The following is a 72,089-nucleotide window of genomic DNA, read 5'->3' as shown; positions in this document are numbered from 1 at the left end:
GTATCAGCAGGGGTTTGCATACTGCAATGGTATTTTGAGAGCTGAGAGAGATTCAGAGGTTGACTGAGGAAATGCTGGCCCCCTGCAGATTCCTCAGATGTCTGGAAAATGAAGAGTTGCTTCATTGGTTCACCAAGGCAGTTAGAAAAAATGGGAAAAGTCTCTGCCTTAACAAGCTGAGAGATGAATTGGGTTCTAATGTGAAAGTGATCAGGTTGCTGAGATTTTTGTAAGCTTGGTTCATTCCGTATCAATAAATCTAGTTAAAGAAAACTTTGAGAAAATCTTGCCTTCATCTGAAGTCAGCTGCCAAGAGTTTGACACTTACTTCTGCTTGAGAAATGCTGATTTTGACCCACCCACCACCAAAACAAGAATCTCCAAGGTTTGGGAAGTCTGCTTTAACTCATCTCTTCTTTCTCTAAATCTCTTCTCTTTGTAAACAGAGAGCCAGTTTTGTGATGCTGGCCTAGAAAGCAGGAGTCTGTGAATTCTAGTCCTCCCTTAGGCATGAAAGCTGGCTGGGTGACTTTCAGCCAGTCCCTCTCTCTCAGCTCTACCCACATCACAGGGTTGTTGTGGGGAAAATAGGAGGAAGAAGGAGTATTACATATGTTCGCTGCCTTGAGTTATATATTAAAAAAGGTGGGATAAAAATATAACAACAACAATATAATAATATCCCCCCCTTTCCCTCCTGAAGCCCAATTGCAATAATTTATCTTGCTGGATATTGGCAATATTGGCAGGAGTTTTAAGGATCTCTAGTTAAAGGCCATGGATTTTCCTACAGAGAATTTTGAATTCACAGGAAAATGTGCAATTTCCAGCCTGATTAGCCTCATCCATGCCAAGAAGTCATGAAATCCAGACATGGGTGAGTCAGAGTTGGCTGGGCCTTCTAGCAATGGTGACTTTCCTTTTTGTCTTTCCAGGAAAATGGTTCACAGTTATGAATTGTGATGTGATAAAATCAAAGATGGCTGTCATGGGAAAATGCCATGGATGAAAATGGCCACCCTACAGAGGGATCAGTTAAATCAGTGTTTCTCAATCTTGGCAACTTTAAGATGTGTGGACTTCAACTTCCAGAATTCTGGGAATTGAAGTCCACACATCTTAAAGTTGCCAAGGTTGAGAAACATTGAGTTAAACAGTACAGATTGAAATATAATGACTTTGCATTAACTGCTGTACAGAGTGAGATGGATTAATTATTGAATGGGGAACTGATTATCCCTGGAGGTGAATTAGTGAGGAAAAGACTGGGCACATGGAAAGAAGAAAGGCAAGAGGAAAAGTTCTTTTAGAGTGAAAAGCAAAAATATAATGAATATTTGCAATTTTCCAATGCAGGAGCAAAAATCCCATCACTGCATCCACCTGCTCCGAATAAAGTAGCAGGTCTTAAAAAAAATGATCATGGACCATAAAATGAAAAGATTGAAAATATCCTTTTATTCAAGTTCAGTAAATATTCTGTGATTTTTTTTTTTTTTAAAGCCATCTGGTCAAGATTTCTCACCTGATTTGGGGATAAGTTTCCCAGAAAGGCCATATTAGGGCATAACTGCAGATTACATTAGTGATGTGACTTGCAGCCACGTCAAAGGATTAAAAAAATGAAGGGTATCTTAATCTTTCCTAATTGTGATTGTGCCAGAAATCCCAACTCTGTTCTGCAATAGTCTGTAGAAAAATGTATTTTATAGACGTTTATAGCATTATAGAAGAAAAAGTCAATTTCAGCGAGTTTCTGGCTGGAGAAGAAAAGAACAAACTTCTTCACTCCATGTACCGCAGGTCTGGTGGAAAATCAGCCCATCTACAATTTATAATTTAAAAATCCCCTGACCTAGCTATAAGCTCTGTAGTTAATAACAGGGCTGAGGCCTGACACTGCACGTTTCTGAGAAAGGATTTTCAGGGAAAATACCTGAAAACGGAAAGATGTTAAACCTAGAGTTGATGAAGTCTCAACCAAGTTACAGTGCTTGCAGGTTGTTTTAGCAAAAGTTATCCTGCTTCGGAAAGATCAAGGTTGAACTTTCATTAATGAAATATGTTCGGGTGTATTCTTGCCTGGCACAGGGGGAGGGTTTGAAAAAGTGAGGATGGCGGCTGGGACTGCGTAACTGTAGCCCCGATCCTTTATTATAACCGTCACACTTGCGTTACATGTAAAAAAGGGCGGGGCCACCGTCTTGACCCTTTTGACACCTAGTAGTGTCTCTATATCAGTGTTCCTCAACCTGGGGAACTTTAAGATGTGTGAACTTCAACTCCCAGAATTCTGGCTGGGGAATTCTGGGAGTTGAAGTCCACCCATCTTAAAGTTACCAAGGTTGAGAAACACTGCATTAAACCATCCCTAACAGGTAACCATTAGTTTTTTTCCCTCTGTTTTAAATACATGAATAAATACACTATTGGCTACAGCTGTCCATTGAGCAGAAAAGTTGTTTTTCGTAGCTGGCCCACTATGAGGAAAACGTAAATGGCATATATTGGTAGATTTATGAGTAGATCTTTTAACATTAAAAATCTGAATGTTATATTAAATTATGTTTCAAAATTCTGGAATCTGACTGTTTTTGAGGAATTGCGTCTATATTGGGCATGGAGTATTTTTAAGGGAACTATTTTGAAAAATTACAAAGGCAATTATTACAAAAATTACAAAGGACGGGGTGCAAATCTGTTTTTGAAAAGGTAATTTTATCTATTATTCAAAAAATGATGCAATATTTTTCCCTTTGGGACAAATTTGATGTTATTTTACAACAATAAGAGTATTGTTTATTCCATTTAAATTAGAAATATTTATATACTGTTTATTACTTGATATATATATATGATATACTTAGTACGTAGTATGTATATGTGTATATGTGTGTGGTGTGTATTTGGCCTGCAGAGTGAGTGGGAAAGAGTTGCTGGCTGGGGGATTCTGGGAGTTGAAGTCCACACATCTTAAGGTTGCCAAGGTTGAGAAACTCTGCTCTAAATGGTGCCAAAGATTGGGTTGGTTTATTTATTGATTTTTTAAAAAAGACTTATAAGGTCTCCCATCTTATACACCATAATTTTAATCGTAATTTTGTAATTTTAATGGATTTTTATTGTTTTGTAAACCGCCCAGAGTCGTTCAATGAGATGGGCAGTGACACATCTGCTATATAAATAAATAAATAAATAAATAAAAAATAAAAATAACCCCGGAGGGATGAACAATAAAACAAGCAAAGGGAATGATAATACTAACAGGGTTATCAATAATGCTAATGTTTGCCAGGTTTGTGAGAAGAGAAAGAACCACACGCTGACTTAAGGCATGTGTTTTGCCCCTTAAAACGTCCCCCCCATCTAATTAAACGGAGGTGGAAAATTGTGGCCCCGCCCCTCAGTAGAGCCCCCGGGGATCAAACCAGGCAAGAAGGCAGCCACGATTGCGCAACCAGAGCCCCGCCCCTTTTGTACACACGACAGCATCACAGGTGTTTATAAAAAAGGGGAGGGGCTTTGCCCAGAGTTGTGACCACCCTCTCGTCCTTTCTAGCTCTCCAATGGATGGTGTTGTCATTCATTCTGGTAGTAGGGTGACATCAATGGGGACCACACCTGTGGCCTTGCAAGGCCAGGTGAGTTTAGAAAGTGGTGCCTTGGGTTTTCCCCTCGTAGTCGCGGAGTGTTTAAGAGCAACTGTGCACGAGGGGGGAGCATCTGTTCCTTCAAATAATTTAAAGCTATTTATATTCCTGTTAACTACCAATTGTATTATGTCCATGTCTAATTACTGTAATAACATTAAAGAAGCAGGCACAATTCGAGTAATCATATGATTTTTCAATTACTGTGCTCCATTAATGTTTTCGTTCAGTGATGCCTCCACCAATGGATACTTCATTAAATGTCAGGGTTCACGCCTGTCTAATGAGTGTCTTGTGGGATGTGTGTCTGTGTGTGTGTGCATGAAAGAGAGATGGAATATGTATAACATAGTACCATGGTCTGAAGCCTACTTGTAACAATAAAGACATCTCTTTCTCTCCCACTTACAAAGTAACTTGTGCAGTTTGCTTAATACTGGGCCAAAATCTTCTACTTTCCTCAGGGGCAGGGTTTCTCAACTTTGGCAACTTCAAGATGTGTGGACTTCAACTCCCAGAATTCCCCGGCCAGCCATGCTGGTAAGGAAATTCTGGGAGTTGAAGTCTCCACATCTTCAAATTGCCACGGCTAAGAAACACTGCTCGGGGGGCTTGAGAATTTCTTTTAAATTTCTCCAGGAGGTGTTTTTGAGCTGCCTGCATTGTTGCAGGGGGTGGAAGGAATGAGTGTTGATGTTAATCTTTTGTGATTATAATGCCTGTAGAATTCTGAGGCCTTCATGGATGCTCATAGTTCCCAATCTGGAAAAACTCAAGGGAAACAGTTTCTTGTTAGTGCCTTCCCTTGGGATTCAAAAGTGACTTACGACTGGTCCTCACACTTGCAGACGTTGCAGAGTCCCTGCGGTCACATGATCAAAATATGGGCATTTGGCAACCAGCATGTATTTACGATGGTTGCAGCATCCTGGGGTCACGTGATCACCGTTTGCAACTTTTCCAGCCAGCTTCCAACAAGCAAAGTCAATGGGGGAAGCTGGATTCACTTAACGATCATGGCAAAAAAAGTTGTAAAATTGGGCACAACTCACTTAACGACTGCATCGCTTAGCCATGGAAGTTCCGGTCCCAATTGTGGTCGTAAGTCGAGGACTACCTGTAGATACATGGCCCCCCATTTCCTCTGAAAAAAATTTAAAAGCAAATTGCTTTTCATCAAGTTGAATGAGAACGAATCATCATCATCTTCATCATCACAAGGTAAGCTTTTGGCATGGCACAGATTTTGATACCAGCCAAAATTCTCCTTCCTCTTCTTTCGCAGGTTATTCCAAAATGAAGCACTCAGCTGCAGTTGCTAAAAATTTTATTTCCCTAGGATGGAGACTGTCCTTTGTCTGGTAACGTAGCACCTCTCCAGTTTCTTTTCTTTTCTTTTTATTAATCACTGCCCATTATAATGGGACTGTGATTTACATTATTGCACTGAGTCCTTACTAGGCGCAATGGCTGCACCAAGTCTGTTCCATTCTTATGAGCAGATATTTCGGTTGACATCTGAAGTCTTAAATTCACTCCATTCTGGATCTTCGAGCTACCATTTGGAGGATTAAAACGGTAGCCTTTTAATGTCAGTCCTTGCTTTCTTCCTATCATTATTTTATTATTTGACTGTTGGGATTCCTTCTATGCGTTTTTAATTTATACTACATGACTTGTTTTGCGTGCCCTTTTTAAAAAAAAAAATTGGTCTTGGACCGCAAGTTAAAAAGTCATCTTTTTTTTTTTTTTAATTAGAAAGCAAATGAAAATGTGGTGGATGTCAAGAGACATAATTTCAAACACAGCAGTGCCACTTTGGGGACTCCAGAAAAATAGAGAAATGGTTAGAGGAAGGTCACGGCTGAAATTGCCCTGATGAATTTAGCCTTCCGCACTTCTACCCTGCAGGGCACATTCAATGCTTAAATGCAACTCTTTAAAAAAAGGCAAAAGATGCCTTGGAGGTTGAACAGCTATGGGTGAGGAGACACCCTCTAATTCACAGCTATTTGCACTACAGCATGTAAAGTGTAGGGTGCAAATGTTTTGTGATGCTCTCCCCTCTAACAAGCTAGTAGAGGAAATCTGAATCCCCCTTTTCGCTCACAGTTTGGTGCAAATAAGGAACTGACAGAAGTTCTTATTAAACACCCATTTAACACTTCCTATAGCTCCGCGTCTGAGAAGCGCTGAAGAGTTTTTCAGCATTTTGGGACAGCTATTCATTATTTAAACATTCTTATCATTTTATTTCTTCTGCTATCAAAGGATTTCCTAACCCCCCTCCTTCTTTCTTTCTTTCTTTTTTGCATTGTCCTGGAAGATTTCTCTTTTTTTTACCTTTTCTACTTTATCAAGAATTTAGAACATTTTTACACTTCGGTTACAATTGACTTTTTCACGCCACAGAGGTTCAAACAATAACTATTAATATTCATCAGTCTATAACAATAAAGAATTCCATTTATTCTTTTTTTAACAACAACAGAAAAAACCCATGTGCTTATATGTATATACAGCATGTTATCTTTAGAGAGTTAATATAAAAATTATTCATAGTTATTCTCCTTTTTTCCACATAGTAATCTTAAAAGACTAAGCACCTATTTTTTTTCATGCACATTCATCTGATTCAAGTGATTATCCTCGGCGATGCAGTTATCCGAGTGTGCGAGTCAGTGAAATGTTCAAGGGTAATTCCTAGTGATTTGCAAATTTGTATTTCTTGAAAGACTCTTTAGCTTCTAGTGAATCTTAAAAGCATCATCACATTGATTGGCATTCTAACTTATTTGTTTAGGTTTATTGGGTTTATTTTCTAAATCTTTTGATGAATTTCTGTGTATGTTGTACAATACAGGCATATTTATCCGACTGCCCTAAAAAGATGAGGATGGGGGCTTCTACCAAATTAGACTTATCGAGACATGATTCAAGATAAAAGAAAGTATATGAATGGAAATTCAGGCAGCCTGTGCACGTAGCAAAATCTCTCAAACTGATGTTTATGGTAGCTTCAGAGCCAGGGGTGTTGGGGGGAGTCAAAAAAGGCAAGAGATCAATTTGCAACTATTGGATCCAAAGCTCCACCTCCTTTTTACCCATGATACATGTGGACAAAGGCAGGGCTTTGAATGCACAGTCACGAGACATCATCCTATTTTGTCCCTCCTGTAGATACCTGTGCTCACAGCTAAAACTATATCACAGCTCTGGTGGAAGGTTCAGATGATATTTCTCACCAAGCCTCCTCATTTTTGATGGACCACCAAACCTCACCATTTTTGATGAACAACTTATGGACTTATACAAAGCCTCAAAAATACTAAGACATTATTCAAGGAAACTGGGCCAGCGTTTGGGGTTCCCAACATCTTTTTTTAAATGTTACATTTAAAGGTGTGCTGAAGTCAAAGATAACTTTGAAGTCAAAGATATTCAGCAGTCTATAGCAGTGTTTGCCAACCTTGGCAACTTGAAGATGTGTGGACTTCAACTCCCAGAATTCCCCAGCCAGCATGGGAGGAGAGGAGAGGAGAGGAGAGGAGAGAAGAGAAGAGAAGAGAAGAGAAGAGAAGAGAAGAGAAGAGAAGAGAAGAGAAGAGAAGAGAAGAGAAGAGAAGAGAAGAGAAGAGAAGAGAAGAATCCATTCCATTTTGTCAGGATAAAAATACCTAACCGTATTGGATAGCAACATTAGTCGTTGCTACAAGATCCAGATAATGTTAAGAATGTGTATCTCATAATTTTGGTTGGTCCTTCCTTCCTTCCTTCCTTCCTTCCTTCCTTCCTTCCTTCCTTCCTTCCTTCCTTCCTTCCTTCCTTCCTTCCTTCCTTCCTTCCTTCCTTCCTTCCTTCCTTCCTCTGCCTTTTCAAAAGTAAGCCTGAAATCAGGAGTTGTCTCTCTTTACTGAAATACTTTAAGTAAAATGAAAGAAAAAAAAAAGAAGTGAAATAATACTGATGCTGGAATGGACTGCTAAATAGCATGTTCTTTCTCTCTCTCTCCCTCCCTCTCTATTTCTGTCCATTCATGGCTACTGGTTAAAAGATTCCTCATTTCATTTGTGACTGGAAGCAACTGTTTTAAAAAAAAAGAATTGTAAAATTCCAGCCATGCCATCTTGCAGTCTGAATCAAGGGTGAAATCCACTTTGATTGTTACTATTCAACGTATGCACCTGGAAATGATAGATTACCATTCCCTCCCTCCCTCCCTTCCTTCCTTCCTTCTTCCCCATTCTAATGGTGGCAGCCATTTTTTCCTTAACTACACCACAGGGTATCCTCAGAGAAGCCACTCTGATTCTCTCCCCTGCTCTAAGAGTTTTGCCTTTCCCCTGAAAGACATTGAAATGCAACAAAAGATTTTAAAATGGTTGAAACAGCTGATTCTGCATCCCAGAAGAGTCTGTCTGACTGTGCCTGAGACAACTGGACAAAATGTTCCCATGGATCCTACAGTCCAGCTGGGCTTTGTCAAGATTAGCCAAGATCTGAAGGAAGTGCCATGTGGCCTGTATTTTCGGACTCTTCCTGATATCTCTTTAACAAAGGGACTGTTGTGTTGGACGTCTGTGTCTAAAGGAAGCTGCTATATATTGAATCAAGTTATTGGCTTAGCTGGTCCAATATTATCAATGCTGATGGGCAGCAATGTGGGCTCAGTGATAGAGGGTACACAACACAGGTCTTCTACCCCTGAGCTATGTCAGCATTTGTGGCCCCTGATCTGACGTAATAAGAATGGCTTCTAAGTTATCTTAGCTCTTTGCTTTAGTCAGTGTTGTCCAAACTTGGCCACTTTAAGATGAGTGGACTTCAATTGAAGTCCACTCATCTTAAAGTGGCCAAGTTTGGACAACACTGGCTTTAGTCAACTGTGTCGCATAGACTTCACATACAATATCTGAGTCTACGTCTTTCCATATTTCCCCCTGAATTCTATTCTATTCTTTTCTCATCAGCTCCAGAATCATTGCTACACTCAACTCCCTGGGAGGAATGGCAAGTGGATCTAAAGAGTTAAGTTTACCTTTCCCTATCTGCGTAATGTCCTGTGTAATTTTAAATCCGCTCTTAATCAAAGTGGATCCATTAGCAGGCGAGACCATTTCTAGAGCTCTGCACAGATGGCCTTTTAACATTCTCCACCAAATCTGCTGGCAAACCAGGTGGGGGGATGATTCCTCTTTGAGGAAGGAAAATATTGGCAACGATTCCTTAGGATTACTCAAAAAGGTTTACAGGAGGAGTTGCCTCTTGATGTCTTCCTTGGGAATGGAAAAATAGGAAGGTTGCATATTATTTGAGAGTGGGTGGTGCAGGGGGAGATAAGACATTCACACATCACATTCCTTAAAACTATCTGCTAAATTCTCGTTTTTGATATCATTTCTAAAGCAAATTCTCGCCTATTAAATTCCTTGGAAAAGTGCAGTTTTCTTCACCCTCTCTAATGGTAGGGCTGGTCCTGTCCTGGTAAAATCCGAAGGAAAAAGAGAATTTGGGCCAGAGTAGTTATGTGACAAAAGACTCACCTCCTATATGTCACTACACATACAGTACTGAAATCTTACTGATCTAAATAGTGAGAAAAGGAGATCTAAAAGCAATTTCGTTCCTCTGGAAATTGCACTAGAGTCCTTTTCAAAAACAGTGGGCTTTATGCAGTATGAAAAGCAGCGTAGGATTATACAATTTGATAGCGACATCGTGTAATTACTCCATTTAAAAAATGAATATACACATGCATATGAATGATGGGGGGAAAGGAGGAGGAAGGAAGAGATTAAAAGATGCAGCCAAAGCATGGATTTTGATTTTTATCATGCTGCGTGTAAATATGAGTGAACACAGCACTGTATATTTGAATGAGAAAAAAAAAATCTCCCTGAGCTAGATTCCCATGTTTCCTGTGATTGTGACTTTTGATTACACGGTTTGTAAAATTTTATCTGAAGGGATTTGAAAATCTGGAAAGTATTCATATCTGGAGGATCTTTGAATTGGTACAACAGTAATGCCATGAGATAAATTTTGGATGTATTTTCCTTAAGTTCAGCACCACTGATTTGATCTTGTTTTTCTGGTCCATCTAAGACAGTGATTCTCAACCTTTTTGAAGCTGCCGCCCCCCTAAGGAGCAGAAAATTTAGTGCTGCCCCCTAAGGAGCGCACTTACCTAGCCGACTGGCCAAATAAACAATGAAAGTAAATCGAAACTGAGGGGAAAAAACAGAAATGAAGCGAACGAAAAGCAACTCAAGAAACACGGGTCAAATCAAACATTCATATTGAAAGGACACTCAACGCACACACTGCGATTAATCGCACGGGAAGACAGCTGACGCATGCGCTGTGCTGGTTGGGATCGGAGAAGAATCGTAGTGTCGAGTTCTTCAAGGTCAGCCTACCTAGAATACAAATTCGTCTCACCATTCTTAGAAGTGCGTGAGGGCAGCCATCGCGTAAGTTCGTTTTATTGCTGGTACAAATGGTGTAAACCGGATAATCGATTTAATAAATTTTTGGGGGAGTTTTAAAATTAAGTTCGAATGCCAAAACATGCTCATCGCCCCTCTACCGCCCAAAACATGCCCACCGCCCCCCTACTGCCCAAAACAAGTTCACCGCCCCTCAGCATCCTCCCACCGCCCCCTGGGGGGCGGTACCGCCCCCGTTGAGAACCAATGATCTAAGAGATGTGATGATTGCAATCTGCCATGAATCCTTGAGATATTTAGGTAAAGAATCCAAATAATAAATATCTAGTGTAGAGAAAAATAAAAACAAGAAAAAATTAAAAATTAAGAGACCAATAGCAAGAACTTGAAGTATATTTGAGTTATTATTATTGTCATTGTTATCTGCAAGGAAGGAAGATTCTGCTTAGAGGGTCCTTTTGCTTTCAAGATGGGAACCTTTGAAAACGATATGCCAAGAGTTCCTCTGGAAATTGCACTAGAGTGCAATTTAAATGGCTGGATTCACCCTACGTAGCTGACTCGGCAAAAAAAAAAAAAAAAAGATTGTGTAGCTTGTGTTGGGGATATTGTGGGCACTATCAATTGGCCTATGGATGGTTTACTTGTCTAGGCCAATATTTCTCAACCTTGGCAACTTTAAGGTGTGTGGACTTCAACTCCCAGGATTCCCCAGCCAGCAAGGCTGGCTGGGGAATTCTGGAAGTTGCAGTCCATACATCTTCAAGTTGCCAAGGTTGACAAACACTGATCGAGGCACAAGTTCTGGGACACCTGCCATTGTTTTTTGTTAACCTGAAATTTGGACCTGCATGAACCCAGCCCCAGAGTCAGATTGGGTCATGGGCACATATGGATTTGAATGGGGATATGCTGTCTGACAGGAACCAGTTCCTCTTATTAGTTTGCAAAAGGATGGAAGGGAGATCTACACCAGATGTGCAGGATGATCACTTGGAAGCCCTCTGCAAAACAGTCGGATGCCTCCATTTCTCTCCTTAATAGGCTGGCGATGTGTCTGAGCCAGCAGTCTGGTGCCACCCTGGCAAGCACTTGGCGTGGGATTCAGCGTGATGCACGACCACACACCCTTGCCTTTCATTATGAAAAATGCCCTCGGCACAAGGAAAGTGGCAGCTTAGTTAACAGCTCTTTACTGGTTGAGGAACAATGAGTTCCCCAGGCAGGCCTTTCTCATGAACCACAAATGTGAATGATCAGCAGCCAGGCTGATTTCACAGGCAGCCACCCACAAAGCTTGGCTGTTCCCGCTGGTGCCATTGCCTTGCTTCACGGCTGGTTAAGGGCTAGCTGGGTTAAAGGAACTCCCTATTAATCTTCACTCTGCCAGGCCAGAGCTGTGGGACACACATGCCGCCAATGATTTATCACCACCAAGGGCTCGTGCCCAGCATCTCTTTTCTTTATTTCCAGACCAGCTGCCAGAGTTTATCCAGATCTGGCACACCCCTTGCTGCACTGGGGATGGACGGGGGAGCAGAGAGGCCAGCTGGCCATCCAACGTCTGTTTGGGTTCTGGAGCTGCTTTGCCATCTCTTGCAATGGCTTCTTTTTTTGGTGCCATGGCTTTGTTTTCTTCGGGGCCTCGTGGGGCCAGCAGAGCTGTCCTGCAGGAGCACCGTTGTAAAGCAATCTTAGTGAAAGCTAATTACTTTCTTGAAAGCAATGCCCAAGGTGGGAATTCACAAGCCTAGTGCTACTTTTGCTGAAAGAAGAAAGAGGAGGAGGAGGAGGAGCAGGAGTTGTTCCCCAAAGCTGCCAGGCATGTGATTGGTGTCACAGTCATGGCTGTTTTGGAAAGTGGAATCTGGATATTAAAGTCAAAATAGGTCCATTAAGCCTTGCAGAAGTAGCAGGATCCAAGGCTGTTGGGAAGGAAAATGAAACGGTTTTTGGGAGGCCACATGTGGTTCAAAGGTTGTCCACCTCTGTCTTAGAGTCACAAGGAACTCAGTTAGAAATCTGGTCACTTGCCTCATCAAAAGGTGGGCTGTGATCCAAGTATAAATGTGTTTAAGCCTGGAGGTTTCTATTCTATTTCCACAGGGTATGAAAAAAATTTTTTTTTCATTGAATCACTGGCTTGGAAGGGACTTTGGAGGTCTTCTAGTCCAGCCCTCGGCCCAAGTGAAGGTATCCTCAAACCATTCCAGGCAAATGGCCATCCCATCTTGTCTTGAAAGCCTCCAGTGATGGCGCACCCATGGCTGCAGGTGGGAGGCTCCTCCACTGCTTAATAGCTCTCACAGACAGGACATTCCTCCTTATTCTGAGTTTGGATTTCTCTCTGTAAGGCTTCCACCCATTTTATGTATATGGCCGCCCATCTCACGAAAAGTGACTCCGGGTGGCCTATTTTGTCTTCTATCGCATCTATGAGTGCAGTTAATAAAGCGTAGCAGTCCAATACAACACAGTTCAAAAGACAGGAGAACCAGGATGAGATGCAAGACATTATTAACAGTGGAAAAGCAAACCTCTCCAAGCATATATAGCTTTCTTAGCCAAGAAAAGAGATGTCCTTGCCTTCCAAAGGAGAAAAGAGCAGCAGAGTGCAAGCTCTTCTGGGGAAGGCATTTCACAGACAAGGTGCCATCACTAAAAGAGCCCTGCATCGGGGATGGATAAGAAATGTATTACTACTATCACTAGGATCAGAGTTGTGAGACCTATCAAAAGGGGCTCTGCTCACGATAGAGACAGCAGCACTGAAAAAGACTCTTCCTATCCTTCCTTTTTGGTTCAAAAATCTGCACCAAATCCCCCATGGTTTCCATCTTTCCCACCCATGCAGCCCATGTGTCCCACCCCCTCCCTTTCTCTCAGCCCCATTAGGTGGTCCAGACTAGGAAATCACCTCCACAGGGAGACCAGAACTACACTTTATTGAAATATTGAGGCTCTAATAACAGAATCTTACAAAGTTGCTCGTGCTGGACCTCCCTTCCTTCTCCTTCTTATAATCCAGTGAATTAAGGAGGTGTCTGCCTGAGCCTCTTCCGAATATAATCTTGTCTCCCAGGACTTAAAAAATGGTCTTTGCTTATGTATCTTGCGTATTTCTGTCAAGGTCATCACGCTGACTCCTGACGCTTTCTTATCTGCTGCACTCATATTCAATGTTTCCCTCTCCCATCCATCGAGCCCCCCTGGCTTTTATCAAACATAAAGCATGGAAGCCCAACCTCTCCCTTTCACCTGCCTGTCCACTGGTAGTGATGCTCAAGTGCTGGGTCCATTTAAATAAGGCATTGAAAAAGCTAAGCAAGGTTTATGCCAATCAACCTTACTTGGTTGGGTGCATGCTGCCACGACGTCTTTAATTGATCAGATTAAGCAAGTGTGCGGTCCCAGCTGAACTTTTCAGAAAGGGTTCAAAATGCATGCGTCACGAGTAGTTCATGATGCTCATAGATGTCTGCGCAAAGCTGAGAATCCTGCTGAAACAGATTCAAACAGTTGTGGGATTTTTGGAAGAGAGAGAATCTTTAAAAATGGGCAATTTTGAAAGAAATGACAGGACATAATAACATGCTAGATATCTTCAAGCAGAGGCTGGAGAAACATTTGATGAAGAGGTGGTTCTGGAGGCTATATTGAAGAATGTGGGGCCCCCAGATTGGGTGCTTTTAGCCTGATCCTAGGGCTGGCAATTCTTTCTTTTGCTGATACGGGAATGAATTGCAGTGTATTCAAATTCTTTTCCTACCCAATCCTATGAATTTATTTGGGATTGTCCTCCTGTATTCCATGGAGCTTACTCTCATATAAGACTTAGAATGTAATCATATGCACACATATCTTTTTGATGCAATAGGACCTGTTTCTAAGTAAGCATGCGCATGATTGCACATGAAGGCAGTTAATTGAATTTTACAAATCTTCAAACCTAATCTATAGACAACCATGTATGCAAACAATATGAAAACAGAATTAGTGTGGCACAGATTATAAATTATGAATAAGAAGAGAGTTCTCATCTAAGAAGCAAGTTTTGTATATTTTGTATAGGAGTAAATCTAGAGCGTAGTCCTCAGACTTGACTTCTAATCACTGCACTTATGTGACACATCTCTTTGTCACATTCGTTTCTCAAATTTGAGACATTGTGATTGGGGGTTTATTCCCGGGGGTTGGAGAAGAGATAGAATTGGGTGATTTAATTTAGATGGGGAATGTTTTTTGACACTCGTTGTTTGATGATGACCCCACCCATTTCCAGCCTAAATTATATGATTCAAATAGCTTAGAAGTAACAGGAATAGATTTCATAAACTCCATTCAGTCCTAGTATGCAAAACACATTTCTGAGTTCAGAAGCTTTTTAAAAGTATTAATCCATGCCTATGTCTTTCACAACTGGCTCCAAGTGGCCCTTAGTCCCAAATTTTGTTTCTCACAAATGCCTCTTAGATGCCTGAAAGCAAGCACAGATGTTATCTAACAGCTTTGATCTGGTTTGTGGCAATCACAGTTAGATTTAGAATGCTCTCCTGTATACATGTATCTACTGGATAAAACAGGATCTCCTTCTAAGTGAACATCTATGCAGTTGCAGTCACAAACAGTTAATTGGATTTTTAAAATCTGAAGTTGAGTTGACGGCCATACAGGAACAGTAATGCAGCTATAAAGAATTAGAGTGCCAACTTTATTGAGTTTTAGACTCCTTGTAGAGAACCATCTTTCCCCTCATATTTCGCTTATGTTTTATTTCTGTCTCATAATGAAGCTAATGATGACCATGCATTTTATTATTATGTTTTTATCTATTATAAGTACGCTTTATCTGCATGTATGTGCGTTGCTGAAATAACATCATGCTGGGAAGCAGTATAAGAATCATCTCCAGAAAGAAAAAAATAGCAAGATTGCCTGTCCATGGCAGGAATCAGGGCCAGATACAATTCTATTCCACTTTGTGCTTGAAGAAAAGATCACAAAACCCCAGACACGCACAGTTTCGATTTCGTTCCCAGACCACATCTAGATTTGGAGTTTTTCCATAGAAGGCAGGTGTTTGCTAAAAAAAAAAGGAGTCACAGGTGCCTTGCAGGGGACTGAATCCAACTCCCATCATCCCTACCAATTATGGAAACTTAACCCAACTAGAGAACAACAGACTCCAGAAGACTTGGCTAGATTAAGCACCATGTCTGCAAACGCGATTGTGTCTCACTCTTGTTATCACCCCTTGGAAATCGACATGTGCTGTCCAGTTAGTTAGTGAACAATGTTGCACCTCCCTCTTTGAAATGCTCTCTTGGCCTCTCGTTGTTCCTGAATTCAGTTGAGTAGTGAAAGAATAAACACAGCAGCGCTCGGTCGTCATTGTCGTCATCATCTAATTTCTTCGTCCTCCAAACCTCAGTGCGGAAAAGGTAATTAAAGAGGAACAGAGCTGGCAGAAAGAAACAAGAGAGGAGAAACACTCAAGGACCCATCATCGTGAAACTGTAATAACAATTTAGATTTCATTTAGATACAAGTGGCTACAAGTCATGTTTCAATATTGAATCCATTGGCACAGATAAGTGATTGAACACAGGAAGGGTTTGTGTGAGTCAAAGGTGCTGGGCGTAGCTGCTGATGAGAGGGAATGAGGTAGGTGGGATAAACAGCAGATAATTCAGAAAGAATTCTGAACGATGGGAACGATGCCAAGATCTTTGGAAAAAGGAGAATTGTGTTTGCTTCCTGGATTTGTATGCATTGGTGAGTTGAGCCCAGACTCTGTTCCTGGGGTCAGACTGCACTGTGCCACCCTATTTTGAAACCAGAATCTAAGCATCTTTCTACAAAAACAAGTCCTAGGAACCCTGCACAGACAAAAATGGAGTGTGGCTTTGAATGCATGGTTGACCACCCTCTCGACTTTTTTACAATCTCCTGCAGGGACCCCTGGTCCCATTGAACTCAAATGTATGTATCCTTCCAAACCATAGCACACTTTGCAGATCTTAAGAAAAGTATTGCCTTATTTTAGATTAGGATTAAATGTGTTATGCAGATTTGCCCATTTTTTGAGTGGGTCCAGTACACTGAACCGGAAGTTAAACATCCTGGTTGCACTTGTACAACATGCTAACACGCACACATACCCACAAAATCTAACCAAGGTTAAGTGTCTGTAGTTGACTTGCTTACGCATGTTGGGTGAATGCAGCCTCTAAAATTTCAGTTCCTTCCTACCATTAAATGATGCTATACCATCTGGCTAAGTGTTTTACTAACAATTACTCTGCAGCACTGCTGATATAAATACAAACGGTGTTCACGCTAGGTCAGCTGAAGATGTAGTGGCTATACTCATATAACATGCAAAAATTGATTAGTGTTAATCTTGGTTTTATCTATTTTGAAGGGTTAATCAGTTCTGCAAATCCAGCATGTTTGGTTAGTTTATAGTTCAATATACTGTGAAAACCCAAAAGATGAATTAATTCAGTAAACAGGTTATTGTGTGAATACAACCGCTATACATGTAGTCCTTGCTTAATGACCACAATTGAGACCAGCAAGTCTGTCACTAAGTGATGTGGTCTTTAAGCAAAACATCATGCAACTGTGACAGACTTATGACATCACTTCTGATTTGGACATTAAGTGAGTCACTGTGGGTCATTAAGTGAGACATCATGTGACCGCAACTTACAATTCTACTGCCAGCTTCTCCATGGACTCTGCTTGTTGGAAGCCAGCTGTGAAGGTCATAAATGCCTGCTGGTTGCAAAGTGCCTGAATCTTGATCACATGACCATGGGAATGCTGCAACGGTCATAAGTGCGAGGACCAATTGTAAAGTTACTTTTTCAGCACCGTTGTAACGTTGAATAGTTGTTAAACAGGGCAGTCATTAAGTGAGGACTACCTGTAATATCTCTTTCACTCTACTCCCTGCCAGAACAGGGAGAAACAGAGACACCGAAGTGGACTGCTGCTTCTTATCCTGGAGGTTGGGTTTTGAATCTCCATTCGTTCAGAAGGCTTCTGCAGAGAAAAAAACCTACGCATGGGGTTCCCTGTTGGTTTCTTTCTGTTCCTAATCTCACCTACTTTGCTGTTCAAAATGTAACAGAGGCCAGTTATAAGTGAGAGCTCTGGAGAGAGAAAAAGACGGTACGAAAGAAAGATCCTTTCCAAGATACAGCAATAAGTAGCCCGTCTTAGCCAAACATCTGCCCCAGCTGTATAAATACTTGTAACCCACTGTCACCTCGCTACTCCCGCCAGCCCGGAGTTTCGGTGACACCATCAAATCCTTTGCTGTCATTAGCTAATTGTATCACCAATGTTAAGAAAAGGTTATGTCTTTCAGTCATTTTCCTTCTTAAAACTTGGCCACAGGTTTGTTACCATAATGGTAATAAAGCCCTGGCTGGAGTATTTCGACAAATCTTCTCTCAAATCTTTCTTTCTTTCTTTCTTTCTTTCTTTCTTTCTTTCTTTCTTTCTTTCTTTCTTTCTTTCTTTCTTTCTTTCTTTCTTTCTTTCTTTCTTTCTTTCTCTCCCCCTCCCCCTCCCCTCTTTTTCCTGTTCCATTCTTTCTTTCTTCCACACTGCCCCACTGCAGTCCCCTTTCTGAACCCAGCCATGCTGAAATTGATATCTTCTTCTACCACCATGCCCTCCTGCCCTGCGGAAGAGTTGATCTCTGTGTCTAGGAATGGAGTTGGACCACCAGCAGAGAAGACCCAAGGCAGCCTCTCTGGCCTCCAAGAGAATTAACTAAAGCCAACAGTTGAGCAAAGTTGACATTTAAAGGAGAAAGTCCAGTGTTCATGTGCTGTGCTGAATAAAGGTTTGCAAGAGCGTGTGTGTTTAAGTTTCCCATAACAATCTAAACATTATCTCAGAAGCCCCTTTCCCTATCCTAAACATGGACCATTCACTATTTGGTTAGATCCTTCTATTGGGAGGGGGGGAAAGGAAGAGAAACTGGTTGAAGTTATTGCTTTTTCTTTTAAGGTACATTGTCCATCCTGCCATAGTGGAATAAAAGGGTTATTGATTTACTACAGCCCTGAAAATATAGGTGACCCATGTAATAATAGTGTTATTCTAAAGCCTGCTTTCTGATTTATCATATGTCTTCTTATGTTGCAAAAGATCTGTCCTTGTTTGGCTTTTGTTTTTTGAAAGACTAGAGACACAATAAATTTTCACAGAACTTGCAACAAAAAGAGAACCACAGTTGTTTACTACAACATTGGAAAAAATAGGGTATGATAAATAATGGCTGTTTTTGTATAAATTTATTCAAATTCTGTTGGCCTCCAATGAAACTTCCCCAATTCCCTTCCTTTTCCAACAGAAATGCCTACCTTTTTATCTACTGATTTCCAGCGTTGTGTTATTTTTCCTTTAACTGCAGTTAATAACAATTAGTATATGAGCTGTAGGTTTGCCAGACACGTTCCACAATTTTAGGATGTTTTAGAATTTCTTCTGGTGGAGGTCCTAAGTTTATTTATTTATTGATTGATTGGCAAAGTGGATGAGAATCCTCCTCCCTTCTTTCTTTTAAACATCTCTTCTTCTTCTTCTTCTTCTTCTTCTTCTTCTTCTTCTTCTTCTTCTTCTTCTTCTTCTTCTTCTTCTTCTTCTTCTTCTTCTTCTTCTTCTTCTCCTTCTCCTTCTCCTTCTCCTTCTCCTTCTCCTTCTTCCTCCTCCTCCTCTAATTTTTCATCAGCATTTTTACCCGCTTGAATTTCTTCTTCTAAAAAAAGTTCCATGAAATGAACAATTCCATGGCACCTTCCATAGGGTTTTACCCAAAATGTGGCAAGCTGGGGAGACTGCTGAAGGCCCCTGGAGGAAGAAAGGAAGGAGAAAAGGTGGAAACAGATGAAATAAGGGTGCTACTATGTACATGGCACTTTTGCATTCCACATGAGATGAATCTTGCAGAGCAAATTTGGAATAGATAAACCTAGTCTCACCTTTGTTTGGTCTATGGGGAGTGGGAAGTTCTGGAGAAGGACAAGTATGGTGGAAGAGCTGAAGCAGCAATCATATTACCTTCTATGACAAGAGAAAGAGAACTGAAAGTCATAGTTTACCAACTCCCTAGTCTTTCCCTCACCTAATATCTTTCTTTAAAGTTCTTTCAGAAGTTCTCAGATACTTTTTGTTCCTCCAAAGGTGAGATGAAATTTTGCTTCATGTGAAATTGGGAATAATTCTCCTAACCTAGTATCTTCCAAATTATAACTCCCAGAATGCCCAGCCATGGTAGTCTTAGCAATCCTGGGAGATGTAGTCCTAACACATCTAGAGAGTGGCAGGTTGCAGGAAGATATTTTACAAGTTGACCATTGTTCATTTGCTATGAACCATAAATGGTCTGGGGAATCAAGAGAAATTCTGATGTATTTCTTCTTTCTGCAGTTAAACTGAACCGGGTGCTATTGGAGCTCAGCAAAGGAAATTCTTATTTGCCAGAGGTGCAGAGAAATCATGTATTGGTCCATCTCTCTTTACTATTAAACATCACAATGGCTTGCTGTTTCTTTTATCCCCAAGAAATTCTTGATAGCCTCTTGCCTTTCAGTTTTACTCTACTGAATATGATATCAGCCAGATGGAAGCCAATGTGGCTTTTCATATGGTTTTTCCAGACTGAGATTTGAAAGGATAACCAGCTACCCAAAAGGATGTAGGTGGCTTATGGTGGGACTGGGATAATTCCAGGGTGTTCAGCTTTTACTTCTTTGGGTTAATATGAGTCACTGAAAATGCAGGAGATGTCCCTTCTTAGGGTATGGAAAATGCTTGAAACGTTGGTGTGAAGGAATTTCATGGGTTCAAAGGATATCACAACACAGCCAACAACAAATTATGGGTTCATTCTCTTTCTCTCTGTGTCCCCCCCCCCCCCCATTTGTTCAAAGATAGAACTGCTGTATAGAAATAGAAGAACATCTGTTCAGAATTGTACCTTCCTGCCTGCATTTCCCTGCATTTTGCCTCTGATATTGAGCAAAATGTGTAAGCATAGTGGCTAGCATGGGGACCGTGCATCACTCTGGATTCAAAGGCAAAAAGGTCCTTCAAACTGTGCAGGGGTGTGAATGTAGCATCTGTCTGCAATTTCTTACACCAAACGTACTCTATTCATGCCCTTGCACATTTGTAAGAGGACCTTTTTGGCTTAGAATCTGCTGTCGAGCTGTAGTAGTTCTTGTTGGTAGCCTTATCCTCCTTTAATGTATTTCCTACAATCATAGAATATAAGTTTGAAGAGATCTGAGAAATCATCTAGTCCCACCCCTGTCCAGTGTAGGAATCCCCCAACAGATGGTCATCCAACATCTGTTTAATCAACTCCTGCAAAGGAGAGCCCATCATCTTCCATTGTTGAATGGTTTTGACCATTAGGGAATGTTTCCTGTTGTCCAACCAAAATCTACTGGCTTGTAATTTACACCCTAAGTTCTTCTCCTGTCTTCTGTGATACCTCTGAACAATTCTGCCCCATCTTCTACAGTACAATGGTAGCCCTTTAGACTCTTGAGGACACCTATCACATCTCCTTGTAGACTTCTCTTCTTCAAGCTAAACATATCCAACACTTCTGACTGTTGCTCAGAAGCGTTTCCAACCAAACACCTTATCAACTTAGTTGCATTCCTCTGGACCTGTTCCAGTGTGTCGGCCTCCTTCCTAAAATGTGGTTTAATTGTTTGCTCAGCTCAGTTGGTGGCCATTGCTATATCTTGCAGATAATGAATTCCCCAGTTTAGCTGTGTGCTATCTAGCCATCCTCTCATCTGTCCTGAATCTGCCACAATTCGACTTTATTAGATGACTCAGGCTTCTACTATTACAAGAGAGGTACAAAAACATTTCCCTATCCACTTTCTCTGTATCAAGCATAATTTTAGAGATCTCTATCTTGCCTTCCTTACATTCATTTCTCCTAAGCCAAACTATGTTCCCAGAAGGGGGTGATTCCAGTTGCTTGGCCATTTTCATTGTCCTCCTTCTGTCCATTTCCAGCTCTATGATAATCTTTGGCCCAGTGAGCCAAGCTGTACAGAGAAGTCTTGGTGTGGTTTCTGCTTTGCACTTAAGTATTAGGAGATAGGCAGTTTTAAGTTCAGTTTATTTTCTAATGATCTGTAATTGGAGCATAGGAGCTGCCTGCTGGGTAAGCATTCCTGGAGCATGTGAACCTTGTCCATGCATATGTGTGGGTTGTTAGGGTAGAGTGTGTTGTGCAGTTAGGTAAAGAATCGGTGCATTATGCAATACTAGGAAACAGGTTAATTCAATGGGTAGAGCCTATTGTGTGCATGCAGCCACTGGATCAATGTTTTGATTCAACTGTTGACATCCCAGCCCCACCCAATATCCCTTTCCTGGTCATTCACTCATGCAAAATTTGGATGATTTCCTCCACTTCTTCAAAAGTGCTTCATTTACATCCTCATGCCCAATTGCCCTGCAAGCACAATGCCAATTCTCCCAGTTTGGAGAGATCCTTTTGGCCCTCTGTTATCCCTTTTAGTTTTTACCAGTCTTGATAGCTGGGTGTTATTAGCGAACTTGCTTGCCCCTTTAGCGCCTGAGCACTGACTCAGTAATCCAAAAATTAAAAAATAAGCTAAACTAGCAAGATCTTGCTCCTAAACCATAGATACCCAGTAGATGGCAGGTGACTGAAGCAAATTATTTCATTCTTGTCATTTCTGCAATGATGTCATGACGCATCACTTGTCCCCTTGCCCCCTCCAGTACTGCCCTGGGTGGAACCCTTCATTGTACGATAGTGATTTTTCAGCACTGCACCTACTGCCAAGAAGGTTGAGAAGTTCCCCACCTGCTTCCCCCCTTTCTACCTTTTTAATTTTTTTATTTCTTTGGAGGGCTCAATATATTTGGGAAAAAGCCATGCTCATGTGATCAGAATCAAAGCCATGGTAGCCAGCCAGGTAGGCCATGCCTACCCCAGGGGTGTCCGCAGGGTGGGTGTGTCTGTATCAAGTTGGTGGCCACCCTTTTTCATGTGTAGTGTGACATGTATCAAAAAGTGGCAGGGTTTTGATTGCATGGTAGTGGCTGCCATCTTGATTTTTTTACCCCTCTGAGGCCACCCTTCTCCTGTCTTGCTCCTTTTCCCTCCTCCTTGGGTGTGGCCATGGGAACACTGAAAATTACCAAGAGAAACAGGAGTTCCTTGTAAGGCTCCCCAAAGACTAGGTCAGCTTGGGGTTAATGGAGGCCCCTTTGGGGAGTTAAGCAGGTAATTGGTGCAGACTAGAGAGCTTACATAACATGCTATCCCACCGACTCAAATGTGTCGTGGGAACAGGCCTATTGTTCAGTACACAGAAGACTAAAAATGGTTGTAAAGGTCCATGTTGTGTTGATGACACAGTTTGAGGCATATCAATTAGCCACTGTCTACAAGAATTCTGGTATACAGGTAGTCCTTGCTTACCGACTGCCTCATTTAACAACCATTCGAAGTTACGACAGTGTAAAAAATAGCTTTGCAACCAATCCTCACATTTACAACCGTCGCAGCATCCTGCAGTCATGTGATGGCCGTTTGTGTGCTTCACAACCAGCTTCCAATAAGCTGGTTGTAATGGAGAATGCGAAAGTAAAATCGCAAATTGCAGTCACGTGATGTCTCGCTTAACAACTACAGTGATTTGCTTAACAACCGAAGGGGAAGTGATGTTGTAAGTCTGTTGTGGTCCTGTGAATTTCTGCTTAGTGACCATGGCGCGTAGCAATGGAGCTGCTGGTCCCATTGCAGTCGCTAAGCGAGGACTAGCTGTATTCAACTTGAGGGCTGGTTTCACCGGTTAAAGTCCACTAAGGGACTTTGGATCAGTCACTATCTTTCAGCCTAACCTACTTCACAAGACTGTCGCTTTGGGCAGAAAATTGGAGGAGGGGTGCTTTGTATACTGCCCTGATCTCCTGCAGGAAAGGCAGCGGGGTATAATCCAACAAATAATCTTCTCCCGGCATACCCACAGTGCTGCTCAAAATGATTTTTTTAAAATACATAACCGAATTAAACTTTTAAAATGTCATAATCAATATTCCTTTGAAATAGTAATTAGTTCCTATTATTTGTATTTTAATATAACTATATTACAATTGAATAAAGGATGGTATGCTTAGAAAAGAAACCTACACTATTATATATAAAAGAGATCTATATAATGAGGAAAAAACGTATAGTAAACTATCTACGGAGAAAACAAACAATCAAAAATAGTTCCTAGAAAGCGAAGAAAACTTTAAAAAACAAACAAAAAGCATAAAGAACCCCCTACCATTAAATACAATTAAAAACTAAAGAAGTCTAAATTGTGTGTAACTATATAAAGAAGAAATACATATTTAATCAAGATCTCTCTCTCTCTCTCTCTCTCTCTCTCTCTCTCTCTTTCTCTCATCTTATTAAAATGATATACATTTGTTCAATGTTGCTATTATGATTTTTTCAAACAATGAATTAAAACTAGACCAGACGGATACATGCTTGGACTCCATCTATGGAAAGTTAACTATTTCTGCAGGGTTGATTCTTTATCCACCCAAGTTACTGGTGCCAAAACGTTTCCATGTGGTCCATGATCACACTGCTGGTTGTATTAAGGAAGAGAACATAATTCAAAATACAAATGTAGCACGTATAACATCTCCCCTGGTTCTTTCCTTCTGTTCTAGTCAGATAGTTAAATGAAAAATAAAAAACAAAAACACCACAATCCATGTAAAGGTAACTGGGCCAGAGGACAGGGGCTACTCTACCCTCTCAAAAATTATCAGGCAGACAGGTAGCTGCTTAGACAAACTGATCAACAGATCCAGTATTTTTTCTTTGGGCTGCCGTTGGCTCTCCATGGCCTTCCACAGGGATCCTCCCATCACCTATCAGATCCTCCTAATTGAAGAAACCCAGGATGAAATCTAAGACTTTTGGCATGCAAAGCACATGCTCTAGGAGAGAGTTATGGCCTTGGGAATGAGATCTATTGATAGACTGCTTTGGGAAGGAAGTGAGTGGAATGGATTCTCAAGCACATCCCATTCATTCTTCAAGATTATTTCTAATCAAGGAAGTTTTGCCTAACCCAAAGGAAGGCAACTCCTTATCCTTTCCTTCTGTTGATTCTTTCCTTGCTATTAGCTTTCAGAACCAAGTACAGAAAAACCTCCTTCTTGACCTGTGAGCTAGTTGTTCAAAGCATGCATCTAAAAGCAGAAATCCCAGTAGTTATATTGATTTTTTTTAAAAAGTAAAAATCACGTCCACATTCACACCAAAGCTGCAGATTCTTCATCTTAGACTTCCAACTTTTTATTTTTGCATAGGTCTGCATATGAAATTTTAAGATGTGTGCATGATGCCTGGGGAATTCTGGGAGTTGAAGTCCAGGCATTTGGATGGTGGTTGCCCTGGGGAAGATTAACTGTCCCACAGATTCTGTGGAATTAGGGGGACAAAAGTGGGTGGTATCAGAACAAAACCATGACATGGTAGAGTCAACTGGCTTATCCCTTGACCTGTCATATTCCATCCCAACACCCATCTTGGGTTTTAAAAGCAAGCAATCATACTTGCTACCTTACATTGATGACCTTCTCCTGACCTCTACACGTCCATCCAAACCCTTTCTTTTTTTGCAGCTGTTATCCACCTAGGAGTTGGCCTGATTCCTGAGAGGTAAATCATGTCAAGACATCCCCCCCATTAATTAGAAAAGTGAGCCTCTGATTTGCTGCCAACATTTCAATTTGGTCATCCAACCCTCCCTCACACCAGCTCTGCAATGTGTCTTGAACAGAGTGATTCCCTGGAGCATGTCAAGAAGCTTGATGTGAATGGAAGGGCCCAAGAATGGGTATGTGTGTTTCTAGGGGTGTGGTATACAAAACAGAGTCAATTGGGCTTCCTGACCCCCAGAGGGGGAGCTCCCTGCTCCCCTGGATCCTACCCTACCATGAGTGAGGAAGGGAGAGGGGCGAAACTGAGAGAGTTGGTGTGCATTTTTACAAGCTTCTTGCTCGGACAGAGTAGTTTATTGGATAACACCTGGAATGTATTAGATTTGGGATGTAGAGTCAAGTCTTCCCTGCCTGCAGGCAGCTGTAGTATAAATAGCGGCATAGGGTTTGTTTTGACTACTTTAAATTGTGCAGGTTTCATGCCCTGAGAATTGGGAGTTCGAAGCTGCTGTTAACGTAATAGCCCCCCTCCTTCCCTGTTCTTTGCACCATCAAGAATCTGCACTTCGTTCTCCATGGCCTTCCTGGCCCTTCCTTTGTTTGACTCCTTCTCCTCTTTCCCATCTGTTTATCACAAGCCTCTTCCTTCTGGGAACTTCAAGAAAAGGGGGCTGAGACGTTCTTTTGGTATTGGAAATGGACAGCAGAGGTCGGGGGAAACAGAAGTTAGCCATCAAAGGGGAGGAGGGGAGAGAGAAGGCTCAAATCATCCTAGGCCACTCCTTTTACCTTCCCATAATGGGGAGGGAGAATGTGAAAAAAAGGAGAGGATGCAAGGCAGGACAACGCTGGAGAAACCAGGTTGTGATTCAGCAGAGAGTAGCTCATTATGTTCACACGTGGACAGGCCTTCTCAGATCTCTCTTAAGTTGTGGATTCCTGGAGTGGCTGGCTAGATTCATACAATGCATTTGGATGACGACCCAGCAGACACTTTTGTACAACTTGTGGTGCTTGGTGAGCGTCAACTGTGGTTAGGTTTGTGTATGTGTGTGTGCGTGAAAGAGTGTGGATTAGCCTATTGTGCAAATCCAGCTTGTTCAGTGAGTGTTTCATGGTACTGTGTAAACCTACAAAATGGGTTCATTCAGTAACCAAGTTAAACTTGCCATTGTGACTCCATCCTGAAGCTTTGATTGGCTTGCTACCTGAGACATTTTGCTGCCTGAAGTGTTATAGGAAATGGTGCTCCCTCCATCATACAAACAGTACTCTAGGCCAATCAAATTATTTTGGCACCTAAGGTAGGAAGTCTCTTAGATATTTCAATCATCTTCCTCTCATAGGGAGTAATATACAACCGCACAACCATTTGCTGTCCTTTCATGATGCTCCAAACCAGCAACTTGAGGTAGCAACATCACCCTAATATCAGGGTTGGCCCTCTAGGCCAAAGGATTTCCAGAGGGCTAAATGATAGGGTGTGTTTTTACTAATACAAAGCTTTGCATTTGACAGTTCTCAAATATAAAGTAATCATAATGTCAATAAGGCAGTTGGTTTTGTGGGCATGATGGCTGGTGACTGAATTTGGTAGATGCATGATGGCTGGTATGATGTCATGGTTAAGGTGGTGAGAATCCGATAAGTAGGGATAGAATAGTTTTTGTCACCCACGGTGGACTAGAAGTGGAGGAGGCCATCCTCCACAGCAGAAACTGTGGCTAACTTTGGGCCAGTCATTCTCTTTCAGCCTGAGAACAGTGTGGTAGAGTGGTTGAGGTCCTAGACTAGAAGCAGGAAGATCAAGGTTTTAGTCCATCCACAGCTATGGAAATTCACTGAGTAACTTTGGGTTAGTCTCGTCTCGTCTCGTCTCGTCTCATCTCATCTCATCTCATGACTGCCCTCTAGGGGGCGCATACAGTCAAAAGAACAAAAACATCTCACAATCAACATAATGAAAAACAAAACCATTAAAAATACAATGAAAACAATTAAAACTATAATAACAAAAAACACAGGAGAGCACATTCTGAGCTTATACACAATACAACCATTGAACAGGCTCTGTACTTCCATGGGATCTCCAGGCCCAATGGCAGAACCAAGTTTTAAGGGCCAGTCTGTCCTTGGGGAAATGATGCTCCCGAGGGTGAGTGCCATGGCGGAAAAGGCTCTCCTCCTGTCCATAAGAACATAAGCCGTGCCCTGCTGGATTGGACCCCTGGTTCATCTAGTTCAACAGCCTGTTCTCACAATGGCCAACCAACTGCACTGAATTGTTGTTGTGGGGGGAAATTGGAGTGCTATGTATGCCCCATTTTCCTCCTGGAGGAAAAGTGAGTTATAAATCTAACAAAGAAAAAAAGAGTGAAAGAAAATGAGCTGTCAAATTATAAAACTTTGTATAGATCAGTGTTTCTCAACCTTGGCGACTTGAAGTTGTGTGGACTTCAACTCCCAGAATTCCCCAGCCAGCATGGCTGGCTGGGGAATTCTGGGAGTTGGAGTCCACACATCTTCAAGCTGCCAAGGTTGAGAAACACTGATATAGAGTATAAAACTCTATAGAGGACAGAGTTTTCATATCAGCACAGATCCAGCCCTTTATTTGGGGCTTTTCACACATTTGACACCTCTTGCCAAGGACTCTTTCAGGAATTTGTGAGTGCATCAGATCCTGAACATGCATGTGTGAAGCTGGGCCTAACCTTTGCTTGAGAGACACAGATTCACTTCTAGACTGAACACTCGGATTCTCCAAGAGCTCCTTGGGCCAAATGGATTATTCAAGTGTAACTAGCTGGTTATTTAATTGTGGTCTGTCATCCTCAAGTTCAGTGCTAACTATGCTGAGCTAAGTGCTCTGTTTTCATCATTGGAATGGAAGAAGGGGGAGAATGTGGACTTTGAGATTTTATCTGTTACTTCAGCCTGTTCTTCTCTATCCTCAGGAGCTTTCACATCAATGTTGGATCTGGGTTGATGTCAACATCAGGTTCTGCCACAAAACAACATCGTGGTTTTGATTTTGGTCCAGCCTTAGCTCTATTTTGAGACTCAGCAACTGCTCTAGACTCTTTGATGGGACAAGAGATAAAACTGGCTATGCTGGATAAAGCTGAAAGGTCCATGCAAATTTATAGTCAGTGGATGACCAGATTTGCTGGGAATTCATAAGGTCTGGAAACAGCTGTCAGCGGTGGCCTCTTCCAGTAATAATAATAATAATAATATTATTATTATTATTATTATTATTATTATTATTATTATTATTATTTTGGCAGAGGTGGGGAGTTGATGGTCCTGTAGATGTTGTGAACTCCAGATCCAATCAGCTTCAGCCAGAGGGCTCGTAGTCAGAGATGATGGGGATTGAGGTTCATCAGCAGCTGGAAAGTCTCATGTTCCCCACTGACAAAAGGTAAAAGTGCATTACATGTATTTCTAGTTGCAATAGCCTTACTGATTTCCATGAAAAGATAGTGAAGCTAAGACAAAGAGAGTCTGGGTTGACTGATGGCAAAATTCTGAGGAGTAAAGTCAAGTCTTTGGGTCACACCTGAGGCCTGGTCCATGTTATTCTCTTGGAAGCAATATGGAAGCAGTTTGCCATTGCCTCTGAATGCCTCTTCAACTTTATTTTATTTATTTGTTTATTAATCAAATTTATATGGCTGCCCGTCTCACAAAAAGTGACAATCCAATAAAACAATAAATATATAAATAATCATTACATAAAACCATTATATAGTCATTGTTAAAAACATTAAAACCTATAAAAACAAAACTAAAAGGAAAATAATAGGCAAAGGGATGTTAATAATAGAGCCACCTCACTAGTTCTCCTGTCTCCTGAGGTCCCCAGGCCTGCCGACATAATTAGGTCTTGAGGGACCTTCAAAAACTCAGGAGTAATGAAGCCGATCTCATCTCTGGGGGGAGAAGTTTCCACAATGCGGGCGCCACAGCAGAAAAGGCTCACCACCTAGGAGCCACTAAACATAGTTCCCTAGATACCAGAACTCGTAACATACCCATTCTACTAGATCTAGTGGGTTTTTCAGTCCTATCTAAGCCCTAGAACTTCTTAGTGGTCTCTCATACAGACCCTGAAATACAGATCCAATCCTACTGAATCTTTTTTCAAGATCTTTCAAAGTCTTCTTGGTACTTCCACCTTCTGTGTAGGACTTCCTTAATTCAGTGGAATGTATTTCAGAGAAAACTGCAGAAGCTATTAATTATTAGACTCCACAGTCAACTGGAGAATGTATATGTTGTGTCTCCGTGCGTTGAAGTCATGTGGAATAGTCACTGATTGACTTTACTTTGTGTAATCCCTTTAAAAAGCATGTTAGAATAAAACAGCAAATAAAAAATTGGTTATTCATGATCTGATTTGGTATGAAACTTTTGTATGTTACTACATAAAGCCTGATTCCAACACTACATTACTATAATGTCATTTCTGGACAACTGATTAAAACCAGAATTGCTTAGATACTGTTTCTTGGCCCACACAATATTTCCACTAACTCTTTCGTCTTTAACCAGGCAATTAAGGATCAGTAAAACTGCTACTTTCTCTCCATTTCTCATTTTTCCAATTGGTTGGCTCCATATCCACATTACTAGAATTTATTTTCAACAAGTTTGATTAAAAATTCACATGAACTTCGGTCAGTATGTCTCTTCATCTCCCTGCAGTTTTGCTCAATATGTTGTCATGAATAAGTGCGCTTTGCCCCGCATTTCTAAATCCATTTTTAAATTAGGGAATGACTGTGCTTCATCTGGAGATGTGGCTATCCAAGATTTGCAAACTAGGTCAAAAGGATTGCAAAAGTGTTACTTTTAAATAAATAAATAAATGAATAAATCAATTAAACACATGCTCAAACTGATGTGAGAAGAAGGCAAACTGGGAAAAATGAATCAGCTGGGAGAACTGGAAAGATTTATCCCCAAATTGCTTGGATAAGGGTGAGAGTTGGATGGAGTTAAAAATTAATACTGAGTATATAGGCTTTCTTTGCACTTTGACTGGTTGATTCCTAAAAAAACAAAGAGATTATACTTGTAGAGCTAATACTGTTTGCGCTGCATGAGAAACAGGCTCACTCAAAGCCTTTCTTACATCAAACAGAATCCATGAAATTCTGTTTCAGTGAATACCCAACTACTGGTTAGGGATCAAAAGTGGGCAAATAAACTGAAACTTAATCCAGACAAGACCAAGATGTTGTTAGTCTGCAGAAACACACATACATCATAGAATTGGAAGGAGTCATGTAGGGGCCATTGAGTCCAATCTCCTGTTAATGTGGAAATCCAAATGAAAACACCCTCAAACAGTGCTTGAAGACATCCAATGGAGGGAATCCTCCCTTTCTCTGAGCCATTGGTTGTTCTTGCTATTATGGAGCTTCTCCTAACGTTCTTCTAGTTAAAACTATGATGATGCATCCCACATTCTGTGAAGATAGACCTCGGGCCTTGACTTTCTTCTGTGTGTCATCCCGCCATGTGCTTGGAAGGCTGCAAGTGCACGTCCCTTTCACCACCTTTTCTCGAAGCTAAACATCCCTGGTTCCCTCAGTCTTTCCATGTAAAATTTCATTTTCAGCCCCTGATCACCCCTGTGGTCTTTCTCTGAACCTCTTGCAGTTTGTCCGAATCCTTTTTAGACTACGGTGCCCAGAATGAAGGTTCAGACTCTTGGTGGGGTGTGACCAACAGAGAGTAAAGTACAATGTAACCCTAACCCTTACCCTAAAATCTGTACAGTGGTACCTCGGTTCACGAACTTAATTCATTCCGTGACTCTGGTCACGACCCAAATTGGTCGCGACCTGAATCAAATTTTCCCATAAGGTTCAGTGTAAATACAGTTAATCCGTTCTGACCCTGCCGAATTTGGTCGCAACCCAATTTTGGTCACGTCCCGAATCAAATTTCCCCATAAGGTTCAAGGTAATTACGGTTAATCCGTTCTGAACCATATGTATTTTTTTTTTAAAACCACAAAAATATGACACAAAATACAGCACGAAGAGAGAGAATGCTAACCTTGCTCGACGCGACTTCTGGCGTGGAGGACAGGAAGGCGGGTGGGGAGGCGGTTATTGCTTGGAGGGAGAGTCCCCCTCCCTACAGGAAGCCGCGACCACGTGTCACGGGAGGGAAAATGGCCGCCGATCCTGTTCATAACCCAATCCGGCGTTCGCGAACGGAGGCAAAATTTTGCGAACGGTGCTGTTCGTGACCCAAATTGGTCGTGAACAGAAGCGTTCGTGAACTGAGGTACCACTGTATTTCTTTCTAGCTTCAGTGAACATTGTACAGTGCATTTAAAAGTTGTGGCCCTACTGGTTTTTGCAAAGATGCCCATGGATTTTGCTGATAGGTGGTTGTGCATGACACTTAGCTAAGTAAGGGAAATTCAACCAGGGGGTTTACTACTGGCCCTGAGAAACTGACTAGAAGGAATTAATGTTGGGTTTGTTGATAGCATCTGCTTGTGAAACTGTGAAAATGAAATTGGCAGGCAATTTGCCAAGGGGAAAATGCAAAGGAAAGTTGCCCCATCTCTGATTTAAAAGAGCTGATTTAAAACAAGCAAATTGAAATGTGCAGAAGGTAGATTGAACTTTTGCCTGATGCTCTTAGTCTGAACCTGGCAGATACAATTACGCCACAACATTATTATTTGTTTTTATTCACCAAGGAATAATGTCGTATAAAGAACAAACAGAACGAATCACATTTTTACTTAGTGTTCTGTGAAATCTGAATTCCAGCCAGGAACCTAGGAATTATTCTAGTAACATCTTAAGAAATAATATGTGCCCCGAAAAGTGTTTTGGTTTTTTTTTTTTGCAAATTCAGACTTGATGTAACTGAAATATTTAGTTCTTGTAAAAAATGGTTTAGACTGTTGGTTGTTCTGCCTAATTTGGCAAAACTATAGGGAAGACCTTTTCCATAATCTCCCTATTTTGATCATTAAATCCCCATTTTTTATAATGTTTTCCCAATTTTTTCCCTCGATTCTATTACCCCTGAGTACTATCACATCTAAAAAAATATTACTCCTTTCTTTTCAGTTATTGTTACACTGGTGTGTTGCATTCTACGTTGTGATCTGTTTGTATTTGAAAATCCCACCGATTTTAATATTATCTTTTTAACAACTTTCTCCGTTTTTTTTTTTTATCATACCGCATTTCAAAAACTCAAAAATTATATTTTTTTGTGCAGACGCCAATGGATCATAGTGGCTATACGGCCATTACATTGCTTATAGTCAGTCTCAGCAATTTTGCTGCATCCATTAATTCTGTGACCTCCGGTTTCACATTTTTCTTTACTAAGTCTGCATTTGCTGCTGTTTGAGACATGTTGAAGCCTTGATTTCATCATGTTGGTTTGTAATGGTTGTTTGCTGCAAAAATTAATCCTTCTTTTTCCTTCTTGACGGTGCCGGCTTGTAACCATTGCCAATTCCAGGCCTTTTTCACTTTCTTTTCACTTTCTTTTCTGTATTGGCCATGTAATGGTTTACTTTTCCAATTTTCTAAACAATGTTTCCCAACAATTCCCTTTTATAGTCATTTTTTTGCTTTTGTTACATTCAGGATGCTTTCTCTGCAAACTTCTATAAGCATTTTCTTTTTGCTTGCCTTGAGGTAATCATTTAATTCATGTTTTTCTTCTTCAACTGTCTGTTTTATCAGCAGCAAACACAGCCTCCAATTTTTTTGTGTGTAGTTGGTCAACGTCAGTTTGTGGATGGAAGCACGATGCGTTGTCATCCGTTTTTAGGTTTTTCAGTCTAAATTGTCCAATTCAAGTGGTGTCCAGTTTACTACACCTAAATTAAATGTAATTACTGGTATTGCCTGCGTGTTGATGGGTTCGACTGTATTTCCACCATTTAAGTTTGAATTTAGAATTTTAAACTGATTTTCTTTTTAATTTCACTGGGCAAGATGTTATCTTTTTAAAGCAGTTCTAAATATTTGTAGCTTTCTTCTATGGATAAAGATTTTCAAACTGTTGACCTTCATTTTTGTTCACTTTTTCCTTTCTTTATGCTAAGCATCGCAAATCCGTCAAATCCAAATTCCATTTTGATATCTTCACCGCATAGCCTTACAGAAATAAGTAAGAATTCAAGTTCATTTTTTGGTTTTCCTTATAGCTTCAAATCATCCACGTATAGTACAGATGGGATATTTTTCCATTTTGCATTGACGGTTCATATCTGCATTTTGTTTTATTAGGATATGAGTGAGAGGTATTGCTGAAATGGTAAAAAGCGATAAAGACAATGAACGCCCTTCAAAAAAAATTCCTGCCCTGATGTTTACATTTCCATTTTTTTTGGCCATTTACCAGCAAAGTTGTTTTCCTTTTTCCATTGGTTCTTTTATAACATACTTGAAGTTTGCACTGATTCCAAATACTTCCAAACACTTCTATAACCAACTACATCGGAAGGAATCAAACACCTTTTAAAATCAACCCAAACCATTTGTAAGTTGGGGAATTTTGGGGCTTGGAAATTTTTAGCATAATTTTATCAGTCAATAATTGGTCTTCTGCTCCTCATGAATTGGGGCGATTACCTTTTTGTTCAGGCGGATGCAATGAATTTTTGAATATGTGACTCAAATTGCTCATACATCTGTTAGCAGTTTAAACAGTCTTGGCAAGCAAGTAATTGGTCTGTACACTGCTTGCAACTGCACTCTTATCTCTGTCTTTTTTATTAAAAATATTCTACCAGTTGTCATCCATTCATTTTTTTCCAATTTGTAATATTTCATCAAAACTGAGTAGCCAGTCTTTCATGGAAAATCATGAGATGTTTAAGCCAAAATCCACATATTTCCATCTTTTCCTGATGCAGGTCTTATTCTTTGCTTATTTTTAATAATTTCATAAAATGTTATGACGGAATCATCCACTTCGACTCAGCCAATGTTCTTCTCAATTTCTTTCATCCTTTATTCCTCTTTATTATGCTCCTTTTATTATCCCAGATGTCACTCCAAAATTTTTATGTTTCATCTTTATCAGGGCAAGCATCTATATTTGCAGTATTTCCCAGCAATGCTTTAAAAAACAAATGCTGTTTTTCAATTTTCTTTGAAATAGCCATGACTCATTTGAATTTTTCTGAGACTTCTTTAATTGTCTTAGTACCAAGATCTTATCTTTTCCACAAAGTTTTCTTCATCTTATTATTTTTTCAATTTCCTTTCCTTCACATTCTTCAAATTGCTGATATCAGCTTGTAATTTATTGATCTTTCCTTACAATTGAATTTCCATTTTGGTGATTGTTGCTTTTGTTATACAGCTCTGTATTTCTACTCCAAATGGAGTAGAGTATTTATCATGGCTGCTGTACTACAGATTAGTTGATTAGTTTCAGCCAATGTGTTTTATCAGTATTTTCTACTATCTCATTTGCATTTTTCAGAACTTTTGATAGTTCTTTTGTACTCCTCTTTTTCAATGGTGGAAACCTTTCCCTAAAGTTTGAATTTTTCTGATACTCAATCACTTTTCCTTTCAGTGCCATCTGTGTGCCAGAGAGCTGATGTTTGTCATTATTTTCCTCAGGTATTTTCGTCTCTTTCATTATCATATTTATCTGTCTCTGAAGTTAATAAAATGCGTTGTTCCTCTTCAACCATGTCATTCATTGGATGATCTTCAGTTTGATCTGCATTGTTCTTGTCAGTACTTTTAGCACCTCAAGTAGAGTTCCCAATTCTTGCAATTTGACCACTGTAAAAGTTTTTGTTTTAAGGACAAATCTTCACTGATCCATTAAGTGCTGTTCCTCAGTTTCTGAGTCTGGATATTTATGCTTCCAAATATTAATCATTCTCTTTTGCCCTGACTGGAGCAATGGAGGCCTATAGACTATTTATTGACTGATGCCAAGGACTTATAGCACCATACACAGTTCTTGTTGACCTGGGCAACAACCACTCCAGTATGGAATTTTTCTTGTGTGTGTTCACCATTAAAAAAAAAAAAAGGTTGTGTTTGGACCACACTTTGTCTGCCTTCCCTATCAACATCTGCCTAGTATGATTGAAACTGCCAGTAACTCAGCTACCACCAGCATAGCCCTTGGTATCATTATGGCACACAGGACCCCTCACCACAGCAAGTTGATGGTCCATGAGGAGGTGATTATTAATATTGATGGTCCTATGCCCGTTGAGCACCCGCTGTGCTTTGAAAACCCATGACCTCTGTGCTATCTTTTACATGGCAACAATTCCGAGATAATTCTTGCCCAGAGGACTGCATTGCATTGGATAAGTGTCCACATTGTGAGCTACTGGGCCAAATTGGCCATTGGGCTACCTGCACTGATAGGTATTTCACCATGATAGTTCAATATTTGGATACTTACAGATCTATCTCTCCTCTCCTCTCCTCTCCTCTCCTCTCCTCTCCTCTCCTCTCCTCTCCTCTCCTCTCCTCTCCTCTCCTCTCCTCTCCTCTCCTCTCCTCTCCTCTCCTCTCCTCTCCTCTCCTCTCCTCTCCTCTCCTCCCCTCCCCTTCCCTTCCCTTCCCTTCCCTTCCCTTCTTTTTTGAAGCCTGAAGTTTCCATTGGTAATAAGCTGTGAGAATAACCTTGGGAGGCAGGAGGAAAAGCCGCAGCTTAGACAACAGTCAGACAAAACATATCTCAGCCCACAGAAGGAATGGAGGTATGGAAAGCATCTCAGAAGGGACCCTCCTTAGTTCTTGGGAAAGTAAAGGCAAGGGAGGGGAGAAATGCCTTCAGACTTGCAAGATTCTTTACTGTAACCTTACAATAAAGGTAGTGTTAGTACTCGTGGTTTTGATTTCTTGTCTGGACTACCTCAAAGGGCTGACAGAACTTCACACAGTGAGAGGGGTGGAAAGGCTTAATTAAGCTTGCTTTATGTGGGGCTCCCACATCTGCTCTGCAACTCTCAATCATCCCTAGATGGCAACAAAGATCTAACCACTTTTGTATCTCTTTGCCACCTTCTAGTGGTCATTGGATTTTTGCAGCACAGATAAGGTAGTCCTAATGTTGTGTGTGTGTTACAAGAAGCCCTATTTAACCTGGAGTTGGACATGGTGCTTCTTATTTGTTGTTTCTGCACTTTTATATTGGATGCTGCTTATCACTTCTCTTTACAAATGCAGAGGTTGAGATCTTGGATGAGAGGAGACAGCAGAGGGAGTTCTGCAAAACCAAACAGCCAAACATTTCAGGGAATGTAAGTAAATTTTATGGTGACTCATAGCTCTGTTTATTGAAGAAGGTCCCAGATGGGATATAAGAGGGTGTGAGAAACATAGGACCAATTGCAGCTGAAGATGGGTGTGGAATAAACAACTTTCAGTTTTTTCCCCCACAGATTATTAATATTGGATTTTTTAAGTCTTTCAAAAAAACTCTAGAATTGGATTGAAGCTCTTCCCCCACACAAACAGAAATGATGACATTTGCTGCATCTTGTTTGCCATGATTAGATTTGCATATGTGTGCTATAGATTTACACAATATTTATACCATCTGAGATCTTGCTTCAAAGAATCGTGGGAATTATAAGTTGGTCAAATATGTGGAGATCATTGAAAATCCAGTTGATGTCAGTACATTGCTTAATTCTCTCTCTCTCTCTCTCCCTCTCCTCCCTCTGTTTCTCTCCTTCTCTCTCTTTTAAAAGAAAAATCCATATTTGTTGTTTTCTCTTCGTTTGGATATTTCCCTATAAACTTAACAAATGCGTGTAGTTATGTATACTACCACAGTATACACTTGTCCCTGACTGCAGTATACATGTCACTGGAGCACAGCCTAATCACAGCAAACTTGTTAATGTGTCTTTTCCATGACTTCTTATACAACTTTTGATTTTTGCCATTTTTTTTTTCCTCCAATAAGAATACTGGAAATCCAATGGTGACGTCCCCCATTCTGAACTGAACGTTGGCATTGCATGTAATAGGACCAGTTTATTTGGAAAGCAATCACTTAGGAAAATACCCTGCCCTTCCAACCCCCCCCCCCCAAATGGAAAGAAGTAAGAGCAAAATGTCCTTATTGTTGGCACCCATGAGCTGCTGAACGTTTTATTATCCAGCTGTTCAACTCCAGTTAGGATCCGTGTGTAGCTGAGATGAATGGAGCTGCAGAGGAAATGAAGATCAAGTTTTAATGTTTGCTTAGAATTTCCTCTAAGCAAGGCAACCTCCCCAAATCCTTGGAGAGTCATTTCCAAAAATTCTGGCCTAGGCATTTTGCTCGTTTTTTCCTTTTATCCGGTTTAGAAGACATAATTGAATGAAATTGCCCTGATGTGAGTTCTGTCTGTCTAAAACTCCAAGAGTCCTCCCATGGTTGGAGCCTGAAGGCCGATATGGAAGCCATACCCTGATCTTGTTTTCTTCTCTGCTCTTGATCCAGCTGCCGTGTTGCCAACTTTTCAGTGGAGTGGTGTTTCCTGTGGCAGTCAGACCTGCTGTCTGGGTTCACACAACACTATTTTATTCCTTAACCCAAGCTGATGGTTTAATGTGCTGTGAATCCAGTTCTAGTGATGCATATAAGCACATGGAGAAGCTGTTGGGGATCTCTGACAGGCCGTAGCTGTTTAATACGTCTCAGAAAGTTGTTACGGTAACCTAAAGATGGAGATTCATAGGTAGACTCTAAATTGTGCCTGTGTTTTTTTCTAATCCTACAGGTCCCTTTGATCACAATTACCAAAAATGGGTACCATGAGTTTCCATCGTTTTGTGGTGAGAAAGACAGCATTTTTTCTCAGACTTGCCAGCACTAAAATTGGCTTATTTATGTAGTCTTAAAATCCCTTTGAAAACTCAAGGAAAAATGTTATTGAAAACCTGATGCTGCTACTGTATATGTGACTTGCAACTCCGTCTATTTGCATCATCACTCCACCCATGAGGGTCTCATTGCACCCCAAAACCTTTCCCATTTCCATGCTTGCTGTATGCAACACTAGTGATATCTTCCCTGGGCTTTAATTGAAGCTTGGAAAAATCTGGAAAGCTGCAGATCACTGGAGGAGGACGGTAGGTTGAAAGACAAGAAACTCCCACACTCCCTTAGTCATCCCCTAATTAAATAAGGGTAAGAATACCCCACTCTACCTTTACCTTCTCTGAAATGCTCATCTGGGGAAGAATTTACAACCATGTTGTAATGCTGGCTGGGGAATTCTGGGAGTTGAAGTCCACATGCCTTAAAGTTGCCAAGTTTGAAAAACGCCGATTTATACCAGTTCTCATTTATCAAACTGGCAAGAAAGATGATAGAGGATCTGGCTATGCATCACTAATCTCAGATCCTATTTGATAAAGAAACTGCTATATAAGAGGGTTTTATGTGCATCTTTCTTATACATTCCCTTTTCATCTGAGCTGAGATTAGCAAATATTTCTGGGGGAGGGGGATGGGAATGAACCAATCTGTGACTTGCATTTGGTTCTGCATTCAAACTTTTTAAAACTCTCAAGCTCCTTCTGCTCTGCTTCTGAAGATGTTTTCAGAATTGTCGTCGTGGTAGTCATCATTATTATTATTATTAAAAAGGAACTGCTCAAAATTCTCAGCTGCTTGCCTGCATTGGCCAAATCCAGTTGATGCAGCTATTTCTAGCCAGGAGGTAATGCAGCTGTTAAGATGCTGGACAAAACATGGCAGCCCCATTTCAATTTCACAAGCATGAAGGAAGAATCACAGCCAGTTGGGAAAGAGCTAAGTGCTGAACACACAACTGGATGGGCAGTTCTATATTTCTACAGTCCTTTTTTGCCTCATTCCTAGGAAGAAAAAAAATGGGGGGGGGGGAGGACATAATTCTCACCTGTCCCCAAGGATATCCAAGCCATCTCTAAATTCTGGTCCTGCAAAATTACTGTCTTCATTCTGCCTCCTGAGGATGTGGGGAAGATGGTGCTGGCACAAATGTGCTTGGTCCATTTTTACCAAATCCAACCACTGGTCCATCTAGCAGAATAGTGTTTATACTGACAAGCAGATTCCCTCTGGATCAGAGCAAGAACTTTTTCAGCCATCACTATAGATGCTGGTGATGGGGTGCAAAGTTGCCCTTTGCCTGGTGAGCAATAGTGAGGTTCCTGTGTTCATGTGTGCAGCTGAGACATTGGACTTTTTAAAAGCTGAAGTTTCTTCTTTCTGTATCTGATGGCTAAATGTATGTGAGAGTGTGCATGGTGTCCATGTATTGTGGCTGAGTGCTGAGGCTTTTTAACACATGGGCTTTCTGGTGCATGTATATGGGGAGAAAGGCAATTTCTTTTCCATCCTTCCCATTCAAATGAAACCACCAAGCAATACTACTGGAAGGATTTTAGCTGCAGCTCTCCCATATTAAATACAATCAGTCCAATGGAAGAGAATCTCTGTAGCTCAGGGTTGAACTGTGGAGTCTTTGGTGCTCTCTGAGGTTGGTGATTGCTTGCAGACGTTTCATTACCCAACTAGGGAACCTCATCAGTGTGAGGGAGCAAACCCCACACTCCCTCACACTGATGACGGTCCCTAGTTGGGTAATGAGCACCAAGGATTCCAGTCAGACCAGGGCTGTGGGCTAAATGGGGAAGTTAAAACATATCATGGAAGAAGGCGATGGCATACCACTTCCATACTGTTGCTAAGAAAAATTACATGGAAGTGCCCATGAAGTCACCAGCTATGAAGTTTGACTCAAAAGAGGCTAAATCTTCTCTTCCTTGGCCAACACACCTGGAGGATTCCAGTTTGGTGAAATCTGAAGTGCCAAATAGTTCACTTACAGTCCTTTCTGAAGAAGGTGTGCGGTGGTGATTCTGTCTGCAGATTTATGGAAAACTGGCATATGGAGGCCAAGCCCAGTGAGACAGGAACTGGTGGAGGGCAATTGCATGTGCTGTTAGAACTTTAAAGGAAATATTTTGTTCCATTGTGGATTTCTCCATGCATGGAAAAAGTATCTGTGAGGTGAACTCTGCTGTACATGAAGAGCGAGGTCTCCAATTCACTTTGTGTGCCAATTTTTACAATCCATTAGAGCAACTGGTAGACAGTGCACAGCCTCCTGATGATCTTCTGTGGCCTCCACAGCTCCTTTTTCATTGTCCTCTGAGTTTTCACGATGTGATCTACTGCCAAAGTTTGTCAGTGAAGTGTTTTTCTTCCATGCCTGAAGAGCTATCAGGCACATCCGTAGTTTCGCGAAGGACTAAGTTCACTATATATGGGTAATTTTCAGAATTTAATTTATAGCCGTCTTAATAGTCCGACAGGGCAATGATTGCTGAGAAGAGGAAGTATTTGGCACATGCTTCCAGTGCAGAAATAGCACAGCTATCTCTTCTGCTCGTACATTTTAATAAACATATCAGCTTAGAAGGTGGTTGAAGACATGGGAAGAATGGAAAGTCATCTGGCCCTCCCGCTTTTGGTTCTGGCACCACCTACTCTTGTCCTAGACCTGCCCATTTTTTCTCCAGGTCCCACCCACTTTTTGAGGTCAATCTCCGCACACCACATAAGATCAAAGATGGTCCTCCCACTCAAAACTATTGCCATTTTTTGTCTTTGAAAAAATATCCATCTGAAAAGAAAAATCCTCCAAGTGGCTCAAGGTGTTGGAAGAGATGAGGATCAGCTAGGTTCAGCCAGGCTCCCATTGGCTCTTCTTTAAATTTTGGGGAAAGCAGAGATTTATTCTGTGTCTTGTGACACAGTTGGTTGGAGGAAAAAAAAGTGAATGGAAGGTGTGGTATCATGAAGATTGCAACCCACCCTTGCTTCCAAAAACTGTGGGTGGAGCTTAGCCAGTTTGGAGAGTCCAACCAAAGGTCTTGAGCTTGGTAGCCATACCAATGCTGAGCAGAAATTGTATCTTCTCAGAGGTGTCTGCAGGATTTGGTCCAAAAGGTCAAGATGGTGACCCCAATGCTGCGATCAAAGGCTGTTTTTGTTTTTGTTTTTATGAGCATCACATAAAAATGCTCCTTTCTAGCTATCAGAATATGCCCCAGGGGCATCTGAAGTGGTGTCCAAACAGTCAAGATGTTTGTGAACATAAAAAAGAAATAAAGCTTTGACTGTGGGTTGAGGCTGCCATTTTGACTTTTTCAACCTCCTTGAATGGCCCTGATGTGTGTTTTACCTTTGGGGTTTTCCCCACCTTGGCATGTGGACCCGTTTCCTACCTGAACACTGGGTTTTGTGACTTGCTATTTGTATTCTCTGAGAACAAGAGGGGCTGCAGGAGGGCCAGGATAGTGTTGTAAATAACAATGCTACAGGCTGGTTTGTAGTTCTTTCTAGTTTCCCATGTATTTTTGAAAAAGAAAAAGAATTAGGTGGGAGAAGGAACTTGAAGAGCTTCAAGGCAGAGGCTGGGGCTATTACCCAGAGGCACTGCATTGCTAATCCCTGTTCTAAATCTTCCTTCCAAAATCTACTTTGCTTCTTCACAAATAACATGGATGCTCTCACTCACCATCTTCCTTATTCCAGCTAAAACAAGAGCTTGACTCATGTACATGGTGTAAATTATTCTGTATGGTTTGCCTAATTAATTTCTGTAACCTGAGAAGAGCCAAAGAGCCCCCCACTGCCTGCTAATCGTAAGAAAGCTCTCCTGTGGGCTTCTAAGACGTTCTGAGCTGTATTGTTTCAAGCCGGCCTTCTCCATCTTGAGGACTAGAAACTTCCCTTTAAAGAAAAGTGGGAGGACTTCTGCACTGCCATAGCGCGGCTATGGATAACAGGCCCTTATCAACTGCCAGCATGTTCTTTTCTTCTTAGACAATTCAAGGATCGTTCCCTGGAACAGCTTCAGCCATCAGGTGGGCTGGTGCCGAGAAAGAGACGGAGAACAGACGGCCGGTTATATTCTTGGCTGCCGGTTTGTGCACTCAATCTTCCTGCCTTTCATGTGGAATTAGCACCGCTCCCGCTTGAATCATCTCCCTTAGCATTGCTGCGTGCTTTAAAAGGAAATCTTGTGTGGGATACTGCACCTCTACCACAGTTTCAGAGCTGGACAGGCTCCATAACGTCCCTTCCTTTTGGAACCCCATGCCCTGCCCAGATGAAGGTTTAACACAGGGTTTTTTGAACTTGGCCACTTTAAGATGGGTGGACTTCAACTCCCAGAATTCCCCATCTTAAAGCATGCTGGCTGGGGAATTCTGAGAGTCGAAGTCCATCCGTCGTAAAGCAAGCTGGCTGGGGAATTTTGGGAGATGAAGTCCACCCATCTTAAAGTGTGCTGCGTTTGAAAATCACTGGTTTAACAGATGGAGGGACTCCCTTTGCAACATCCCAGGTCCCTCTCCCTGGATCTCTTTCTCCAACAGTCTCTCATTTGGCCTCCAAAGATCTGTAGGGTCACACAATTCATGTAGGCCCCTCTGCCAAGCTGGTGCCCTCCAGATGTCCACCAGGAATTCTGGGAATTGATGTCCCAACAAATCGAGAGGCAGGGTCTCTCGGGGAGAGGGGGTCGAAAAAGTCAAGATAGCACCTATCACCCATAATCAAAGCACCACCTCTTTTTGCACACGATCCATGATTTAAAAGGGGCGGAGCTTTGATCCTGCAGCCACGGCTGCCCTCTGGATTTTTTTTTTTTAACATTCCTGCCTGGAGAGCACTGGTTTGGGAAAGACTGGTAATGTGTGAAGGTGGCTGTTTGTGAGAAAACCTCTTTTTTAAAATTCAAAATGTGAATTGCAGGACTGGAAACTTCTATTGTTATATTTATCTAAAAGCAAGCGTATCTTTCCTTCTCCCAAATAATTTGCCTTAAAAATGAGAGGATTACCTTAGTTTTACTGCAAACATAGCAATGGGGGGGGGGGGTGATATTTATTTTGGTCCTGTCTAATCTTTGTTTCTGCAAACAGGGTCCTCTTAAATCCCAGGACTGTCTCCCTTTCAGGTAAATAAGGTTTGCTCTCCATACAGCAGTTCCTGCAATATATACGTAAAGCTATGAACATCAGTTTTGTTCAGTTTCTATCCCCACCTTTCCCCCCTCAATTCTTAAATTGAGCCACGATCCAACTTGTACTTCTGTCTTTCTTTTTTATGAATTCATATAAAAATGTATATGCCTGCACGGCACTTTTTTCTTAGTAGCTCATCTTTACACTCGTTTCTGCTAATGTGTACATTTTTATTTAAAACAATTTATCCAAATATAATGACATTCTCATGCACTTTCTTCACGTACATATTTTTGTGAGCATTTTCCCCTAATAAATGGTTTTGATTTGGTTTCATTTTTTTCAAACTATACCACAAAGTCCAAAAAAGAATAGTTTGGGGCATATTAATAAGCACTCGTTCCTGTATTTATTTGGGGAATACAGTTAGAGAAAGCGGGCACCGAAATGCAAACCAAATGAGTGTTTCCAGTCTTTCTTTCTGTGTTACCCCATTCATCATAATGACTTTTCTCTACCGCGTGTAATTAAATTCACATGTGCAGCCAGGATATGGGAGAAGATGTGAAATTGATGTTGGTTGGTTTGATTGATCTGCATCCCATCTTTTCTCCACCACAACAACCCTGTGAGCAAAGAGTAAGTAACTCAAAGTTGCCCAATGAAGTCTCTTGCCTAAGGATGGACTTCAGTTGAGGTCTCCTAAGTCTTAACTCAACATCTGGACTGTGGTGAGAATTGTACCAAGTGATGGACTTTCTCTTTGGAAATTTGGTTTGAGCTGAGACAGTGAGGACCTGCTAGACTGGCAAACTAGGGGGTTGATGGTCAGCTTGGATCTCAGCATCTTGACCTAGCCTATTCCCTAGCCAGACACAAGACCCAACTTCAATGAGGCTGCATCCCAAACAGCCAGTCTCTTCTTTATGAAGACCTATGCTCCACTTCAGCGTGTCACTCAAGCATACTGGAAAAATCCCAGTGGGAATCCATACAGACCAGGAGAGAGGCCAAGCTGTGAGATAGTTCTGCTTTTCATTGCTGGAGTAAGGGGTTCAGCCTGAGCGGCATGAGTAAAGCCACTTGTTTTCTGGAAAGCCCTGCCTGATGTTAGAAGTAGGACTAGCCAAAATGAGACAGAAGAGGCAACTGAGCTAGGCTTCTGGCAGATAGAAATACTTTCAATGCCACTCAGTCTATGAGGTACCAACAAGATTGAGAGAGGGGCTCTGCCAATGACCTCACCTGAGCATTTCTGGATCAAGAGATCTGGATGGGGCCAATTAAAACACCACCATGGATTAGCATGTTGGCTTGTTGTGTGTCCCCTTGGCTTGTTGTGCCAACCCTGTGGAAGCAGCTGAGAGAGCCTGCAGCTGCTTCCAAGGCTTCAAGGGAGGGGGTGGAAACAAGATGCACAGAGCTTGTTCAGACAGAGAATCTAAGACCCAGCTCAATGTTGGAGATTCAGCAAGAGTTGTGTATTCTGCTTGTTGCTATTACATAAGCTATCAATAAAGCTCCAACTCAGGAAGTCAAAGGAGGAGGTTAGGGTTGTAAATCAGAGGGGAATCGGTGCGCATGATCCATCTGGAAGAAGGTGGGAAGTTCATTCACTCACAGCTGGTGTATATATATATGTAGGAGTCTTGTCCAAAACCAATGCGCATTCCTCTTGCTTCCCACTCATTTTTGCTGAATCTGCTCAGTATCTGCTTAAAGTTTTATGTTGCCCACCTCCTGTCCTATATATATGAGAAACACAGCCTAGAAATCTACAACAGTTTCTCCCCCTGTCCCCAAAAGATTTGAAGAGTGCTTTAAAAACACTACGCTGTTTGGAATGTGCAAGATCTCTCCAGTTTCTGGTATGGTCAAGCAGATTTTGAAGGATCTTGTGCGCTCTGCAAATCAGTACATCCTGTTTCGTTGAGTGACCCACAGACAAAAAATGTATGTACAGCATGAGAAGTAAGGGTTTTTTCAAATCATTCCATTCTCCTTCGAAGAGAGAAAGGATGCTATTTTAAAGATAGTGAATGTGAACCTGGAGTATAGAGCCAAGCTTAGTTCACTATCAAGCAAACTCTAAATGGTTGTGTTCACATAACAAGCTCAACTTGGTTTCTGAATTAACTCATTTTCTGGACAAAATGCTGAACCATAAGCTAACCAAATGGTTTGGATTCACACAGACAGGGGAGTCTGTGGGGGAGGGGGGTCAAAAAAGGCAGACTGGTGGTGATTGAAGTCCTACCCCTTTTTACATGTAGGGGTGGGGCTTCAATGACACAGGTGCAGTCACCATCTTGACAGTTTTGACCTCTCCCTTACAGATACCTCTGCACACAAAGTGCTGAGCCCCCCAAAGTCATAATAGTAACCAACTTCAGAGAGTTGTGGAAATGCACCTCCTAGATCTTTATGGTATAGGCTCAGTGTGTGACATGGATGCAGATAATTGGATGGATTGGGTAAACCATGGTTCAGTTAACCATGGCTGTATGGTGGAAACCCAGCCTCTGACAAAGAGCCACCAACATCAGGAGAAGAAGGAAAATGCCTAGAAGCCACATTTAATTAGGTTTTTTACCCTGTTTACAAACTCTGAATCATTTAAGTATGTGTTTTAGCTGATTAAAATGGCATATTAATAAAAGCAATTGTTCCAAAGTAAAAAAGAAATTTCTTTTCTTTTTATCAAACTTTAATGCCAAGGAGAAAGCATTTCCATTTCTCCTTCAGAGGTGGTGATTAGCATCTGTTCTTTTATAAGTCTTAAAAATAAATCATCTTTAAAAGAAGCAGAAAGAATCCAAGTCTGTGGCACTTCTTTAGTCAATCAAAAGTTTTTAAATAAACAGATGTAGCCAATTAATTAATTAATGAATCAATTAATTCTGCTTTCTCCAACCTGGTGCCTTCAAGATGGACCAGAACTACAACTTCCAGAATTCCATAGCAATTCAAATCTTGTGAGATTTAACAACCTTCTGAGATGTTACCCTCCCTGAAAATCCCATTCATTTAACAGCATGCCTGGCAGAACAATTAAAACTTCCATGGTACATATTGTCAATAAAACATCCATGGTAACAAGATTTCAATAACTTAACATAATAAAATATAATCCATCCCTATAATGACAGTATTACAATAAAATAAAATTGACGGCCATCATCACTAACCCAATTAATAGGACTCCACATTTAAAAACTGCAGTAGTCCAGGTGGGCCAACGCCAACTCCTATTTTAAAGGAAAAGGGAGACTGGAAATAATGAAATAATGATATTGGTTCATTTATTACAAAAAGCATATGCCTCTGGATTCATCAGACTCCTGGTGACTTACATGAATAAATCACACAAAAATGTATAATTATCCAGAATTAAATTCATCTTCAATAATTGCTCTGCAGAAAAGGACTGTTTTCATTGCTCTTCTAAAGGATAGCAAGGTGGGGGCTAATTGGACTTTGGAGGGCAAGCTATTCTATAGCGAAGGGGTTATCATAGTAAAGGACAGAGCTCCTCTTCCCCCCATACCCAATTTCCTGGGAACTAGGAACCCAGAGACTCCTCTCTAGCTAGACCATGTAGGGTGGGCAGATTCTACCTGGAAAGGTGCTCCTGAAGATAGTGAGATACCTCTAATCCACCACTAATTCTTTCCCACCTCAATTTTTAATTTGCAAGAAGACAAGTGGGAGCTCAAAAAAGTTTCCTTTTCTTCTAGGCCCAAACCCAGCAAACTGAACACACATACTTCATTTTCTATAGTGTGTGGTTGTTCCATTAATGAAATCTTTCTGTAACATCCATTTCTGTAAGAAGCTGATGATGGCATATTTGAGACCTCTTATGTAAGCCGTTCTAAAGCTCTGAAGAAATATTTCTAGATAGGGGCTGGTCCAGATCTAAAGTTGCAAGGGTCTTTGGGCAAATTGCTTCCCATGAGATTCCATCCTTGAGTAGGGCACTGGGTCCAACCTGTACTCATTTCCTGAAGCCAAAGGAGAAGGAAGGTGCCATAGCTAGGATAATGTAGAGAGTAAGGAAGATGACCTTCAAGCTGTGTTACCAAAGCAACAAGGGGTACAACATATCTTAAGTCCAGAACAGACAGATGATGATTATGAGGACGATTATGTGCCATGAAGTTGGTATCAACTCTTAGCGACCACATAGATATTCTCCATGATGATCTGTTGCTAACCTGGTTTTTCAGGTCTTCCAATGGCACCCCCATCGCCACTATAACTGAGTCCATCCACCTTGCTGCTGGACAGCTCTGTGAGTCAACCGGCAGGTGATGGATCATCAAGCAGATTCTTGATGATATTTCCTTACAGGTCTCAGGCAGTTGGACTTGACTGATTCCATACTAAAGAAGGGTTGAGAGCCAATCTGATGTAGTGGTTAAAGGCACCAGGCTAGAAAGTGGGAGACCGTGAGTTCTAGTCCTGCCTCAGGCATGAAGACAACTGGGTGACTTTGGGCCAATCACTCTTTCTCAGCCTTAGGAAGGAGGCAAAGGCAAATCACTCCCAAAAAATGTTGCCAAGAAAACTGCGGGGGCTTGTTCATGTAGTTGCCCAAAGTCAAAACGGCCTTGAAGTCAGCCTTTTTCAGCTACTGAAATCATCAGGAGACCCTTCCACGCAAAAGCTCTTTTTCCACTTTTGCAAGTTGTAGAGAAGGTTTTTGAGAAGACTGCGAGGTGGAGCAAAGAGTCTCATCAAGGAAAACCATGACACCTCATCCTGACAAGGTGCAGGGTGTCACCGTTGTAGTGCGAAGTGCCTGGTCTAAGCAAATCAAAGCCATTGCACCAAAGCCTAACGAGGAACATGCTTCTCTAGCACAGCTCCAGACTCCAAAGAACATTCTATTCTAAACATGTCCTGAGTTTCCCCAGTCCTTGACTCTCAGCTGCCCTAGCTGCCAAATATTCAGGGAGAAAAGCCAAGTCAGGCAGTTGGGAGATAAATCTTTAACTCTCTTTGGCTGCACTGGGACATTGCTCTTGATTCATAGTGCTCACAGATTCCTCTATCACTGCACCCTTTCTTGAGTTTGCATTTCAAAGTGGCTTTCAGTCTTCCCTTTATTGTGAGTTCAGCATCTGAACAAAAATTGCATACAGGTTTTTAAGAAAGCAGGGAAGGAAAGAATGTATGGTAGCGGGTGTATTGCAATCCTGTGAATATTGTGCACAAGTTCTGTTCTATTCAGTAGCTCTAACAGTAACTTTCCAAATAGGCTGGTACATGAGGATGGAGTAGAAACTAATCTGGTCTCAAATTGTAGACTGACTGTACATAATTTGCACCATGCACCATGTGGAATTCCCTTAGGTAGCCAGATCCATTGCTTTCAGAATGTTTGCACAATTCAATTTACATATTAAATATAATAAGGAAAGTGTACAAAAAGATGTATTTAGCAGAGGACCACTTCTTTCTTTCTTTGTTTATGTGATTAATATGGCTGTCCATCTCGTAAATAGTGACTCTGGGTGGCTGACATTGAGCTAAAAACATAAAAACAATGACAACTGGCAAAAACCACAAAACCACAACAACAATATAGCACAACTGAGGCCAAGCCACAAACATATTCCAATCTCGAAAGCATTGCTGGATGGGCTCATCCAACATTCTGTTCCAATGCTAGGGAGAAAACACAAGTTTTCAAGGCCTTACATATGGCCACCAGGGTTGGGGCTATTTAACTCTAATGGGTTCAGCTGTTCCAAAGGGCTGGTGCTACAATAGAGAAGGCACATATCCTGGTTCCTGACAGATGATATTGTTTCATAGCAGGGACTGAAGCATGCCCATCTTGCTGGATCTCGTGGGATGAGCAGAGATGATTGGACTAGACAGTCCCACAAATAACCTGGCTCTGTGTCATGGAGAGCTTCCGGAAGATAACTAGTACCTGAATTGCACCTGGAAGCTCATGAAGTTGTGATCTTAAATAGGTGTCCGTAACTATTCATGTCCCTGCATTCTGGACGAATTACAGGTTCTGGTTGATCTTCTGGGGCAGCCCATGTCAAACACATTGGAATAGTCCAAAGAGGAGGTGACTAAGGTGTGAGTGACTGCAAATAGGGTCTTCTGATCCAAGAATGGGCTCAGTTGGTACACAAGATGGATTTGTGCAAAGGCCCTCATTTCTCATGGCCACCACCTGTTCTTCCAGCAGGAGCCAAGAGTCCAAAAGGACCCCCAGTTGCATGCCAATTCTTTCTGGGGAGTGCCATCCCATCCAGAATTAGAAATGGAAGGTCTCCAAAATCAGGGGACCCAAAACCCACAGCCACCTTATCTTGCTAGAGTTAAGCTGAAGACCATTCTTTCTCACCCAAATCCCCATAGCTTCCAGACTTGGAAAGAAACTCTTGGTCAGCTCAGAATAGAAGTGCATAATTGGGTATGGTCAGGATACTGAGTATACCTGACCCCATGTCAGTGAATGACCTCACCCAGCAACTTCATATTGATGTCAAATAGGAGTAGAGAAAGTGTACAGTCCTGAGGAATCCTGCAAAGCAAGTATCTAGAACTAGATCTCTCCCTACCCCAAAACCAACTAATACAGTACTGGCCTCAGAGGAAAAAGAAGAATCATTAGAGCACCATGCTTCCTGCTCTTTACCACTAGAAATGGTCCAGAAGGATGGATGTACTACCTCCAACCTGGTCCTGCCAGGCCATCTATAAATGCAATCAATGCCATTTTGGTACTGTATCCTGGTCTGAATCTGTAATGGTATGTGGGAATTACCGTGGGAGACAGGGGGAAGAGCTACAACCAGGGGAATGGTCAGATAAGAGGCAGCTTAGCCCTCAGCAGGAATGTGGGTGTGGCACATGTCTCAGAAAGGACCCTCCCTAGTTTCTTGGGCTGTAAAAGTGACGGGGGGAGAAATGCGCTTTCACACTTGCAAGACTGATGTCAGCCTTGCAAGGTAGCCCAGACAGGAAGCATGCCCAGATGAACTAATTCTAATTTATTGTAAGGTTATGTTAACAGAATCTCCCCTATCACCTTTACAGAGGATCCCTTCTGAGATGTTTGCCACACCCACATCCTTTTGTGGGCTAAGCTACCTGTTACCCAACTGTTCCCCTGTCTGGTAGCCATATACTCCAGAGCCACCTGGGACTCCCTGTCCAGAGAAGGCAGATTAAAGTCCCCAGGACTTTCAGCCTGGGGAAGTCTATCACCATCCCAGCCACAGCATCAAGCAGCTTGGATGGGGAAGCAGGGATATGCAGCAGAGAGACTGGTACAGCAGCAACAGTCTCATCTGATCCCTGGAGCCCAACCGATTATCTGCAAGGTAGTGTCTCTGAAAGCCACCAGAGTCTCTTGAATGCCTATAGCCAGCATTTCCGCCCTGGGGTTGTAGTGGGTGTCCCACTTGAAACCCAGATGAACACATTTTTGAGGGAATAACCTTCCCTGCTCCCCTTTGCACCTAAGCTAGTCTCAGTGATACATACCAGATCAGCTCTAATTAGAACATGGATGAATAAGCTCTGGCTGCAGACTGACCTGGCTTTTAATAGCAGCGGCCCAAAACCCAGAACACTGAGCATCTGATGATCAGGCCTTGGGGGTGAGAAGGAGTATTTGAAATATATGTATATGTATACAGAGGTGCAAAAATGCATGATGGCAAGAAATATTTTTTGGAAAAATTGTGGACAGAAAGGGGTGCATTAGAAAAACCTGCCGGAAAATTCATATGAATGTTTATGCAGCCTTTTCTCCTACTAAATTCACAAATGGGGGTTGTGAAAATGAGAATCTGATCGGCCCATCTCTGCTGATTTAAGAAATAACCCAGGCAGAAACAGCTGAATCAGTACATCCAGGAATTGCCAAAAAAAAAAAAAAAACTGCACTGGGTCCCCTGGCAGGCTTTGTGTTCTAAAAGAACAGGTTCACAGCTTGGGCAAAAGCTTCTGTTCTTGCACTGTCCTGCACAGTTATTTTTAATGTGTTAGACGGGCCTTCCAGCTGGGCTTGGCAACTGTTGTCTATGCTTTGGATACATCATAGGGAGACTACGGTGACTTGTTCTATGTTGGACCGTGCTTGAAAGCATGCAGAAAGTTCTGCTTGCTGGTTAGGTTGCCAACGAACCTGCTCTCTGGGAAGATGTGTACTTGTTGTAAGTTGTCTTTGAAGTACTAGCATTCACCTTTAAAGAGCCAGTGCTCTTAGGTGCTTCTGGTCTCTGTATCAGGGTTTCTCAACCTCAGCAACTTCAAGGTGTGTGGACTTCAACTCCCAGAATTCCCCAGCCAGCATGGCTGGCTGGGGAATTCTGGGAGTTGAAGTCCACACACCTTGAAGTTGCTGAGGTTGAGCAATGCTGCTCTGTATCAACCTGCAAGGATGTTTAGATGTAGGCAACCACTGGAAAGAAGTCTACTTTTGGGGGCATGTCACAAATGTTGTTTTGTATCATTCTAGGGCTACAGGTTGTGCTCTGGAGTTGTGACTGGTGCCCACTTTCTGGTTTTAGGGAGGATCACAAGACCCATCGTTCCACTGTAGCCTTTAGAATAACTGTTTTCATGTCATGCTTATTCTTCTTTGCTTTAGGCTGGCGATTCTCTATTATACTGTGTTTTAAGTGTGTTCTACATGAATTTACTTTCTTTCTTTCTGCTTTTTCTATGGTTGTGAGGCCTCTAGCGTCGTACGCGGGTGGCAAAGCAGGTTATGAATCCAATAATAAAACTATTGTCTCTATTTTGATCATGACAGTGACATCTACATCAGACTGAGATGGGCTATTGTTGAGGCCACCGCATTATCAGAAACAGGAAGCTGCTGATTCCTATCCTGCTTATTCAAACCAGAGAAAATTTCACCACCAGCAGCTCCTCTGATATTGGTGTTGTTGCTGTGGGGTTGTTGATATCATTCTTTTTATTACTGGATTCTAAATTCAAGCTGGAGATGCTTTTGTCAAGCACACCCAAGAGGACACGATGTATGGTTGCGGCAATCCAGCACGTGGATATGCTCAGGAGCGAACCCAGTTTTGTCACTGTGTATTAAGCAAAATGGCTTTTGGGAGTGATGGTGTGTTACTCTTCCTATATTCAGGCTCAGATAATTTCTCTAGTTGCAGAGAGATTTGTCTGTGTATGTCTGTGTGTATGGGAGAGAGGGGGAGATCTGGATGTCCAGCACTCATTTGCCTCTAAGCTAAATTTTCTCAGATCAGCCTCAGCAATAGGAGGAAGAAAGGAAAACAGGAGGTTTAAAGGGGGCTTTCGTTGTCTTGAACCTTAACAACGGTGGCGGGAGCAGGAAGTTATGGTAATTATTTTATCATGTTTGAGGAGTAGGAAAGAAAAAAGGAAGATCTGAAGACTTTGGTGGAATGCAAATTTAAAAGCTAGGTAGACCCTACTGGCAAAGTACAGAAGATGAGAAATGATCAACATAAATATTGGAACACACTCCCTGTTCTTCCTACGCCCAGATCTAAATTTAGTGAGGCAAATTTCAAGATGTCCAAGGTTCAGATATATAGATATATAGATACACATACACACACCCATATATATACATATATACATACATACACACATATGTGTGTGTGTGTGTTGTACTGAACCTTGTGTGTGTCTGTATGTATGCGTATATACACACATTAGATAGATAGATAGATAGATAGATAGATAGATAGATAGATAGATAGATAGATAGATAGATAGATAGATAGACAGACAGACAGACAGACAGACAGACAGACAGACAGACTTACACCCACATCCTCATATACACCTTGGGCTTAATCTGTAGGATTACACCATAAATGCATTTTTTTCCCTAATAGGGACTTCTGCTCCATCAATGAATATTCAAGTTTTTAATTCCAGTAAACAGCCTTAGTTATGATCCTGTAAGGTGGCAAGTATCTATCAGGGCAGTGCGAGCATCCTCGATTAGAAAGGGAAAAGCTGCTGCAGAGCACAGATACCTGCCTGCAGCTTTTTCAGTCTAACCTGTCTTTTCCTGGGATTGTGAAGGGCAGCCACACAAGCTCAGGAAGAGACACAGCTGCTTTAAGGAGATGCAGACAGGTGTACTTTGAAGCACCTTTTTGCCTGCAAATCTGAAGTGCTGCACTAGGGCTGAGTTAAGGCCAACTGATGCCCTAAGCACAGCAGCTCAACAACGTTGCCTCTCAGCCCTTCCACTGCTCAATTGATAAGACATTAAGAGTCAATAAGTGCTGAAAACTGAAATCAGGTGTGGCAGTGAAAGAATTAAGAGCATGATAGCTAGGGGAAAAAACTCTGTGGTGTCTCCCTTCCTTTGGTGCCCTAAGCATGTGCTTTTCCTTCTCCTTCTTCTCCCTTTGAGTCAGCCTTGACTCTGGCAACTGCCTGGACTAGTCCCTGCAGTTTTCTTGCAAGGTTTTCAGAAGTGGTTTGCCCTTGCCTTCTTCTTCTTAGGGCCAAGAGAGAGGAAGAAAGCCCAAGGCCACCCAGCTGGCTTTGTGCCTAAAGCAGGATTAGAACTCATGGTCTTCCGGTCTCTAGCCTGACGCCTTAACCACTACACCACACCAGCTCCCTTGCTTATTTTGCTTAATGGTTAATCCATACATATGAATCTATGTATCTTGTATTACATGTATAGCTTTCCGGGCTGAATCCTGCTGTGCTGATCGGTCAGGCAATTGGATGGTCCATGGAACATTCACAGATATTCCAACTCTCAGAGAAGAAGGTTGTTGGCTGGCTCACCAAGATGCTTTGGTGAAGAAATGAAAAGTTGCCAAGCTTTCTGCCTCAGAAAGACTGTCAAGACTGTAGAACCGAGTGTAGATTTAGAATTGAGGAGTAGTTCCAACAGGTAGGGATGATACGAGGAGTTTGTTCAGTGTTCAAAGTGACTTGGAGGAGGAATACACTTAAGGAATGTGCGAGGAACCGTGGCTATAAGCATCAGATAAGAGAGGGACTATAAGAAAGTGTTATGTGCTTAAAAGCCACATTAGATATCCTCTGCCACACCAATACCTTGTAGATTTCCAAAGCGCCCTAAATTCACCTGAAGCTACTGCACATTTTCTCCAGGCTGTCCCATAAAATATGGGCCAGGAGGGAGGATGGCAGGCTGTTTCTTCAAGGAAACATAGGAAGAATGCACCAGAAGGGGTGTTGCATTCAGCCTTGAGATAAAAGAGGAAAAATGGCTTCTTTGGGCAGCCAGAAATTAGATTTTTTAACAGATTACAGGGTGCTAGTGCTGCTTTGCACACTGCGTTCTCCAAAGGCCATGTGTGTACGCGTGTGTGTTGTGTGTCTATGTCAAGCAGCCAGCACTGGGCGTAATCCTCATTGGTAGAATGCCTTATTCTAAATATTTAGCATAATGAATTTTGCATTAACTGTCCCACCAGATCTGGCAGGGTAAGCACGCTCCAGATCCCCTCAGTGAAACAGTGCCATCTTGTGGGTGTCTCACCTTTCTGTTGTGACACCTACCCTGGGCACCAGCCTCCCCCCAGAGATCCAGAGGGCCCCAACCCTGTTGGCCTTCTGGAAGGCTGGGAAAACCCTCGTGCGCTAAGGCTGGGTTGTTAGCGAAGCTTGATCCAGGCACGTTTCGTGACTGAGAATGATGTATGAGATGCCGCCGCTATTTAATATAGTTGTTTTGATTGCATTTTCGTTGCTGTATATATGCTTGTATTGTTACCCACCCAGAGTTATTTGCTTAAGATGGGTGGCCGTATCAATTTTCTAACTGGATAAATATTTTGTTTATATCCAGCGCTTGGAATTATATTTCACAATAAAAATAACAAAAAAGGGAACATCAGCAACGTTCTCAATTCCCACCGAGAAACAGAACATAATGTTAGATATTAAGGTTGCTATTGGAATATGTCACATTACTGGCGAAAGATTATTTTTATGGCCCTTTGATTCTGGGCCCATGGCAATCAGGGGTAAAACCCTGCAGGTGTACAGCAGTGTCGCCAGCCTGGTCCCCTCCAGGTATTTTGGACCAGAACTTTCAGAAGCCCCAGCTAGTTAAGGGAGTTTTGGTTCAAAGGTATTGGGCAGGGTCCAGGTTGTATCCTTCTAACCTTAAGGATTTTCATAGCAAGGGTACTCTGGTGGCTTCATGAAGGATGGGTTCAAACCAAATCTATATATCCCAAAGCTCCATGTATACAGTGGTTATACAGTATCTTTGTTAAAGTCACCTACCCATCTTGGCCATCTTCCCCAGCCTGGTTCCTCCAGATAAGGAGCTAAGAGGAACCCACCAGCATTTAGCCTCACCCCATGGCCAACCAGATGTATCTAGAGAGGTTCACAGAAAGGACAAGAAAGTGGTGGACTTGCTCCACTTATTGGCCCCTGGCAACTAGCTTTAGCGTCTTTCAAGTGGTGGGTTTCAGCCATTTAAAAACCAAGCAGGAATATCATAAACTACCTTTAAACTAGCTTGCTTCTACCGCCCATCCATCTCTGTGCCTATACTATTATGGTAAGTCACTTTCAGGCAGCAAATTTCTCCCAGAGGTCTGTGAGAAGCTGACCTTCTTATCTGATATTCCAACTCTTCCACGTAGTTACACATGTTGGCTGTACTTGTCCATCATGTTTTATCAGGTGATTAAAAGATCCAGCCAACCAACATAGCTTAATTTGCTTGGTTTTCTTTGCTTTCTTTTTAGGCACGTTAGTAGCTTATGCAAATTCAATCACTGTGTTTATGATTCAGGGTCAGAGGTGCCCATGGGGTGTGTGGGTCAAAAGAAGTCAAGATGGCAGCCCCTTTTTATATGCATCATGACTTTTCAACACTTGTAAAATGGGTGGGGCTTTGATTGCATGGATGTGCCCACCATTTTGACCCTCACCTGGACACCCCTGGACTGGGTCAACCCAACAGGTTTAACATGATGATTGAATTAACCCAGTCTGTGGATTTGCACGATTCTTTTGGGATCAATGAGCATGGCTTTTTAAAAATTGTAAAATACTAACTTCGCAACGATTGCTTCAACCAGAATTTCCCCTTTGTGTCTGAAAATGCCCCTGCTATGTAAGTGATGCTCCTGTTTCCTGCTTCTATTGTACGAGTCTATACTTTCCTAAGTAGCAAATTATACAGGTATGAATCATCCTGTGTTTAATATAAATATCTTTTTGCTTGGCACTATACTTATTACACAGATTATTCTGCAATGCACTTAACCCAACTGAAATAGCAAGAAAAAGGAGATCAAGATTAAGGTTGCTATTGGAACGTCTCGTTTTCAGAAATCTTGATTTATGTATTAAAGGGGAAAGGGACAGGCATGACCTGTAAGGAAATTTGAATCTTTTATATGCATTATCTCAACTTCTTGTTTCCATACTTAAATCATGAGGGGGACTTTCTTCTTCTGGAAAACGTCTTATATTTATTTTTATTAACGGTTCTGTTTCTTCCTCTGAGCATCCTTAACCTTGAGTTAATTAAGTTTTTGGCTGGGCATTTCCTTCATATTTTAATAAGACACATAAATTACATTAAGAGTATAAATTAGGTTCCTGAAGGTCTCAGGGCCCACAGGGACTGAGTAAATGTTGGACTGGAATACAGAGAAAACCTTTCACAACAGATTAGGCCTCTCCTTGAGTTCCAACTAATTTCCTAATCGTCTTCCAAGCCATAATTATAATAAGGGATGCTTATCTATAGTACAGAGTCTGTTTTGTAAGTGGAGGGTTGGGGATACAGGAGAAGAATTTGGATCTATTATTCCAAATGCATATAGAGTGCATAGAAATAGTGGCTGTGTCTGAAAAAAGACATTGACTTCCACCTTCACAGAAGTCAGTATCTGGTCTTCAGAAATTTCTTGATGCCCAAGGCAAAAATGAGGATGTTCACAAACATATCATGGGTTACCCAGCACCTTAGATGGTCAGAGGCCTTCTGATGACCATCAAGGTGACCAGGGTTAATAGCTGCTACCATCACTTGCAAAAAGCCCTCAGTACCATCACCTCTCACCTTCTGAAACCAGGGACATGAAGGTTACCTAGGTAGGTATATAAAATCAACAGTTCAAAGAAGAAGATATATATGTGTCGAAGGAATACAGGAAAATATCTCATAGAAAGAACCCCTTTAGAACAGGAAAATCAAAAGGTTTGCTATGATGTCTGGCCTGACTAAGCTTCTCCTCATATAGATGTGACTAGCATTGAGTTTGCAACCATTTTTTGAATGCCACATCAAAACGTTTCTGTTTACCTAGGCATTTTAAATTAATCAACCCATCTTATTGTATGTGAGATACCTTTTATTGCTTCTTTTATGATGGCATTTTATTATTTGTATTGTATTTTTTTGTGGCATGGATATTTTTTTTTCTTATAATTTATGATTTGATTTCTTTTCAGGAAGGCTAGTTTATAAATAACTAAACGAGAGGAACGTTTGGTAAGAGTGTTGCCTAGCTATCACATGGAGAACTCAATTCATTACGGAAAAGTAATGTAATTATTCTGTTGCTCACTTTGGGCATGAATTAGAACAAAGTTTGGGTTTGGGTTGCACATCTGGTACTAGGCCTTGTTGCTGAATAGTCTAGAATGTTCTGGTGAATACGGTAGCCCCGCATTGGTCACCATGGTCATCCTCTCTGTGCTTCTCCAAAAACTGGAGGGTGGAATTGCAGATGAATACGTTTAGCTAAGTATGAGGTTGCTCAGCTTGAAAACTGATGAGGCCCCACTGAGATACCCCCTTGAACATCCAAACCCTTGAGGGATGATGAGACATTGCCTTCCCTCGAAAATCCCAGGTGAGACCCATGGTGTCAACATCAAAAAGCTGTTGGTGCCTTCATTTGCTCTTCAAAGCAAGTGGAGAGGAAGAAGAAAAGAGTTTTGTTGAATTTCTATCATTCGAAGAGTTCCTGCTTTCAGTTTTGCTTCTGGCTCCTTTGTATGGGTTAGGTTTTGGCCCAAAAATAAGGTGGACACAGGAGCAGAACTGGAATATAAGGCAGAGATGTAAAAATAAAATGAGCATAGATTTCTATAGGAACAGCTTTGCAAAAATTCACTAAAACAGATTCCACCACCACATGACTTGAATCCATAAATATTCAGCTTTTTCCAGTGAAAAATCTTTACAGGAAACTTGCTTGTGAAAAATGCATCAACATACACACACACACACACATTTCTGAAAGACACATACCACTTGCCCCCCAAAAAACCTCCCCACCCCTCCCCTCTCACTTATACTGGGGCTGTTTGTATTCAAATGTAGCACAAATTGGGGTAGTTATATGAAAAAAGAGGTTACATGAGGGAAATTTACATTAAAAAGGACATCAGGGAAGTCTGCTTCAAAAAGAACAGCAAGGAAATTGCATACAGAGGCATACTTGGGTTGCATACAAACGTTTCAAACATTAGAAAGTTGCAAATGGCAAAAGGATGCAGTTTTTTATAATGTCATGTTTTAAAATGGAAAACGTAATTTAAATTGTTTTGATTTCAAAAACAAATAAACACAAAGGCCAGCAGACTAAAATACTGACTTACTAACAAAGTCAAACACCTTCTCAGCAAGACTCCCCTTTGATGGGCAAGTCCTGTGTGGTGAAGGGAAAACACTAGCCTCCTTATGAGTAAGCCACACATTACACTCCAGTTTTCATCACAGCAATTCAGGTATGTTCAGTTATACCATACATGGTACAATATGGTGAAATGCCATCATTCTGATGTTACAGCCCTGGCAGTAAGTAGTCAAAAGGTCATCTCCTATGATTTGGCCTAATGCTTAGGATGTGTGGTTTGTTTCAAAGTGCTGTTCCACCAGACTGGAAGGACACTGCTTGAGGCTGAATGTTGGATGAAACTGTGGTTTCTAGGAGGGATCCTCCTTCAGGAAAGGAGGAGGCAGATCAAGTCAGCACACCAAAACTTTGTCAGAGTGTTCCAGCAGTTGGGTTTTGTCCTTGAAATCCAAGTCATGCTTTAATAGCTCTTGGGAAGGCTCCAGGAAGACAAGTCAAAACAGCAGAGTGACTGATTCCAAGTAGATCTTTCAGGGCACACGGAAGGAAAACATTCTCCTGATTCCATAGCTCCTTCATCTTAGATCAACCGGGTCTGAACAGCATTTTGATGGATCTGTTTCCTTCATGAGGGAGGAAGCATCTGAGTATGGATGAAACCTAAATTTGCATAGCCCCCTGGTGTAGATTAAAATGGATTGGGATATTTTGAAGTTCTGGATGTTGTAGTAATGGGGCTGTAGTCCTAAGCATGGGTGAACGAGGCCATCACATTAACCCATGATATTATTACACCATAGCCCAAGTTTAGCAATTTAAACCTGGGAATCCAGGTTTGAGAATCCAGCCTTTTAAAGCATATTCTCTTCTTTACTACAAAACACTGTCTGGAGGCAGTGTTCTGCAAGATATGGAAACACTTCACCTTCTACAATATCACCTCTTCCAATTGCCCCATCTGAAGCCCCCACTGATACTCTGGGATTCACAAGCTAAAGTCTGAAATTACCACACAGGGATAAAAGCATCTGTGAACGGAAGTGGGGCAGGAAGATCCCCATTTTGTTTCCATCTGAAAAGTCTTCTAGATTCCCAAGTTCCATTCCTTTAAAGAGTACAAGCTGTGGTTCCCTTAAGTAGCAGTTGTTTATTTATACCAAATCCCATTAAACACAAAGATCCTTGGTGATACATATAATCCCTTTGCATTACTTATTTTCTCTCCTTTTTATGTGTGTTTCTATAACGCCCCTCAGTTTAATGTCATAGGGATATTTCATTAATGATCTGTTTATTTTATCTTCTGGATAATTAATTGGAGGCATGAGATAAACCTAGGCCTAATGCTGTGCTTTCACATTCCTAACTGATGATTTACTTCATCTCAATATATTGTTACCTTTGTTTTATGGCCTTTCCACTAGTTTTCAGTCCATATGACAAGGCTGCCAGCCTAGCCAATTTGGATCCATTCTCCCCCCCCCCCCCAAAAAGCTATCAGAAGACAGACACACATCTTGAAAAACTTTCCAAGAAAATCTGCCACAATTAGAAGGCATTTTACATCACTCTATTAATACATTAATTCTGTTCTTTTCCTACCTGCAACTGATTTGTGTTTATCCGTCACCAGCTCCGTGCCTATTTTTTTTTAAAAAAAAGCACCATGTATTTGTTGGAGATGAGGAACAGCTATTTGCAAGGAGAAAGAAGAAGGATGCAAACCACCTGAATAAGAACAAGGAAACTTCCTGCTGAGAAATTAGAGATGGCCCCCATGTAACCAGTTCTGAAATTTGATACATCATGTATGTGGAGGGCTTGCAATAGACCTGTAATGATATTTGAGAACATTCTTTTTGAGAGGCAAGCCTCCAACCTCTCTAACAATGCCAATATCATCTTCAGGATCATGGCATAACCTATTTCTGTTACCGGGCAGAGACCATTTTACATCACTCTATTAAGGATCTTGCAATTCCATTTTGCATTATTTACTAAAGAAGGAGGAAGGGGACAGAAAAAGTTCCATATTTAGTGGGAAGAATAGAAGGCCAATGGAGCCCTTAAAAATACTTGTGTTAAGCTTCCGTATTATGAATTCTTGTCAGAGATGAAGGTGAACGACAGAGCAGCACACGGGCCGAAATCTGCAAAATTGGGCCCTAGTACAGGAAATGAGGGGGAACAAGTCCTGTTGTTCTAGATGCCTTCAGACATTGACTTGATTTGGATTTTTGACTATGGAATCCACGAGAATGTCCCTGTTGTCCTGTTTAAAGCAAAGCAGACAGGTGAAGCAGCACAACATTGCATGAGTAGAACATCACTCCCAAATAGCTCACATTGGCAATCAGGGTTGGTGGACGCTGACTGTGCCTGGGTAGACGCCAAGCCATTACTGAAGACAGTCAGGTGCCGTAAGTGCTTGATCTGAGTCTTGACTGCAAGTCATGCTGTTTCCAAGGAAATGTGAACCCTCTGGCTTTTGTGCAGTCAACAGAACTTCAGAAACAGTAAAGAACTTTGGACATCTCAAATCTTGAATGAGATTAGGATTAAGACTATACCTCTCGATTCCGCTCTTGGCTGGGCTCGTGCCACAAGTTTAACTTGGTTATTGCATTTATTCAAGTTCTGAATTTACACAATATGCTGAACTACAAAGTAATTTAACAGGCTGGCATGTGTAACATATCAGTCTTGGCTCCTGGTGACTTCCTGGAGTAGTCCCTGCAGTTTTCTTGGCAGATTTTTGGAAGGGGTTTGCCATTGCCTCCTTCCTTGGGCTGAGAGAGAGGGACTGGCCCAAGGTCACCCAGCTGGCTTTGTGCCTAAGGTGGGACTAGAACTCATGGTCTTCTTGTTTCTGGCTGATGCCTTAACCACTACACCAAACTGGCTGGCTATGTAACACACTAAGCCACACAAAAACAACACCCGGGGTGGGGGGGAATAACCAAAATTTATACTCATCACATTTAGCATGAAGTGCAAATCCAACTTTCCTAGAGGTCTTTAAGTGACTCAGTTAAGCCTGTTGTGCAAACACATGTGTTGAAAACATTGTATAGGCAGCCAATTTGTATTTGAGTGAAAGGCATTGTGCTGGTTATGAACCTTAAAGCCTCATATAGGTCTCAACTACATGTGGAATGTAACTTTCCTTTTGATTCCCCCCCACCCTTCCCCATTCACTGAGATCATTTGAGGCACTTGGCCTACCATGTACCTGTCACTAAGGTCATTTCCACACTCGGAATTTATGGCATCTTCTAGAGTCATCTAACTATTGTTATCCCAAAATAAGAGTACTGTGGATAGGCTTTGTAGCTCTTCAGCATTGCCTGGGTGAGGCCATGAAGATGCTGAGATGCCATAAGTTGCTAGTGTGGAGATGATTTAAATCTCTCTCTAGCTCTTCCATTCTTTGAAACTGAGTTGCATTCTAGAGTCCAACCTCTTGATTAGTTTTTAAAAAGGCTTTAGAATGCCCTTTTAAAAACAGGTGGTTGATTTTCATTGTTTTTCACTGCTTTTTTTTTTACACCTCTTGTTTTATATATTTTCTTCCTTAAAGTGCCCAGAGTAGATTGGAGTTGGGAGTTCTTTAAATTGATGCAAAACACAGGCAAAATAAATATAACTTTAGGTGTGATTATAAGCCACTGGGAGGCATTGGGAATTGGTAGTAAGGTAAGTGTAGTAAATTATTAATGCAGATAAGTTTGGCCAGTGTTTTAGGGTGCTCTCCATAAGGCAAACACCTGGGGTGGAGGCTGAGGACAACAATCAAAGCAGAGGGAAGATTAGATCAACAATTTTCCTGGTGCCCCATGCAGCTGCTTACGGGCTACGTCACACCAAATCCCAAATGATCAGCTGGCTGGCAACTGGGTCACGTGTGCAAGGAGATAGCACAGCACGCAGTGCCAACACTGTGAGATGCGATTAGACTCACCACGGTTGGAAATTTATTTAATCAACTTATAAATGTAGCAAATTATAAATGGTTATGAAACGTGCCTGAGGGTGGAAGATGAATACACCTGGCTCTCCTGAAGGAGAATAGATACAAGAAGTGGGAGAACCATTTAAATTAGAATAGTGGAGTTCAGACAGAGGGTTCTGAACCAGCTAAAGAAGGGAGCTCTAGTCACCACTCCAAGGGAAAAGAATGAATGAAGACACACCCAGCAAAAAGAATGATAGGAGTTTTGTGATGAAGCTCTTCCTTCAACTTTGGATTAATGGTGAATTGAGTACTGGCCTCTATGTTCTTTGCTTTCTGCCAGATATGGATTGATTGGCTTGGGGTTTTTGCCCAGAGAGTGAAATCATTTCTATAAAAATTCTCAGGGTGGGAAGGAAAATAGCTTGCCTTAACTTTCAGTTACAGTGGCAATGAATGCACCCATTGGAAGACGTGAAAGACCAGGTTAGGGGCAGATCATCATGGAGAAAATCTAGGAGTCAACAGTGACTTGATGGCACATCAGTCAGTCAATCAGTAACTGGCAGGAGGTAACCAAGGAAGCCTTCAGGACTGTTTCATCCCTTTAAAGAAAGGCCACACTGCTTGGTCATTCACTCTTAACAGTATTGGAGGAGCTCCTTGAGTCTTGCCACATTCTCCAGGGACATTTTGCTTGATTACCCAACATAGCATGCCCATCTGAGTGATCCATTGGTCATGGATTAGAAGGACACGTACAGGAAGTGGAAAGTGGGACAGTTAACAAAATAAGACTACATACAGATTGTCTGGAAGTACAGAGATGGTGTCAGAAAATTTAAAACTGAGGCTGAGCTGAAGTTGATGAAGAATGCAAAGAAGCATAAAATGGGTGTCTCCAGAAATGTTCAAAATAAAAGATAGAGAAATGAATCAGCAACTCAGTTGCTCAGTAATGATAGCAATAGGACAACAGAATGTTTCAAACAGCAAAAAGGCCCATCTTTAGCTCAGTCCTTGTCCACAACGATTTGAATAAGGACATGGAATGAATGCTTGGCAACTTTGCAATAACACAAAACTGGGTGGGAACAGTCCTAAAACGCTGGAAGGAAGGAAGCACGTTCAACACGATTGGTCATCTTACAGAATAGCTGAAAATAGCAGAATTTTAACGCAGGGAACTCTTTTTCCCTTAGGTAACAGAAAGCACATATAGAGGAATAGAAAGGGGGACACTCGGCTTAATCATGTGTGAAAAAGATCTTGAAACTGTAGTTTTAGGTTGCACCAACAGAAGTGCAATTTCTTTTTCCACTTTTTTATTCCTTTTATGTAGTTGTATATTCTGTTCTTTAAACACGTTAAACAAATAAATAATTAGTAAAAAAAAAACCAAAAAGAAGTTTAATTTCTAAATCACGGGAAGTAATCATCTGACATTATTCTGCATTGGTCAGGCTCCACCATTGGTACAATTCTGGACATCACATTGTAAGAAGAATTTGGACAAACCAGAACAGGTTTGTTTGTTTGTTTACATGCTGGCTGGGGAACTCTGGGAGTTGAAGTCCACATATCTTGAAGTTACTAACATTGAGAAAACTGCTGTAGATGACAGTCATTGATTGAGGGACAGTGGAGAGACAGAGAAGAGAAGAACCCAAAGAGAAAGAAGGTTGGATGATCAGGCACTAGGAACTCCGTCTTATGAAGAGAGATTGGAGGAGGTGTATTCCCCACCCAGCATGCAGGTCTAAGGGACGATAGGATAGCATTCTTCAAATGCCTGAAAGGTGGTCACACTCTGTCATCCACGATGTAGATCTCAAAATATTGGAAAGCAGACTCTGACTGAATGCTTGGGGTGGAGATGGAGGACTCTTTAACTCCAAGACCAGTTTGAGAATGGGACCAGATACTCACAGAGATGGTGGGCTCCCTTTCACTGGATGTGTTCAAATAGAGCTTGGGCAACCATTGCATAGCTGGCTGGGGAATCCTGGGAGTTGAAGTCCACACATCTTCAAGTTGCCAAGGTTGAGAAACACTGACTTATACAGTATTATACAATAATACTGTTCTGGCTTTCCTACAAATTCGACTTAAGGACAGACCTTGGGAACAGAACTCATTCTTAAATTGGGGACTGCCTGTAGCATAATTTAATTTTGTTCAGCTTAATTTCTGTATTGCTGCTAAGAAAACCACATGGGTGGGTCCACGTGGAACTCAGTTCAGGAGCATCTTTACTATTTGATATCAAATATAGGATGAAGGCAAAGGGTGCCACCATGCCGATTTATCCATCTGTCTTCTGCTACATGGAGGTTTTGTGACCAGGGAGGCCCAACTCCTCAGCCATTTGTCAAGTCGTAATTCCATAATTCCAAAATATGTGGTTTGTTTTTCTAATCTTTTTCTTTTTTGGTTTCTATTTCTTTTCATTTAAAGATGGTTTCATTGGTCGTGTGGGTGTTTTAAGCGTATTTAGGTGTTTTGTCAATTTTTTTGTAATTTGCATAAAAATAAAAATTGCAAATAATAAAATTTAAATAAATAACATTTAAATGAATAAAATTTGCAGACAACTAAATTTAAGCAAGAATGGTTCCCATACATACAACCTATCATGTACCATGGTAAATATAGCCACATACAGTCTGGCTTTTAAAGTGCCAACAAATATCTCAAATTAGCAAATGAGGGAAACTGAAATGAATAGTTTCTTTTCTTTTTCTTTAATTATTATTGTTACTTTATTTCCCTCCCCTCCTTTTTAAATATTTTATCTTAAGTAATTAGTTCAAGACTAAAACTATTATGGTATAACTAATACTTTGACGCGAATTGCACTGGTGCTTTCTTTTTTATCTTACACTCAACTTTGGATGAAAAGTTAAATAATCTTATGCTTGTAACACTGACATCCTAAATGGCAATTAATACTGATGGAATGTTTACTTTTCTCTTTTTATTTTTGATACTTTAAGCTTTTTAAATAATAGAATGTTAATAATTTTAGTCAAATTATATAAATATTAGTGCATTGAAAGAATACAGTGTATCATGATTTGCAACATTAGAATACACACACACACACACACACACACACACACACTAAATGTAATCCCACCCATGGCCCCAGTTGTCTTGAGAGTATCCACAGTATACTCTTGAAGTTCCAATGTACCAACAAGACCATCCTCCCCTCTTCAACTTGTTGCACAGGCTGTTACTGAGGCTTATAAGAGAAAAGAAATAATGAAAGGGTGCTGGTGGAGGGGAGAGGAATTTGGGGTGGGGAGAAGGCGGGCAAAGAAGGACAAGGGGAGAATTTGTCCAAACTCTTAGCGGGCGGGGGCAGATAGAAGAAAAGTCCCAGTTTCTTTTCCTTTCTGAAAACATCTCAGCACATTTCTCAGTAAATCTGAGGGACTATGGGGAGGCGATTCAGACACCCCCTCCCATTTTATGTAAAATCCCATTTTATGTAACGATGCCCGTCTCTGAGGCAAATTTCTTATCCTTGGCTTTTGTGAGGCCTAAGTATTATGTTCGGTCTAACTCATTTGCTTTACTAGCAAAGAAGAGCACAACATCTTTTTTTTCGCAGAATTTTGATGAAGAAGCAGTTAATTACGAGCCTAATTTACCTGTATAATGCATCTGGGCTTAGAAAGACGTCTTTTGAAGCAGACATGCAGGGATGAGGCAGTTAATTATTCAGCTAAATTAGCCACAGCCTCCTGTGGCATCTGCATACATGCTAAAAGGAGTGATTGTTTTTCTAGACATGGAAAAGGCTCCTGGTGACTTTGTGGTATAGGCACATGCCAAATTCACCTGTTGTGCATGTGCTTCTACTGTCAACCTTGTGAGGTAGTCCAGACAGGAAGCACGCCCAGATGAACTAATTCTACTTTACTGTAAGGTTACATTAACAGAGTCTTGCAAGTCTGAAAGCGCATCTCTTCCTCCCTGGCCTTTTCAGCCCAAGAAACTAGGGAGGGTCCCTTCTGAGATGTTTGCCATGCCCCCATTCCTGCTGCAGGCTCAGCTGCCTCTTATCTGACCGTTCCCCTGGCTGTGGCTCTTCCCCCTGTCTCCTAAGGTCATTCCTGCAGATCATTACATCTACCTTGCCTTGAAGTATCCCTTCACAGTATAGATCCCCTCTATACAAAGCTCAAAGGGTTAAGCTTTGCCCCCACTTGCACTCAACATGGCAGGTGGTGCCATGTCAATGCCATTATTATGGCTGGTTGCACAGTCAACCAGAAGTTTAGACTGGATTTGGCATTTTTAACCACCTATTGAGTCCTTCCCAAGGACTTGGGATAGGCAGATGTTGTTTGATGGTGTTAAAGGTGGTATTATTATTATTATTATTATTATTATTATTATTATTTTATCTGCCTTTTAAAATATACAACTCAAGATGATGAACATACCTAATATTCCTACCTCTTATTTTCCCCACAACAACGACCCTGCAAGGTGGGTTGGGCGAGAGAGAGTGACTGGCCCAAAGTCACCCAGCTGGCTTTCATGCCTAAGGGAGGCCTAGAACTCACAATCTCCTGGTTTCTAAGCCAGCACCTTCACCATGATACCAAGCTGGCTCTCAGTTTCCCCCCTTGTCCCCACGACATTGCCCTTGTCTCATTCCAGCCCATGAGTGAGGCGGCCTTAAGTCTTCATGAACTGTACTGGTATAAAAGTGGTGCTTCCCCTCTTATTCCAGCTCTGTCCAGCAACAGCCTCCAGGTGTGGACAATCCATTGTTCTTGACAAGGCCAGGTGACCAGGAATGGATGTCATCAGAAGCGTGTTCTGGAAATGTGGGGAGGTGCAACAGCATGCCTCCCCTACTGGTCGCCATCCCATTTCTATCCCAGTTGTTTCTCTCTCAGTTTTGCTCTCCCCATTAGCATCACATTTCCAGAGTGTCTTTCGGACCGTCACCTTCCCCCTGCACCAACTTATCTGGAGGCTCCCAGTAAAATAGAGGAGAGTGGAGCAGCAAATATGTTTTTATGTATTCTTTTAAAGGCTTTTAATAGTTGTGATAGTGTTTTAACTATTGGTTCTATGCCGCCCAGAGTCATGTTTTGTGAGATAGGCGGCCATGTCAATGTGTTTAATAAATCAATAAATCAATAATACATAAATACAGTAGAGTCTCGCTTATCCGACATAAACGGGCCAGCAGAACGCCGGATAAGCGAAAATGTCGGATAACACACAGTAACGATTGCGTGCAGTAAAAAAAAAAAACCGATCCGCTACGCCTGTTGCAACTGATTTTTGCGTTGTGGCGCCGCACCGTCAGGAGCAACAAGAAAGAGTACCCTCACGCTCGCAAACAAGCGGCACGCTTTTCTCGTCGCCAATTTATGTGTGTTGTGTTTTTTTTAGGGGCGTCGGATAAGACGGAATGTCGGATAAGCGAAGGTCGGTTAAATGAGACTCTACTGTAAATGGATTTGGGGAAGCAAAGGAGGCTTGTTTGTGCTTGTTTGCTGGTCTCCCTGTATTTGTCAGTTTCAGTCACTCCCCAGCTCCCTGTAAGAGAGTCCTCCAACAGCTGGCTGCTCAATTCCCCCCTTCTAAACGTCCTTGCTCGCTGCACAGCCATTGCTGGGTTAGCTGCCCTCTTCTCTGGAGCTCTTCTGGCCTGGTGTCTTCTCGTGCCTTTCTTTATTTCACCTGGTTTTAGTTGGAGGCGTGCAGGATTTGGATCCAAAGTCGGCAGAGCTGTTTAGACCCAGCATGGCTTCCGACACTGTGCCTGTTAGCAGCTCCGTCAAGGAGCTCTGCCTTCTCCTGGTTCGCACAGTAGCGGTGTGGACTCAGGAAACCCCCTTCTTGAGTTATGGAACAGTTCTGAAGATGGTGTCTCCCAGGAAGAACAGGGTTCCTTCACGGGATGGATCAGGCAGCCCAGCCTAGAGCCCCCAAGTCAGACCTGCCCCATTCCTGCTGCTGTGTCCTGATTGGTGGATGCTTTCTCTGCTCATGGCTGCCATGCTGAATGTTTGGATTTGGGGGCACAATTTCTGGTGCGCATGAGCCAGAGGAACATGGGGCCCTCCACGCCCAACAGTTCTGACTTACCATATTTTGAAATACTGTAGTCCTTGACTTACGACCATTCATTTAACAACTGTTGAAAGTTATGACAGCCGTCAAAAAAGTGACTTATGACCAGACCTTGCATTTATGACTGTCGCAGCATCCCTGCGGTCACGTGATCAAAATTTGGGCGCTTGGCAACTGGCATGTATTTACAACAGTTGCAGCATCCTGGGATCATGTGATCACCATTTGCCAGCTTCCAACAAGCTAAGTCAATGGGGGACGAGATTTGCTTAATGACTGCAGTGATTCACTTAACAACCATGGCAAAAAAGGTTGTAAAATCGAGCACAACTCACTTAATGACCGCATCACTTAGCGACAGAAGTTCCAGTCCCAATTGTGGTCATAAGTCAAGGACTACCTGTAAGTGAAGTAATACAACTAGCTAGCATTGGACAACAATTGGGGTGGAAGTAGACTTGGGTAGTTTGTCATGTGTATCTTGGGGAACCCAGACATGGTCTAAATACGTTGTGCAAGCCAGGCTATCCCATTAAGGCACCATGTGATTTCTCTGCTTGAGCACCACTTGTTTTGTGAACACAGCAATTACGCTTTGTTAACTCCAGTTCCCCTGGTTGTGTGAATCCAGCTGTAAGTGCCCTCGATTAGAGCATGACATCCAAAATATATTTGTGTGTGCCTGTGTTCCTTTGTATCCTTTCACGGACTCGCTCAGTACAATCCCTGCAAATGCCAAAAAGCTTAGCAATGTTCTCCAAAGCACACAGAACTATAAGAAAGGGAACAATTGTTGTTGACCGTAGCAAATGTGTTATTTATATAGAAATGGCTATTCCACCTTCCCATTGCCCAGGCATTGTTCAGAGCAGCCTAAAAGAATGTTAAAAAGAGAGAGAGACACACATTCATTTCAAAAGGCCAGAATGCAGGCTCAAAATCAGATAGACCAATGTTTCTCAACCTCAGCAACTTTAAGATGTGTGAACTTCAACCCCCAGAATTCCCCAGCCAGCCATACTGGCTGGGGAATTCTGGGAGTTGAAGTCCACACATCTTAAAGTAGCTGAGGTTGAGAAACACCGAGATAGACAAACCAATAGAAAGCCACAAAGAATTTATCCTAGATTCAGTCTCGGCTTCAGCCAATCAGAAAGCCAGGATTCTTAAGTTCTGTGGTGGCTGAATCCTCTCTTAGCTACAATAGTCCCTGATAGGGGTATCTGTGAGAAATGGTCAAAAAAGTCAAGATGGCAGCCACAACAATGCAATAACACACATAAAAAAACAGGAAGAACTTCAACTGTACCGTTGCAGCTGCCATCCTGACTTTTTTTGACCCTTCCCCGCAGACACCCCTGGCCGCAGCACTCTCTGTTTTGCTTCTGCACCTAAAAATATTTCCTTCTTCTTTTTATAAATATTGCCTGCCCGAAAGCGTTTCCCTGAAAATACCTCCCTCCTCCAGCTTGAGAAACATAAAGAGCAGAAATAATAAACCATTAATTCTTTTTAAAGGAAGCATAAAGGAGCATTCAAAGCAAGGTTCTTTCATGGTGCAGCGCTAAACCACAGTCTGGAGAAGAGAGTTTGCTAACACTCAAGAGGAGTGTGAACAAGGCAGGATAGTTTTCTGGCTATTAAGGCAAGTCTTGCAACGGAGAAAAGCTTTGGACAGGGAGACTTAAGTCATCTTGTTTGATCTGGGTCTCAGCCATTGATACTTCGCAGGCGGTTGGAGAAGACAGATGGCATTTCAATGACTTTGGTTCCTCTTCCTTGTCTCTTTCAAGGGAGCTGTAATTTATAACATGCAAGGCCAGGGCTAAATAAGGCAGCCAGCTCAAACAATTCTGGACACTAATTGTTCCATAAAACTGCTGTCCAGGTTGTAGGACCGAATGTTGCAGGAATCAGGGGGATTCACAGGAGGGGTCAAAACAGTCAACACAGAGCCACAACAGCCCACTTCCAGACCCACCTTTTCTTAAAATGTGGTGCAAAAAAGAGGTGGGGCTTTCTTCTCCCCCGCATGGACCTCCCTGGCAGGAACGAAGGCTAAAGACAAAGTTCCTCCATGTCAAAATGCATGTGCCACTGCCTCCTCCCACCCCTCAATAAGTACAAACCATGAATACAATAAACAATGAATGAACAAACCATGAATACAGTAAAAACCCTATTGAAAAAGCAAAATAAAATGACGTCACAGCGCCGTGATTTGGTTTGGGCCAAAGGCAGGATGTCTGCAGCAAAGAGGGATGGGTTCTGAGATGCTCTGCCCTGCAATAACGTCACTGAGCAAGTCCCTCCTTTACATACTTGCACTGTGAAGCCACTGCACGGAGGGGCTTGCTTAATGACCTCAGTCACAGTGGGACCCCATCTTGTTCTTTGCTTGCTGGCAAAAAACAGGCCCACCTGGTTTGTTTTCTGCTGGCAATTGGCAGTTATTAGCAGAGAGCTCAGCATCGGCAGCTTGACGTTACTGGCCCCGTTTTGTGAACAAAGATAATTAAAGCAATCCTTTTTTTCTTGCCCTCTTGTTGGATTTTTTTTTTTAATCTGGGATTTGTGTTATGTTAATTGACTTCACCAGCTATACTGCAGAGCCCCACGGCTACACGCATTTTTATGCAGACAGAATTCCATAAAGTGAGGCTATTATAGAAGCCCACTGGTAGTCAATATCTGAAGCCCAAAAAAACTAACCCAGGTGAACCGTAAGCAAGATAAACATGTTGTGTGAACATTGCTACTAAGGCTTCAATTAATCTGCTATTCATGAAGGCTTCTATGGTACTTTAAAGACAAACCAGTTTTCATAAGTTTTCGTGATTTGCAGTTCATTTCATCAGGCACCTGCTGAAGTGCAGTATGTAATAAATTGGTTAATTTTTATGGTGCCGCATGACTGCTGTTTTTGCTGAGATAAGAGTAATTCAGCTCTTGTTCTCTTAGGAAACATTCTCTAACTACAACTGCAACAAGAGATTGTCCCTTTTATATGTCTCCCCTCTAATTCTGTAATGTTCCCATATTGATCTGGAATATTTTTAATGTCCTATACAGAGTTGCAAGATGAGAGCTGGGCAGCCATATAAATTGATCCAATAAATAAATAAATAACAATGTAATGGGTTGGATTCTAACAATACAGTAAAGCCACAAACAAACTAATCAAAGTTAATACTAACCAAGCTGGGCGTGCTAGGGAAATGCCCTTGCCAAGTCTTCACCTGAGCCAAGAATGTTCAAAGTGGGTTTAACTTATTAAAGATCCTGCTTTTCTTCTATCCTGGAATGGAGGGTGACATACATAAGTTGGATGGACCCAACACCTTGAAAGATCTAGGATTTGCATTCACACAATGTGCTAAGGCCTGATTAGTTCTAACCTTGTTACAGGGATATCCATAGGGAGTATCAAAAGTCAATATGGCAGCTATAGCTGTGCGATCAAAGCCCCACCTGTTTTTAACAGATGTTGCAACTTCAATCACACGGCTGTGGCCACCATCTTGACTTTGTTGACACCTCTCTTCAGTTTTTTTTTCTTCTTTTCT

The sequence above is a fragment of the Python bivittatus genome, unplaced genomic scaffold (genome assembly GCF_059951505.1).
Source record: "Python bivittatus isolate LINGU-HERP-01145 unplaced genomic scaffold, Pbiv_v1 ctg000980_np1212, whole genome shotgun sequence".
NCBI lineage: Eukaryota > Metazoa > Chordata > Lepidosauria > Squamata > Pythonidae > Python > Python bivittatus.
The sequence above is the reverse complement of the archived record's forward strand: the minus strand, read 5'-3'. Positions refer to the sequence as shown.